At 39.4% G+C, this 72,089-nt stretch overlaps 2 protein-coding genes and 3 pseudogenes across 2 annotated transcripts; 2 read left to right on the top strand and 3 right to left on the bottom strand.

The window, feature by feature from the left end:
- Positions 1-9,267: 9,267 nt before the first annotated feature.
- Positions 9,268-12,664, bottom strand: LOC121135096 (annotated as a pseudogene).
- Positions 12,665-24,897: 12,233 nt separating this feature from the next.
- LOC106021717 (olfactory receptor 2H2-like) lies at positions 24,898-25,839 on the top strand. The gene has a single exon (XM_013118593.2). It carries the CDS (start codon positions 24,898-24,900, stop codon positions 25,837-25,839), a length of 942 nt encoding a protein of 313 aa, XP_012974047.2.
- A 14,584-nt stretch (positions 25,840-40,423) lies between these two features.
- LOC121135095 lies at positions 40,424-44,276 on the bottom strand (annotated as a pseudogene).
- A 7,917-nt stretch (positions 44,277-52,193) lies between these two features.
- On the top strand, positions 52,194-55,788 carry LOC101843691 (annotated as a pseudogene).
- Positions 55,789-65,369: 9,581 nt separating this feature from the next.
- On the bottom strand, positions 65,370-66,323 carry LOC101832295 (olfactory receptor 2G3-like). The gene has a single exon (XM_005077420.1). The coding sequence runs from the start codon at positions 66,321-66,323 to the stop codon at positions 65,370-65,372; it is 954 nt and encodes a 317-aa protein (XP_005077477.1).
- Positions 66,324-72,089: the final 5,766 nt, after the last annotated feature.

Here is a 72,089-nt window from a genome sequence, read left to right as displayed (position 1 = left end):
TTGGAGGACAGCAAGTGCTACAAAGAGAAACCCTGTCTCAAAAATTATATATATATAATATTTATTTAAAATTATGTGTATATATGTACATGCATATGGAAGTACCCGTGGAGATCAGGAGAAATTATCATCTTTAGGAGCTGTATATACACATGGTTGAGAGTCATCAGGTTTAGGAGGTAGAAATAGAACTCCAGTACTCTGGAAGAACAAGAAGTGCTCTTAAATTGAGGTATTGTGCTAGCCCAACAGATGCACTGTTAATAGTTATTCTGCAGATGATGATGATTGTTATTATTGTTTTTCTTTGCTGCAGCTTTGGGCAGTGAAACACGATCCACCAAACTCAAAAAACCCACATGGAGTTCATTGGGAAAGGGAACGAAGTGTGGTTGTTAACCAATCATGAGCAAAAATGGAAAGAGAGAGAACAGACAGGAGGTGCTTGCTCATAAATGGAAAAGGAAAGGGAGTGGTTTAGAACGATGCTCAGCAATTTGGGATCTTGAAACTGGAGTCATGGAGCTGCCTTTGGCCCTTATACAGCCACTTAAAGCATGTACAATGCAGCCATGCAAACTTTGACAGCCTTTGAGCTGTCAGCGAGGAGCAATCACCTGTCAAAGACAGATCCTGGGGTGAGGGAAGGTCACCTGGAGAAGATCAGATGAGATTTATCCCAGGACTAGGAGGGAACCTGAGGATTAGAGGCCCCTAGACCAGGAAAGACTCCCTAAGGAGAAGGCACAGGCCCTGGAGAGGACTGGTATGGAGTGACAGGTTGGTGCTCAGGAGAAACCACGTGGCTGAGAGAAGGAGAGGAATCAGGAGCAGGAACAAGGCCAGGTTGCCCAGGACCAGGGTAGAGGGAGAAACCAGGAGATCAGTACTACCTTTTCTGTGTGCTATTATTTCCTTTGCTACTTACAAAATATTTGCATTATAAAAAGTTATAAAGGACACTAACTGTGGGTGTGGTGGTGCAGGCCTTTACTCCCAGCACTCGGGAGGCAGAGGTATTTTTCAGACTTTGTGGCCAGCTTGGTCTGCAGAATAACTTCCAGGACAGCCTAGGATTCACAGAGAAACCTTGTCTTGAAAAGCATAAAAGGCCACTGTAACAAAAATGTTTTTAGTTATCACTCAAAATGATAAATAAACATCTTGTGTGTCCTTGTTGTCCTCCTACATGTCAAGCCTTAAGAATTTTCTTTTACATTTTTTTACAAATGAAAAATGTCTCCTTTTTGTCTGTCATGTACAATATCTTTGGGAAAGGCTTTTCTATTTTATGTCTGGTTAGGCTTATCCCTGTCAAGAAGTATTTCTGGTACAAATCTGTGATTAAACTTTAATCAGAAACATATGAGGCTTTCTCAGGATGTTGGGTATTAGATTAAACTTGTCTGGAATCTGTGTTTGGTGGCAAGGTCTCACTACGTATCTTTCTGTCTAGCCTCAAACTAAATTGGCTGTGTAGGCTGGGTTTGAACTCTAATGCTGTCCTCCTGTCTCAGCCTCCTGAGTTACAGTGTACATGTGTGAGCCACCGTACCTGTTTTCAGTGTTGTGATTTCTGTTATCCAATGAATCATTGCTAAAGTCAACATTGTCAGGCTTTTTATTCCTTGTTTTTCTTAGTTTAACAGTGTTAGGTCTTAGGTACAAGTCTTTGGTCCACTTTGAGTTCATTTTTTCTTAGGTGAACATTCAACTTCATTATTCAGTGTGTAAATACTCACTTTCCCTAGCACCATTTGTTAAAAAGACTGATCTTTTCATACTGTTTTGCACACTTACCTAAAAGCATATGCCAGATATGAGAGGGTTTGTTTGTGGCCATCTGTTCCACTGATCTATGTATGTCTGTCTATCTATGTCACTTCCATGTAGTTTTGGTTACTTATACCTTTATAATAAGTTTTAAAGTCAAGAAGTGTGAGTCTTACAGGTTTGTTAGGTTTTTGTTTGTTTTTAGTATTTTGTTTTTGGTATCTTTGAAATGGACTCACAAAGCCTAGGCTACCATGCAGAGTATTGATCTTGCTGCCTTAGCTTCCCTAGTGTTGAGATTTGCCTTAAATGGTTTCAATAATGTTTTATGACTTCCATTTTTAAAAATCTTTTAACTGCCTCAGTTAATTTATTCTTAATGTTATGTTAAATTGAATTAATTTTGCAATTTTCATTTGTACTGTTTACTGCTAGTATATGTAAATGTAATTGATTTTACATGCTAATTTTAAATTTCATTATATGTGTGTATGATGTATATGCTAGTACCAGTATTCTTATGTCAGTAACATCAAGTTATGATATGATTTTCCTACTTTATTACATCTCTACCAGATAAATGGAAATACTGTTTTGAATACATACATGAGGTAGTTAATGTTTCTTATATACTCTTAAGCATTTTAAGATTAACATTTTTAAATGGTGTTGACAAAACAGTACACATTGGGTACAGTATATGATCTACCCTTGGACATGTACACAGGAGGCAGACACATGAGGATCATTGAGTTCAAATATGTCCCTCAATCATTACTGAAATCCAAGTCAGACTAATAACAAACAACAAAATCTCAAGTAAATTTCTGAAAATATGAAAAAAAACAGGAACAACAACCCACCACCTTTTCTTAGACACACTTACTTTAATTTATTTCCTTCAAGGCTACCATTAAAAAGAAATGGAATGAGATTTCTTTCCTTGAACCTGAAGACAACTGTGATATCTAAAGTCTTTACCAAGTCATTGCATGTATAGGGGTTTTCTCTTGTATAAGTTTGCCCCTATATTCTGACTTCAAAATGGTATGAATATGCTTTTAAATACTTAAAGTGCCAGAGACATGGATGGGCAGTTAAGATATGTTCATTCCCAGACCAAGATATGATTATTGACAACTTCCTGTAATCCCTGGACCAGAAGACCCAAAGGTCTAACATTCTCAGGAACCTGCATGTACATTCAAATACCCACACAAACACACACTAACATCACATAATTAAAATTAAAATGACTCTTTAAACAAACATATTTTCACTCATGAAAGTTTTTCTCTGTTGAGGCACCTAACAGCTTACTTACAGAGTTTTTCATCATCATGAATTGATTCATGTAACAGAAAGCAAGCATGTAGGTTTGAAGTCAGAGAAATCAGTCCTTCTAAGTTGGTGGTATCACTTGGGGGAAGATGTAGGAAATGTTGCAGTGTTGGAGGAAATATGTCGCCAGGGGTAAGGTTTTGAGAATTTACATCCAAACAACACTCCCAGTTCCCACTCTCTACTTTATACAGCAGTTTAAGGATGTGAATTCTTAGCCTCTGCTTTAACTGCCATGTCTGACATTTGTTGCCATGCCACTCTCATAGTGATCTGTATCCTTCTGGAACCAACGATCAGATTAAACTCTTTTATAAGTTGACACAGATATTATATCACAACAACATAAAAGGAAATAGTACAAATTCATAAAGTTTTATATCTGAATTAATTATTTCATATAATTGAAGTATAAAATCTGAAGGGGTTACCTTATGTAAATTCATAGTGTAAATGTTACAGTTCTGAGGGGAGGAGAGATAACATGTCAAAAGTCAAGCTATACCTACAGCTGTGAAGGGAGGGTACTTACAGCAATTAAGAGAAAGGTACTATGTTGGAAAGTCAGGCTATACCTGAAGCTGTGGAGGCAAGGTATCCTAGATACCTACAGCTCTGAAGAGAAAGGTACCATGACTGTCAGAAGTCAGGCTATATCTACAGCATTAAAGGGATGGTACCCTGGTTAACTACGCTGGGAGAAAGGAATCCGGATTGTAGGGAAGTCAGGTTATACCAGACTGTGGAGGGAAGGTATCCTGGATTTCTGAAAAAAAAAATGTATCATGACTGTCAGAAATCAGGATGTACCCACAGTTATTAAGGTAAGGTATTCTGGGCTTTGATACACTCTCCAGTTTCCCAGAAGTGTCCATTACATCTCTGTTCTACTCCACTAGAGAGTTTCCCAAAAAAGTTGTCCATTTCTTCTCAGCTACAGACCAAACTGGCACTCCTCTGCTTCACTCAGCTAAGGGGGGAACCACTACACAAAGGTAGCAGTCTGTTCTGGCTCCAGCAAAAAGTTGTTACCTCTGCTTCACTGCCTAGGGGAGTTTCCCAGCAGAGGTGTTTATTTCTCTGCTCCACTCCACTATGGAGTTTCTGATCAAGAATGGTGAAAGAAAGTCTTCACCCCAGAGACTCATTCAAAAGGTTAATTTGGGAGAAATCCAGGGGAGTGGCCGCCTCTGTCAAGGTGGAAAAGGACTTCTGTCACTGAACAGGCACAGGGCTTTTACATAGGGCTTCTTATGGGCAGGGTTTTTCCTTGGAATTTTCAAGGTGGGAATTGGTGGGATTTCAGTCACTGAGTTTAAAAAGCTGAGAAATTGACTGTATTTCTTTATCAGGGAATGGTTGGTTTTGAGCTCAGGGATTCATTGGTTTTATGCTCAGTTTGTCAAGGGTAGAATGTGTTTCTTGGTTCTGGTTTCAAAGCCAAAGTGTGTGTCTCTCAGTGGTCCTTTTTAACTGCTTGGATCTGGTTTCAGAGCCAGGGTGTTTCTTTCATTGGCTCTGAATTCAGGGACAAAGTGTGTTTCTTTAGCTCTAGTTTCAGGGTCAGGGTGTGTTTCTTTGGCTGTGATTTCAGGGCCAAAGTGTGTGTCCTCCACTTGCCTTGATTTCAGAGTCAATGTGTTTCTTTGCCTGGCTCTTTTACCCTACACAGAGGGATTCATAAATTCATGAGTTCTTTTTTCCCATGAGTTTGCTGGTGCAAATGGTGTAAAAACAGTCATCATAATGCTTGAATAGATTGCTGACACTGTCAAATTCCTTTCTATAGAATAAACACTCTTGTTTAACCGAATGTAAGTGTGTTGGAAAAAGATCTTACCAAATTCTTTATAATAAGTAGTACTCAAAGACTAATGTAATATGCAAAGTCATTAACAGATTGATTTCACACAAAAAGTTTTACTCATGTATAAAGTGTGAAACTTTACCACACTGATTACATTTATATAGTTTCTCTGCAGGGTGATATTCTCTCAAGATTTTGGAGACTACTGACACATGAAAATGCTTTAACAGAGTGATTACATACAGTGTTTCTCTCTTTTATGTGTTCTTTTATGACATTGAAAAATGTTGTAATATGCAAAGGCTTTACCACACTGAGTACATTCTTAGGGTTTTTCTCCAGTATACATTAATTTATGTCTTTGAAGAGTAATGTGACATGCAAAGCCTTTACCACATTGATTGCATTCAAAGGGTTTCTCTCCAGTATGTGTTCTTTCATGTTTTGCAGAAGACTAGAACGTGCAAAGGCTTTACCACAATGATTACATCCATAGGGTTTCTCTCCATTATGTGTCCTTTCATGCATATGCAGATGACTGCATTGTGCAAAGGCTTTACCACACTGATGGCATTCATAGGGTTTCTCTCCAGTGTGTCTTCTTTCATGTTTGGGGTCTATGAGGTCCCCTTTGTTCAGGTCAGCTATTTCTGTGGGTTTCACCCGCCCAGTCTTGACCCCTTTTCTGATCATTCCTCCCTCTCTGCAACTAGTTTCCAGGAGTTCAGTTCAGTGTTTAGTTGTGGGTGTCTGCTTCTCCTTCCTTCAGCCACTGGATGAAGGCTCTAGGATGGCATACTAGGAAGTTATCAATCACATTATCAGGAGAAGGCATTTAAGGTAGCCTTTCCACTATTACTTAGATTGCCAGTTGATGTCATCTTTGTAGGTATCTGGGCATCTCACTAATGCCAGATCTCTTTTCAAACCTATAATGGCTACTTCTATTATGGTATCTCTCATCCTGCTCTCCTCTATTCTTCCCCAACTCAACCTTCCTGCTCCCCCATGCCCTCCTTTCCCCTCCTCTTCACCCCCTCTCTTCCTCTAAGGTTCCTCTCCTCCCCACCCTCATGCTCCCAATCCCCTCAGGAGATTCTGGTTCCCCATCTCTGGGGAACCAAGCATAACTCTCTTTGGGTCCCCCCTGTTTTCCAGACTCTCTGGCTGTGGGATTGTAGGCTGGCACTCCCCTGTTTCATGCCTAAAATCCATATATGAGTGAATACATACCATGTTTGTCTTATTGTGACTCACTCAGGATGGTTTCTTCTAGTGCTATTCATTTGCCTGCAAATTTCAAGATTCCATTGTTTTTTTTCCATGAGTAGTACTCCATTGTGTAAATGTACCACATTTTTTCTATCCACTCTTCAGTTGAGGGGCATCTAGGTTGCTTCCAGGTTCTGGCTATTACAAATAATGCTTCTATGAACATAGTGGAACAGATGTACTTGTTGTATGAATGTGCATCTTTTAGGTATATGCATAAGAGTGGAAGAACTAGGTCTTGTGGTAGACTGATTCACATTTTTCTGAGGAATCTCCATACTGATTTCCAAATTGGCTGAATGAGTTGGCACTCCCACCAGCAGTGGAGGAGTGTTTCCCTCTCTCCACATCCTCTCCAGCATAAATTGTCATTGGTGGTTTTGATTTTAGCCATTCTGACAGGAGTGAGATGGTATCTCAGAGTTGTTTTGATTTGCATTTCAATGATGGCTAAGGATGTTGAACACTTTCTTAAGTGTCTCTCAGCCATTTTAGACTCCTCTATTGAGAATTCTCTATTTAGTTATGGAGACAACTTTTTGGATCCTTTGGTGTTTTGGAGACTTGCTTCTTGAGTTCTTTGTAAATTTTGGAGATTATCCCTTTGTCAGATGTGGAGTTAGCAAATATCTTTTTCCATTCTGTGGGCTGCCTTTTTGTCTTGTTGACTGTATCCTTTGCCTTACAGAAGCTTCTCAGGGGGTCCCATTTGCTAATTGTCAATATCAGTGTCGTGCTACTGGTGTTATATTCAGGAAGCATTCTCTTGTATCAATTCGCTCAAGGGTACCTCCCACTTTGTCTTCTAAGAGATTCAGTGTGGTTGGATTCATGATAAGGTATTTGATCCATTTGGACTTAACTTTTGTGTGTGTGATTCATGGATGGATAATAAAAATTTTATACATGAACACAATGGAATATTATTAAGCTGTTAAGAAAAATAATGTTTTTAATTTCACAGATAAAAGGATCAAGCTGCAAACAATCATTCTGAGTGATGTAACAGAGACTCAGAAAAAAAATGTCAGACATTTCCTCTTATTTATGGTTGTTAAATTTGAGTCTTCAGATATGAATAGCTCATTTGGGAAGCTCTTATATATCTGAGTTTATAATTCTAATAAAACAGTTAAATCTGTTACCAACCAGCCTACTTTGTCTCCAAGCCTATTCTCCCTGCTGATCCTAGAATGTAAATGACCTAGAAGCTAGAAAATTTGCTTTCATTCTCCTTTCAATGAATACAAGAAATACTTTGCTGCTTGATTTTTTTCTCACTTTGCACTTAAACCACTTACAGTAAAACTTTCTGTTAAATTACCTTGTCCTGTTTGTAATTGACTCTTCTTTGTAGAGTTTGATCAGAGTTATACAGTAAGTTCCAAAACAGCTTTCGTTATTGTTGATTTATTGTATGTATGCTATGCCAAATATAGCAAGAATATTAAACTTAAAACCATATTAAATATCTTTGAATCATTATGTACTATGCAAAACTTATGATTTGAAACATGTAATAAAGTATTATCTCTCTTCATTTAAATTTTCCCACACTTATGGTATAGTAAACATAATTATATGAATTTTGGATGACTATATTTGTAAAAGTGTATATCATAAAATAATTTATTCCTGATAGTCATTATATCCACTATCGCACACAAATAATTGCAGAAAGAACTTTTAAGATCTACTCTCTTAGAGGTTTTCAAGCATAGAGTACACTAGTACTAACTACAGTGAGCATGATATACAATAGGTCTCAAGCTTACTTTTCCATTGGACTGAAATTTTGCAACATTTTACTAAAATATCTCCATTTCCTGATAGGCCCCCAATCCTGAGGGCACTTTTCCTTTTGACCATTCGTTTAACCACAGCAGTGTGGCTACCTAATACAAAATTCACAAGAAATGAGGATTAAAGAGATGAATTAGCAGTTAAAATCACTTGGGGCTATTCCAGGGGACACAAGTTTAGTTTCCAGCATCCAACTGTTTATGTTCACAACAGTTTGTTGCAACAGGTCCAATCTGACCCTTCTTGCATTTTCTCTAGTGTTTAGCTCTTTATTATATACCATGCATAATTATCTACAAACTAATATGATATCACACAATTATATAATCAATCAATTTGTTATAATGAAGTTTAACTAATTTCTTGATAAAATTTCAAATCTTGGTGTTATTCCTAGAATTGTTTTAGCTATTTAAACTCTTAGTCATATATATTTCAACACCCTTAAATGAAAATTACATATCTATAAAGCTCATATTGTAGATATAGTAAGCAAGTCCTATTTCAATACAAAATCCAGATTATAAATTACTGACTTTTTCATGGTTTTAAAAGACATTTCATCTTACCGCAAGCATATGCACAGAAATGACTCCAGGCTGTTTACATAATTACTTTCTTGCTATTTAATTGATGCAATATTCAAAAGAAATGTTAAAAACTAATGTGTTTTCATCTTTTTTCCTATTCTTTTTTGTATTTAATGATAAACTCCCCAATTCCTCATATAGAATACATGTGTATTGATTTTTAAGAAAAGTTAACTTCATTTTGTAAGCATCCACATAAACAAAGTCTATGAACTTTCACAATAGTCCATTAAGTGCAATTTCTGATTCACACTGTATAGCAAGCCTTCCCACAAGAAACTGAGAAAACTTAACCAGAGTAAAGATTTATTTCACAAATGACAAAGTAAAAAGCTATTGATGAATGGTTATTATGTGGTTTTCATGACAATTAGTTTGAAACAATGTAATTATGATTGTTTCATCACTTAATAAAGTAATAACTTCTGAATGTTAATCTCAATGGAAGTATTGTAACATTTTCTAATCAGAGCACACATCCATATTGGTTGATACTACTTAAGACTAAGTATTGCTTGGCATGATTATAAAGAACATGAGTAACATGTTTTGCAAGAACACATGAAAAAGAAAGATGATATTTGTATAGTTAATGAGGTACAGAAAAAGTCTGTAATTTGTAACAATTTTGAATGTCTATAAGCTTTCACTTTGAACTAAAAATGTTCCTGGATAGGTTACCTAATGCCCCTTTATATCCTTATTCTTTAGGGTATAGATGAAGAGGTTCAGAGTAGGAGTCGCCACTCCATAGAAGAGAGCCATAAAATTTTGTAATAGAGGAGGGAGGCTGAAGACACATGCTAATGCCTGGGCAATGGAATAAAAGAACTGCTATGAGATGACAGGAACATGTCACAAAAGCCTTTGTCCTTCCCTCTGAAGATTTGATCTTAAGTACAGCATATCTAATACTAGCATAGGAGACAAGAATTAAACACAGAGAAACAGCTGACATAAAACCGCATACGACAGAGAGAGCAAGCTCATTACTCTCTTTTTCACCACAGGCAATTTTTTTATCAGAACTGGAATCTCACACACTATGTGATCCAGTTTATTGTGGCCACACAGTGGCAATTGCAGTGTCGCAGTAGCCTCTGAGACAGCATATGAAATTCCTGTCAGCCACACAGTGGACACTAATAGGAGGCAGGTACGCTGATTCATGATAAGGCCTGCAGATAGCAACATAGCTGTCAAAAGACATAAGAGCCAGGAGCACACACTCTGTGCCCCCCCCATTATGTGGAAAAATAAAGCTGAACTACACACCTCATGTAGCTGATGGTCTTTGTGGAAAATCCTAGGTTAGTTAACATCTGAGGCGCAATGCTTGTGGTGTAGCACATGTCCAGAAAGGAGAGGTTGATGAGGAAGAAATACATGAGACTGTGGAGACAGGGGTCTAATATGGACACAAGAATGATGGCAACATTTCCCATCATGGCCAGTGAATATGTTACCAGAAGAATAATTAAAAGAGGAAGTTCCAGTCAAAGACAGTCTGCAAAGCCAGGTAGAATGAACTCTTCTGGATGACTTTTATTGGTTACTATCTGATTCACCTATAGTAAAGAAGTATCAAGTAAGTTAGTATTACAGGAATAGCAAAGGCTCACGATTCATTGGTTGTGACTATAGAAGACAGGGTTAGCATTCTGTGACTGAAATAACATGGAGTGTGCTTAGTACATAACTCAGTCAGTATAGAGACCACAGAGGCCAAAAGAGGGCAAAGCATTCCTGGAACTGGAATTAATGATGATTGGGAACCTCCTTGTGAATGCTAGAAATAGAACCCAGCTCTTCTAGAAGAGCAGTCAACATTCTCCACTCTATCAATCCAGTATCTCCAAGAATCTTAATGAGTCCCTTGTCATAAGCATTGTAACAAGCTTTTCCCACTCTTAAAATCCTTTGGTACCTGTTCCCAAATACTATGGCAAAGAGGACCTTATTTCTATATCGTAAGATACTTTTAAGTGTTTGTTCTGTTAGCTTCCTAAAAACTAAGGATAACCTAGATATCAAGAATGTATCAATGACAAAGCAGCAGATTGTAAGTCAGCATTTCTGGGCTCCACAGAAAGCACCTGACACTAAGGAGATGATACTAGATGGGCACTGCACAGCTTCTGATCTGGCTGTGTTAAGATAGCACCTCTAATTCTGATGATCTTCATGGGAATCTCTCTGCTGCAGAAGAAATATGAAATTGGAGCATTGTACCAATTATTATTTCCAACAATGTAACCTACACACATTATCAAATGCTGTTTACTTAACATTGCTGTCATAGTTTTCAGATATGTGTGAATCATTAGCTTTTAAAAGCTCAAGTTTAGATTTAGTCTCTACAAATTGTCCCATGATTAAATTTATTTAATTCTCATATTAACATGTATTCTACCTTCCCCTTCTCCTTTCTCCTGAGATGAATGTGATTTACCTTCCAGTTTGTTTATCTTTATTCTTCTGTCTTCAGATATTTTGGATTATTTCAGTTACTCTTACGATATATCACAGTACAGCTCTTGAAATTCAATGACTTTTTTCTTTATTCTTCTCTCATAAAATGCATCCTGACCACAGCCTTCCCTCCCTCCTCTCCTCACATTCCATCCCACATTCCATCCCACACCCCGAGACCCACTGCTCCTGTTTCCCTTCAGAAAAGAGAAGGCCTTCCAGTGATATCAACCAAACATTACATAATAAGATGCAATAGGACTACACATAAACCCCTTTATCAATGCTGGGTGAGTCAGCCCTGTAGGAAGAAAAGGATCTCACTAGCAGGCAAGAGCATCAGAGACACCCCCATTCCCACTGTCAGGAGTTCAACAAAAAATGGATGGAACTAAAAGAAATCATACTGAGAGTCAACCCAGACCCACAAAGACAAATATTGTATAGACTTACTTATAAGCAGATATGAACTCTTATGTAAAGAATAACCCTAGTACAATCCACAGATCCAACAAATAGATTGATACAGAGGAGAGGTCTGGTGTAGGGAACAAGGTACTCTCTGGGAAGAGTAAATAGATTTTGTGGGTGGACTGCGGGCAAGCAGGGATGGGAACAGAAGAGAGACTTTTATTTTCTTATCCAATGATTTATCACTATTTCAACTCAGAGGGATAGATTCATCTAGGAGCATTTAAAATCACTGATCAGTTATAGGATGATTTGCTGATGGGATGCTGTCCATAATTCTACTTGCATTTTCATACCAGCATAACATATTGATATTCAATTAGATAACAGACATCATTTCTTTTATATGTACAGTACATTTTGGCTTTGGAGGCTACAAAACACCATGTTTATTTAGAAAACACCCTTCATTAGAGAATAATTTTTAAGTCAGAGGAACAAAATTATTCATATTTTGAACTTTTTATAATATCAAATGACTGACAAAAACATTAATACTTCACTCAGGTAATCAACATTCATAGTGTTTATGGAAACTTAAGGTCTTCTAAGTTTGGTTTCAGTGGTAGACTGAGAAAGAAATGTATTACAAATTAAAGTCTAGTTGTTCCTAGAGCCTCAGAAAGAAATACAACCAAAGTTTATGAATGGCCTTTTGATATGAAGCAGTCTTTCTTGTATAGTAATTAGACACCGCAACCTACACTTTCCACCTTTCCTGGGGATACATGCCTGACAGTACAGGTGTCTCTTTATTTAGTAAAAAGTAATTATAAAGGAAGGCACTTGAATTTTTCCTTTTCAGAAGACAGAGAGACTCTAATGAAGGTGAAAGTTTAAGATTTGCTTCAGAGCTCTCAGTTTTTCAGTTCATACAAAGGTGTCAAAGTGGATAGAAAGCTCAAGTTAGGAAGACAATAATAGAAAACACCAAGAAGGCTTTTGAGTTATTATCTTTCTTTGCTATTTCTGAGACTCCTGGGAATATTTTCACAGAGAACTCATTTACCATTTCCCTAAGTGACTAGACCTAGACAGTTCCTTGGGAATGAACTCCCTGAGGATATGCTTCTCACACACAATTAGTTACCTGCTTTTCTGAAGATAGGTGTCGATCTGATGCAGTGGGATCCATTTCTCTACACACTGAACACCAGCTAAAATGTACACAATAAAATATGAGCTTGTGTGAACCAATAGTTTTTCAGAGGACTTTAAATGAGAATTTTTTTCAACTTATAAATGTTTAAATTTAAATTAGAAACATGCATGCTTCAAATGTCAATCCCAGCTCCCTCCCTTATCCCTCCACAAACCCCATACCCACCCCCAGCCCAATTGCCACATCATTCCCCAGGGAGGGTGAGGCCCTCCTTGGGGGGAATCTCCAGAATCTGTCATTTCATCCAGGGCAGGACCTGTCCAGGCTGAGAGAGCATCTCTCCATCTGGAGTGGGCTCCCAAAGTTCATTCTTATGCCATGGCGAACACTAATCTACTACCCAAGGCTCCAGAGATTTCTGAGGCCTCCTAAATGAGAAATTTTTTGCTATGTCACCTCATTTAGGGATATCATATAACAATACAGGATTAAAAAATTCCTTGAGATTAGTAAAGATAATATGCAATGAAAAAAGAGTTATCCAATATGAGTAATGTAGAAATACTAAAAGAACTTTCTAAATATTTAGTATTTTATCATAATAAAAGGGTAATGACATGAAAATAATCTGCCTACTACTTACTGAATAATACCTACTTTACATACTTTTATTCACTTGTTAGATTTTTGTCGTATGGGCCATGCAGCAGTTTGAGATTTGTCCCTCATGAATTCATGCACAATTAATGTATATAATTTTTTATTTTTGTTTTTATTTTTATTACTTTATTTTTAAATAGCTTGCTTCACATGTCAATGCCAGTTCCCTCTCCCTCCCCTCCTCCCGCACCCCCCACCATCCCCCTCAGCCTCCCACCCTATGCCCCCTTCCTTCCACATATGGGATATCTAGAGTCTGTCATTTCACTCAGGGCAGGGTCCAGGCACTCCCCTAGGAGTCCAGGCTGAGAGAGAATCCCTCTTTGTGTTATGGACACACGAAGTCCGTTTGTATGCCAGGGATAAACACTGATCTACTGCCCAGGGCCCCATAGGTTGCCCAGGCCTCCTCACTGACTCTCACACTCAGGGGGTCCAAATCAGTCCCATGCTGGCATCCCAGCTGTCGGTCTGGGGTCCAAGAGGTCCCCCTTGTTCAGATCAGCTGTCTCTGCTGGTTTTGCCAGCCCATTCTTTGCCAATATGCTCATCGCTCCTCTCTCTCAGTCACTGGGTTCCATGGGTTCAATTCAGTGTTTAACTGTAGGTGTTTGCCTCTGCTTTCATCAGTCACTGGATGAAGGTTCTAGAATGGCTATAGACATCAAGTTCATTATCAGGAATGAGCATTTAAGGTGGTCTCTCCACTATTGTTTAGCTTGCCAGTTGGTGTCATCCCTTTAGATCACTAGAGGTCTCACTGGTGCCAGATCTGTCTTCTAACCTATGATTCCCTCTTCCCCCTATTCTACCCCTCACTCAACCGTCTTGTTCCCCCATGACCTACTCTCTCTTCCTCTTCTCCCCCTCTCTTCATCCCAACTCCTACTCCCCCCCTCACCCCTCACCGTGTTCCCAATCTGTTCAGAAGACCTTGCCTCATTTCTCTCCTCTGAGGTACCATGCATATATATCCCTCTTAGGTTCTTTCCTGTATCCTAGACTCTCTGTCAGTGGAAGGGTAGACTGGCACTATCCTGATCAATGTCTAAAATCCATATATGAGTGAGTACATACCATGTTTGTCTTTTTTGTGACTGGGTTACCTCACTCAGGATGGTTTCTTCTAGTGCCATCCATTTACATGCAAATGTCAACATTCCATTATTTTTTTCTGCTGAGTAATACTCCATTGTGTAAATGTACCACATTTTCTCTATCCACTCTTCAGTTGAGGGGCATCTAGGCTGCTTCCAGGTTCTGGCTATTACAAATAATGCTGCTATGAACATAATGGAGCAGACATCCTTGTTGTATGAATTTGCATCTTTTTGATATATGCCTAAGAGTGGAATTGCCGGGTCTTATGGTAGATTGATTCCCATTTTCCTGAGGAATCTCCATACTGATTTCTAAAGTGGCTGTACGAGTTGGCACTCCCACCAGCAGTGGAGGAGTGTTTCCCTCTCTCCACATCCTCTCCAGCATAAATTGTCTTCAGTGTTTTTGATTGTAGCCATTGTGACAGAAGTAAGATGGTGTCCCAGAGTGGTTTTGATTTGCATTTCCCTGATGGCTAAGGATGTTAAGCACTTTCTTAAGTGTCTCTCAGCCATTTTAGACTCCTCTATTGAGAATTCTCTATTTAGTTCTGTACCCCACCTTTTAATTGGATCTTTTGGTGTTTTGGAGACTTGCTTCTTGAGTTCTTTGTAAATTTTGGAGATTAGCCCTCTGTCAGATGTAGGGTTAATGAATATCTTTTCCCATTCTGTGGCCTGCCTTTTTGTCTTTTTGACTGTGTCCTATGCCTTACAGTTCCAAGAGGTCCCATTTGTTATTTGTCAATCTCATTGTCTGTGCTACTGGTGTTATGTTGAGGAAGTGGTCTCCTGTACCAACTCTTTGAAGAGTATTTCCAACTTTCTCTTCCAAGAGTTTCAGTGTGGTTGGATTTATGTTGAGATATTTGATCCATTTGGACTTAAGTTTTGTGCAAGGTGATAGACATGGATCTATCTGCAGTGTTCTGCATGCGAATACCCAGTTATGCCAGCAGCATTTGTTGAAGATGCTTTCTTTTTTCCATTGTATAGTTTTAGCTTCTTTGTCAAAAATCAAGGTTCATAGGTGTGTGGGTAAAAATCAAGGTTTTCAATTCAGCTCCATTGGTCTACCTGTCTATTTTTGTGCCAATACCAAGCTGTTTTCAGGACTATAGCTCTTTAATAGAGCTTGAAGTCAGGTATGGTGATGCCTCCTGAAGTTCCTTTATTGTATAGGGTTGTTTTGGCAATCCTGGGCCTTTTGTTTTTTATATAAAGTTGATTAATGTTCTTTCAAGGTCTATGAAGAATTGTGCCAGAATTTTGATAGGGATTGCATTGAATCTGTAGACTGCTTTTGGCAAAATTGCCATGTTTATTATGTTGATCCTACCAATCCAAGAGCATGGGAGATCTTTCCATTTTCTGGTATCCTCTTTGATTTCTTTCTTTTTTTATTTATCATTTTTTATTTTCATTTTAAATAGCTTGTTTTACATGTCAATCCCAGTTCCCTCTCCCTCCCCTCCTCCCGCACTCCCCTTGCCCCCCTCCCTCCCACCCTATTGCCAAATCCTTCCACATAGGGGATATCTAGAGTCTGTCATTTTACTCTTGGTAGGGTCAAGGCACTCCCCTAAGAGTCCAGGCTGAGAGAGCATCTCTCTTTGTGCTATAGGCACATGAAGACAGTTTGTATACCAGGGATAGACACTGATCCACAGCTCAGGGCCCCATAGGTTGCCCAGGCCTTCTCACTGACACTCACATTTGGGGGGTCTAGATCAGTCCCATGCTGGCCTCCCCACTGTCGGTCTGGGGTCCAAGAGCACTCCCCTGTTCAGATCAGCTGTCTCTGCTGGTTTTGCCAGCCCATTCTTTGCCAATTTGCTCATCACTCCTCTCTCTCTGTCACTGGGTTCCTTGGGTTCAGTTCAGTGATTAATTGTGTGTTTGCCTCTGCTTCCATCAGTCACAGGATGAAGGCTCCCGGATGGTTATAGACATCAAGTTCATTATCAGGAATGGGCATTCGAGGTGGTCCCTCCACTATTGCTTAGCTTGCCAATTGGTGTTACCTTTAGATCACTCGAGGTCACTCTGGTGCCTGATCTGTCTTCTAACCTATGATTCCCTCTTCCCCCTATTCTACCCCCACCCCCTCAACTTCCTGTTCCCCCATGACCAACTCCCTTCCTCTTTACCCCCTCTATTCTTCCCAGGTCCCACTCCCCCCCACCCCTCGCCGTGTTCCCCATCCATTCAGAGGATCTTGTCTCCATCCTCTTCTCTTGGGTACTATGCATATATGCATATCTTTTAGGTTCTTTCCTGTTTCCCAGACTCTCTATCTGTGGAAGTGCAGACTGGCACTATCCTGATCCATATCTAAAATCCATATATGAGTGAGCACATACCATGTTTGTCTTTTTGCGACTGGGTTACCTCACTCAGGATGGTTTCTTCCAGTGCTATCCATTTCCCTGCGAATTTCAAGATTCCATTGTTTTTTTTCTGCTGAGTAATACTCCATTGTGTAAATGTACCACATTTTCTCTATTCACTCTTCAGTTGAGGGGCATCTAGGTTGCTTCCAGGTTCTGGCTATTACAAACAATGCTGCTATGAACATAGTGGAGCAGATGCCCTTGTTGTATGAATTTGCCTCCTTTGGATAAATGCCTAAGAGTGGAATTGCTGGGTCTAGTGGTAGATTAATTCCCATTTTCCTGAGGAATCTCCATACTGATTTCCATAGAGGCTGTATGAGTCGGCATTCCCACCAGCAGTGGAGGAGTGTTCCTCTCTCTCCACATCCTCTCCAGCATAAATTGTCTTCGGTGTTTTTGATTCTAGCCATTCTGACAGGAGTAAGATGGTATCTCAGAGTTGTTTTGATTTGCATTTCCCTGATGGCTAAGGATGTTGAGCACTTTCTTAAGTGTCTTTTGGCCATTTTAGCCTCCTCTACTGAGAATTCTCTATTTAGCTCTGTACCCCACCTTTCAAGTGGGTCCTTTGGTGTTTTGGAGACTTGTTTCTTGAGTTCTTTGTAAATTTTGGAGATTAGCCCTCTGTCAGATGTAGGGTTAATGAATATCTTTTCCCATTCTGTGGCCTGCCTTTTTGTCTTTTTGACTGTGTCCTTTGCCTTACAGAAGCTTTTTAGTTTCAGAAGGTCCCATTTGTTGTCGATCTCAGTGCCTGTGCCACTGGTGTTATGTTTAGGAAGTGGTCTCCTGTACCAACTCGTTGAAGAGTATCTCCCACTTTGTCTTCTAAAAGTTTCAGTGTGGCTGGATGTATGTTGAGATCTTTGATCCATTTGGACTTAAGTTTTGTACAAGGCGATAAACATGGATCTATCTGCAGTCTTCTGCATACCAGTACCCAGTTATGCCAGCACCATTTGTTGAAGATGCTTTCTTTTTTCCACTGTACAGTTTTAGCTTCTTTGTCAAAAATCAGGTGTTCATAGGTGTGTGATATACAGGTCTTTCACTTCTTTGGTTAACATTATCTCCAGATATTTGATGCTGTTTATGGCTATTGTAAAGGGTGATATTTCTCTGATTTCTTTCTCAGCCACTTCATCATCTGTATATAAAAGGGCCACTGATTTTTTTGAGTTAACCATGTATCCTGCCACTTTGCTGAAGGTGTTTATCAGTTCTAGGAGTTCCCTTGCGGAGTTTTTTGGGTCACTTATGTAAACTATCATATCATCTGCAAATAGTGAAACCTTGACTTCTTTTCCTATTTGTATCCCCTTGATCTCCTTTTGTTGTCTTATTGCTCTAGCTAGAACTTCAAGTACAATATTCAAGAGATATGGAGAGAGTGGACAGCCTTGTCTTCTTTCTGATTTTAGAGGAATTGCATTGAGTTCTCTCCATTTAGTTTGATGTTAGCTCTTGGTTTACTGTATTTTGCTTTTATTATGTTCAGGTATGTCCCTGTTATCCCTGATCTCTCTAGGACCTTTATCATGAAGGGGTGTTGGATTTTGTCAAGGGCTTTTTCAGCATCTAGTAAGATGATCATGTGGTTTTTCTTTCACAGTTTGTTTATATGGTAAATTACATTGATAGATTTTCTAATGTTGAACGATCCCTGTATTGCTAGGATGAAGCCTGCTTCATGGTGCATGATTTTCCTGATGTGTTCTTGAATCCAATTTGCTAGTATTTTATTGAGTACTTTTGCATCAATGTTCATGAGGGAAATTGGTTTATAGTTCTCCTTCTTAGTTGTGTCTTTGTGTGGCTTGGGTATCAAGGTAATTGTTGCATCATAATAAGAATTTGGCAGTGAACCTCCCGCTTCTATTGTGTGGAATACTTTGAGGAGTATTGGAATTAGCTCTTCTTTGAATTTCTGTTAGAATTCTTCACTGAGGCCATCTGGGCCTAGGCTTTTTTTGGTTGGGAGACTTTTGATGACTGCTTCTATTTCATTAAGGGTTATAGGTCTGTTTAGATTGTTTATCTGTTCTTGATTTAGTTTTGGCAAGTGATATCTATCCAGGAAATTGTCCATTTGCTTTTAATTTTCGAATTTTGTGGAGTACAGATTTTCAAAGTATGCCCTGATGATTCTCTGGATTTCCTCAGTTTCTGTTGTTATGTTCCCCCTTCTCATTTCTGATTTTTGTTAATTAGCATGATCTCTCTCTCTGTGTCTTTTGGTTAGTTTGGACAGAGGTTTGTCTATTTTGTTGATTTTCTCAAAGAACCAACTCTTTGTTTCATTGATTCTTCCCAATGCTTTCCCGGTTTCTACTTGATTGATTTCAGCCCTTAATTTGATTATTTCCTGGCATCTGCTCCTCCTGGGTGAGTTTGCTTCTTTTTGTTCTAGAGCATTAAGCTGTGCTATTGCTATTAATTCTCTAGTGTGACTGTTCTCCAGTTTCTTCATGTGGGCACTTAGTGCTATGAACTTTCCTCTCAGCACTGCTTTCAGAGTGTCCCATAAATTAGGGTATGTTGTGTCTTCATTCTCATTGAATTCCAGGAAATCTTTAATTTCTTTTTTTTATTTCTTCCTTTACCCAGGGATGGTGCAATTGTGCATTGTTCAATTTCCATGAGTTTGTAGGGTTTCTGCAATTTGTGTTATTGTTATATTCTAATTTTAATGCATGGTGGTCTGATAAGATACAGGAGGTTATTGCATTTTTTTGTATCTGTGGAGGTTTTTTTTGTTTCCTATTATGTGGTCAATTTTAGAGAAGGTTCCATGTGGAGCTGAGAAGAAGGTATATCCCTTTGTGTTTGGGTGGAATGTTCTATAGATGTCTGTTAAACCCACTTGGGTCATAACTTCTATTAGTTCTTTTGTTTCTTTGTTAAGTTTCTGTCTGGAGGTCCTGTCTAGTGGTGAGAATGGAGTGTTGATGTCTCCTACTACTAGGGTGTGAGATTTTACGTGCGATCTGAGCTTTAGTAATGTTTCTTTCACGAATGTAGGTGCCTTTGTATTTAGGGCATAGATGTTCAAAATTGAAACTTCATCTTGATGGACTTTGCTGAATATGAAATGTCCTTCTTCATTTCTTTTGATTGATTTTTAATTTGAAGTATAGTTTGTTAGATATTAAGATTGCTACATCTGCTTGTTTCTTGGGTCCGTTTGATTGGAAAATCTTTTCCCAACCCTTTACTCTGAGGTAACATCTGTCTTTAAGGTTGAGATGTGTTTCTTGTATGCAGCAGAAGGATGGGTTCTGTCTTCATATCCATTCTGCTAGTCTGTGTCTTTTTATAGGCAAGTTGAGACTGTTGACATTGAGGGAAATTAATGACCATTGATTGATGATTCTTGTTTGTATAGAATATGGTGGATTGAGTAAAGAAGTGGGCAGAGGGCAAGAGAGGTATGAGGATTGTGGAGAGTGGGGGAGTGTATAAATGGAGGCTGAGGAAAGGAAAATGGAGGACATAGAGGTGATTTGGGGAGCTGTTCTCAGATTATAGGGAAAAGATTTGTCAGTTTTGAAGACAATAGCCTTTCCTAGTAAGGGAATAGGACACAAGGTAATGAGAAAGAGTGGAAAAAGGAAAACCTTGAAAGGAGTAACTGAAAGTTTTACTTGGAGGGATTTGAAGATTGGTTTTATCCTTTGACTATGGGTAAGGAAGAAGGGCAAGTAGGATGAATGAGGAACGATGAGGCAATCTGATATTAGAAGTAGTGAGAACCTAGGCTCATGGGGAGTGTTTTGGCTCAATCAATATTAGCAGAGATCTGAGAAGGATAAATTATAGTAGAAAGTATGATATAAATGGTCTGTGTATCAATTAAAATGACAGAGACTTTTTCATTACCTAGACAGTAGTCCTAGGCTCTGGTGGTCTTGATGACTGTGCAGTTGTGATAGGTCTTTGGTTGTCATACAGAGAAGTGGACCTTTGGTTGTAAGACTCAGGTCTGAGAGAAGTAGGCAGGGACAGGCAGAGCCACAGGATATCTCAAAGAGGGAAGGCAGGGACAGTTGGAGATGTGGGATGTCTCAGAGAGAGAGGGGTATATATCCTTCCTTCAATCTATGCTTACCTACAAAATCATAATGATTGTCATTTGGGGGATAGAGAGTACAAGGGCTACTTTTGAATGTTAGGATGCATCAGTCATTTTGGGTATGTGTTGCACTTGTCAGTTGTGAGAGAGCAGACTCATTTTGCTAGTGGTAGCCTTGAGCTAAATTGGAGATATGAGGACATCTCCTAGCTTCAAGTGAAGTATAGGTCCTCTGTTGTAACGTGTAGTTTTCCTTAGCCAGCTGCTTTGGTTTTTCCCTGCCAGCCACTTGGGCTCTGCCACAGTTGCAGTCCCCAAATAACACATAGGAGGCTATATTAATTATGAAGCTGTTGGCCGTTTGCTTGTTTCTTACTGGCTAACCCATAATTGTTAATCTAAGTATTTCTCTAACCAGTGAAAAAGGTCCGGACATCTTACTTCTCTGGCGGGCTACATTGTCTTTGTCATGTCTCTCTTTCCCAGAACCCTCCTCAACTCCTAGTCCCACCTATCTTTCTTCCCTATTGGCCAACAGTGCTTTATTGACATATACACAGGACTTCCACATCACTCTGTGAGGAAGGTCCATCACTAGTAGGGGACACAATGGACCCAAGGAGAAATCTGAGACCTATAAACAGGATTTTTGGACTATTCAAACAGACAGATATCAAATTCTGGCAGAATGGCAGCCAAAAATGAAAGGAAACTGCCAACCAAGCCAAGCTGAACAAAATATATCTAATGGCCATCCAAGTGTTTCCACCTTGACCACTGAAGGCCAAAGACAGAGAAGGAATGCCAGACATTTGTCAGTCATCACTCAATGTATTGCAGAATGTTCAGGGTTGGTATTAAGGGAATATTCTTCAACTGGCCACTGTTGGATTTAGTGAAAGAGAACTGGCTATCTGGAAACTGCAAGACCTGGTTTGTGGGTCCTGCAGACATCCTTCGAGTCATGATCCAAGTCACATAATTGCTGAAAAGGAGGTTGGTCCCGTTGGTTTCCTGGAATCAGTAAAGGACATACCCAGACACCAAATTATCAGCACAAAAGTTATTTATTGCTATGGAGGAGAAAGGTAGGGGGAGGCAAGTCAGCAGCAGCAGCAGCAAAAAAAAAAAAAAAAAAAACAAATAAGATGCAAGAGACCAAGAGAGGGTGTTTCTGTAGGACTGTGTTTTTAAGGAGAAAAGGGAGAGTCTGTGCTAGGGTGAGTTGGTAAATCCTGATTGGGCATATTAGGCAAATAATGAATTTTGATTGTTGCATGTTGGTGTTTTGTTTCAGTAATGAGTCAGTGACCAAATATGGGAATTGATCTTTAGGGATAGTTTAGAAATTTTATGGTTTTAGCAAGAAATAAGAAAAGGGACACAGGGAAAAACCTGTCTACAATATTTGCCATGCTAGGGCCTGTGTTTGCCATGCTCCAGCCTGCTAGATCCCCTTCAACTTTCTCATCTAAATCCATAAGTAGGAGAGAATCTGAGTGATGGTGCAAGCCAGGAGTCATCATGATTATTCAGTAGTTCAGGGTCCTTGGTAATCTGACTGATAGATAATTTATTTCCAAGATATTCTTCTGAGGTATTTCCTTATAAATCAATTTCCAGCTATAATTTTTATTTAGGTTATCCTAAAAGAAGGAATTTAGCTAAAGAAGAAGGTGAAGTTAAGAAAGTTGACAGTGATACCAAGTCAAGTGTAAAAGGGAAAAGGAGAATGACATAAGTAAATAGGAAACACAATATAGAATTTTGATAGCCAGGTTTCTCAGGGCCATTCAGAAAAAAAGGACCCATGTACATTTCCCTTGGGTCATTAAGTCTCAGTGCTTCTAGGAAACTCTTCTTCATATGCAAAATGGTCTCATGATTTGAGACCTCAAGACAGAGAGAGGAGTATATACTGGGTCCCTAAAGCAGACCACTGTCAGCTTGTCTGCAGTGAATGTGAATTCACAGATGATTCAGTAGTTCTGCTAAAATAAGACCTGGCCTCAAGCAATGAGCTACATCTGAACCAGAGACATCAACTTTAAGAGAAATGTACAAATGCCATCTTTTACATTTATGACCATAAGGATAAGAGGGACGCTATATGTCTATATGAACTCCCTGAATAATGGTCAGAAACGTAAGAAAAAAGGTGAGCTGAAAAGACAATCAAGAGATAATTAATATTTCCTAGGAAATGACAATCTGAACAGGAACAGATAAAGAGAACTCTTGAATTTTGCATAATGAAAACCAGGTAGGGAAAAACTGTCTCCTAATGAAAATTACATTGCATAAACAGTTGATCCTGGGAAAATATATTTCCTGGAATGATTAGCAATTAATTAGGAAATGGGAAACAGAAAGTAGATAAACTGATATGTAGAATATAAGAAATGCAGAAATAGAGAACTGCTGCTCAACAGAGCAAACAAAGACAGAATTTGGATAAACAGAGACTAGTAGTCAGTTACTTTAAAATATTGATAGAACTCAAAAAATAGAACGAGACTGTAGATGTGGGTAGGAAACAAAATAGGAAAGCAACAACTAACCTTCTATGACTATGTTATGCTCATATTAACAAGGAAGGTGCTAATAATACATCACCACAGTTCAGAAATTCTAGAGTATATAAAAGATAAATGACACTGGAAAGATGGCAGTAACAAAACAATATATAAACTTTCTAAAATGCATGGGAGGGTAAAAAGTATGAATAAAGCAAACAAAATATGGTAAAAATTGAATTATGCATGTAAGTGCTCTGAAAAATATCTTGTCCTGGGGCAGCCTGCACGTTAATATTTTTAATTATGGCAAATACTGGCTAGAAGCCAAATCTGCTTTCAGTATGTGGATTAAGTTAATAATATGACTGTAATATATTTTAAATACTAAATCACACAACAGCCTTTCTCAGAAGCAAGGCCCAGATACATATATGGTATTAAATTATTTGTACCGGTTTTTATTTATTTAAAATGTTTTAATACTATTTCCAAGTTTTGGTTTATTCACTTTCATTATCATTCTTCATCATCACCCTGTAAAGTATATGAATATCCCACCCTATAAAATTTAGAAATTACTATTTCAGTTAAATGGAGAATGAGGAATACTTATAAAGATGACCAAGTGCTAATCTTCACTGGATGAAAAGGTCAGTTAAATACATATGTGGCTGGGCGGTGGTGGTGCATGCCTTTAATCCCAGCACTCGGGAGGCAGAGGCAGGCGGATCTCTGTGAGTTCGAGGCTGGGCTGGACCGATAGCCTCCGAAACAATACAGAGAAACCTTGTCTCATAAAAACCAAAAAAAAAAAATACATATGTGTCTGATGATATTACAAACCCTCACAAGTTACTTGGGTGTTGAGTTCATTTATTTTAAGTGTTTTTTGTTTGTTTTCTCAAAGGAGATAGTGAAAATATGAAGCAGATGATCAAATCCACTCATGAGATCACACAGCATAAAAATGACTAAGTGATGACTCAAGCCTGAAAATTAAGAACTAAAGTGAAAAGGCGGAATTAAAAAGACAAAAAAGATTTCAGGAGAATCCAAAAAGGAGGAAATAAAAAATACAGAGCACAGACAGAAACAAGAATAAAATAGTCAGACAAACTGAAATGCACAAAAAACAAGAGGAAGTAAAAATGATAATAAGCATTGTCCAGTCTGTATATTCAGTAAACATAGTAAACACTGAGTTCTCAATAGCAAATATGCAACATATTTAATATTTATCAAAGTTATTTTATTAGAAAGCAAGTATATTTTACACAGTGTACCTTGAGGAGCTACAGATATAAAGTATCAAATATAAAAAGAATGGATGGTAGATATCAAATAAAGTACTAACTCAATCTATTATTTTTCCCTAAGCATTACAGGCTAACTTCATATTATTAATGAAAAATGAATAAAACAATTTGCACTGACTTGCTTCCTGCTTGCTAGGATCTTCACAGTCTTTTGAGCAATCACTTTTGTGTTATCTCTTGAAGAGGCGATTGTCCCAGAAAACATGGCCACAGTTTGCAATGACAGCCATGGCAATTTCATCCTCTATGGCTTCTCAGACAGACCATATTTAGAGAAGGTACTTTTTGGGGTCATTTTGGTCTTCTATTGTTTGACTCTTGCTGGAAATGCAGTTATAATTCTTGTTTCCTTGATGGACCCCAAACTCCAGACGCCTATGTATTTCTTCCTTTCTAATCTTTCCTTAATAGATATTTGTTTCACCAGCAGCTGTGTTCCTCAGATGTTGGTTAATTTGGGAGGTTCAGACAAGATTATCACCTTTCATGGCTGTGCCACTCAGCTCTACATCTTCCTGTGGCTTGGTGCCACCGAATGTGTTCTTCTTGTTGTCATGGCTTTGGACCGCTATGTAGCAGTGTGCCATCCTCTGAGATATACAACTGTCATGCACCCCAAAGTCTGTCTACAACTGGCTGTCCTTGCTTGGGGTGCTGGCCTGATTCAGTCTCTGATCCAGTCTTCTGCTACCCTCAGATTGCCCTTTTGCTCCCACCGGGTGGTAGATGACATTGTATGTGAAGTTCCAGCTCTGATTCAGCTCTCCAGTGCAGATACTACCTACAATGAGGTCCAGATGTCCATAGCCAGTGTTATTCTCCTAGTGTTACCTTTGGTCATCATCCTTTCCTCCTATGGTGCTATTGTGAAGTCTGTGATGAAGATAAAATCAAGTACAGGGCAGAAGAAAGCATTTGGTACCTGCACTTCTCACCTTCTTGTTGTCTCTCTCTTCTATGGTACTGTCACAGGTGTCTACCTGCAACCTAAGACTCACTATGCTCATGAACGGGGCAAGTTTCTCACCCTTTTCTACACAGTAATAACTCCAACTCTTAACCCCCTCATCTATACACTGAGGAACAAGGAAGTAAAAGAAGCAGTGATAAGATTGGGGTGGAGAACTTGGAATTCCCACAGATAACTGAGGAAGCTAACATATCATTTTCTGTTTCTTTACTTAAAAAGACAGAACATCATAGCTAAAAAATTCCTGAGGTAGCTCCCCTACCATGTCAAGAACAGTTTCATTTTATTTGGGGTTTGGTGTTGGCTTTATCAATCAGTTATTGATTAGACCCTCAATTTCTTCAAGGTACTGATTCAGATACAATATGACAGATAAACTATTTTAATAGACCTTTTCATGAGAAATATAATACAGTTGATTATATGTTTCATACCTTTCCACTCTTCCTATTTACTTCATATTATACCTGGAGTTGAAACCAGAGCATTCTACAAATTAAGCACACACTTTCTTTGACCTACACTGTGGGTCTCTTTTTATTTAGTTTAAAAACCTTAAATATGCTGGGCGGTGGTGGCGCACGCCTTTAGTCCCAGCACTCGGGAGGCAGAGGCAGGCGGGTTTCTGTGAGTTCGAGGCCAGGCTGGACCGACAGCCTCCAAAACAATACAGAGAAATCCTGTCTCGTAAAACCAAAAAAAAAAAAACCCCTTAAATATTTATTTTGTTCATGTGAAGGAATCTGTGTGCATACATGTCATTTGTGCACAGGTGTTTACAGATGCCAGAAGGGAATTTCGAATCCTCCCCCATGCTGTAATTACAGGATAATATGGGTACTAGAAACTGAACTCTGGTCTGTGGAAGAACAGTAAGTACTCTTAACAACTGCTCCATCTCCAAATTTGTGGAATAAAGCCTTTCAAAGGTATAACCTGAAGATTCTCTGGATTTCCTCAGTGTTTGTTGTTATGTCCTCCTTTTCAATTTTGATTTTGTTACTTTGAATATTCTTTCTCTACATTTTAGTTGGTTTGGTTAAGGGTTTGTCTATCTTGTTGATTTTATCAAAGAACCAATTCCTTCTTTCTTTGATTATTTGTAGTGTTCTCTTTTTTCCACTTTATTGATTTCAGCCCTTAATTTGATTATTTCCTCTCTTCTACTCATCCTGGGTGAATTTGCTTCATTTTCCTCTAGAACTTTCAGGTGTTTTGTTAATTCACTATTGTAGGATTTCCTCTAACTTTATATAGGTGTTTAGTGCTATGAACTTTTCTCTTAGCTCTGCTTTCATAGTGCCCCATAAGTTTGGGTATGCTGTAAATTCATTTTCATTGAATTCTAGGAAATACATAATTTCTCTATTTCTTCTTTGACCAAGAGGTGATTAAGTTGGACATAATTCAGTGTCCATGAGTTTTTAGGCTTTCTAGAAATTGTGTTGTTGAATTATAACTTTAAGTCATGGTGATCTAATAAGATACATGGGGTTATTCCAATTCTTTTGTGTCTGTTGAGATTTGCTTTGTAGCTGAGTATGTGCTCAATTTTAGAGAATGTTCCCTGGGATGCAGAGAAGAAGGTGTCATCTTTTGTGTTTGGGTAGAATTTTCTTTAGATGTCTGGTAAGCCCATTTGAGTCTTAACATCTGTTAGATCCCTTATTTCTCTCTTAATTTTCTGTCTAGCAGACCTCTCCACTGGTTTGAGTGGAGTATTAAAGTCTCCCACTATTATTGTGTGGGTTTTGATTGAGATTTAAGCTTTAGTAATGTTTCTTTTATAAACATGGATGGCCTTGTATTTGGGGCATATGTGCTCAGGATTGAGACTTCTTGCTGGATTTTCCCATGATAAATATGAAATTTCCATCATTTCTTTTGATTACCTTTAGTTTGAAGTCTATTTTGTTAGATATTAGGATAGCTACATGAACTCGCTTCTTAGTTTCATTTGATTGGAAAGTCTTTTACCATTCCTTTATTCTGAGGAAATTTCTGTCTTTCAAGTTGAGGTGTGCTTATTGTACTCAGCAGAAGGATGCATCCTGCTTTCATGCCCATTATGTTAACCTGTGTCTTTTTATAGGTGAGTTGATTCCATTGATATTAAAGGATATCAACTACCCATGATTGTTGATTCCTGTTATCTTTTGGTGGAGGTGATGTGTTCTGTGTGTGTGTGTTTCCTTTCTTTAGGATTTTCTGGTGCTGGTTATCTATTGCTGTGCTTTCCTGGGTACATCTAATCTCCTTGGGTTGGAGTTTTCCTTCTAGTGCGATTTGTGGATAGATGTTACTTAAATCTGGAATTGTCGTGAAAACACTTGTTTTCTCCATCTATGATAACTGAAAGTTTTTCTGGATACAGCAGTCTAGATTGAGTCCATAGTCCCTTAAAGTCTGAATGATGTCTGTCCAGGACCTTCTGGCTTTGAGAGTCTCAATTGAGAAGTTGAATGTTATTCTGATGGGTCTAGATTTATATGTTACTTGACGTTTTTTCCTTTGTTAATATTCTTCCTTTATTCTGTATATTTTGTGTTTTGATTATTATGTAGTAAGAGGACTCTTTTTGGTCCAGTCTCTATGGTATTCTATAAGCTTCTTGTATCTTCATAGGCATTTCCTTCTTTAGGTCGGAAAAGTTTTCTTCTATGATTTTGTTGAATATATTTTCTGTGCCTTTGAGTTTGTATTCTTCTTCTTCTATCCCTATTATTGTTAGGTTCAGTCTTTTCATAGTGTTCCAGATTTCCTAGATATTTTGTGTTATGAATTTGTTGGGGCTTTAATGTTTTCTTTGGCCTATGAATCTATTTCATCTATTGTATCTTCAAAATCTGAGATTATGACTTCAATATCTTGTATTCTGGTGGTTTAGTCATGCTTGCATCTGTAGCTCTTGCTCATTCATCCAGATTTTCCATTTTCAGAATTTGCTCTATTTGTGTTTTCTTTATTGTCCCTTTGCAATTTTCAAGTCTTGGACTTGTTTTTGCTTGGTTTTCTTTAAGTTTTTTTAATTGATTTCTTTCAATTTTTTGTACGTCTTTTCCTTCATTTCTTTAAGGGAATTCTTCATTTCTTCGTTAAGGGCCTCTATCATCTTGATCAAGTTATTTTTAAGGTCAAATTGTTGTGTTTCTTCTGCATTGGGATTTTCCTGTCCTTCTGATGTAGTTCCACTAGGTTCTGATGTTGCCATTCTGGTCCTTAGGTTGTTGAATGTATTCTTGTATTGATGTCTACCCTTCTCTTTTTACCCTTGGTGTAGGCAGTGTTTTTGCCTCTTGATCCAACCCTCTTAGTTCCCTCTCTTAGTCCTTCCTGTGCAGTACATGTCTATGTCACAGGGAGCTGCTGAAGTAGCCAGGGATGGGTGGGATTGGGGGTAGAGTGGGATTTGTAGGTTATAGGGTCCCATGGGAGGGCTGTTGGTGTAACCTGCCTACAGTAGTCTCTTTTGGTGACCTCCAAGTGTTGTTGAAATGTTTGGAGGGAAGGTCTGGGTTTTTTCCCTGGGACCAAGGGCCTAGACGCTGTGTGATCCAGATGGGAAAGCTGGTCACTCTGTCAGTTTTATGCAGGTACTCTCTTATTGCTATGAACTGGCCTCTTAGAACTTCCTTCATCATGTCCCATACATTTAGCTATGTTGTATTTTCTTTCAATTCCAAAAGACTTGTAATTTCTTTCTTGATTTTTTCTTGACTCAATTTTCATTCACTGGTGAGCTGTTTAGCTTTTACTAGTGTGTATACTTTCTGCCATTTCTATTGTTGATATCCAGCTTTAATCCATTGTGATGCATTATTTAACTTTTTAAAATGTCTCTTGAGATTTACTCTATGTCCTGATGTATTGTAAAGTTTGGAGAAAGTTCCATGGGCTTCTGAGAAGGTATATTTAGTATCTCAGTGGAAAGTTCTATAGGTATCTGATACATCTATTTAACTTATGATCTTATTTAATTTCAGCATTACTTTTTTTCTTTTCTCTGAATGATCTGTCTACTGGTGAGAGTGGGGTAGTAAAGTCTCCCAAACCACAGTGTAAGGATCAATATTTGATTTTAACTGTAGTAGTGTTCATTTATGAACTTGGGTGCCCTTGTGTTGGTGCATAGGTATTAAGAATTGCAATGTCTTCTTTGTAGATTTTTCCTTTGATGAGTATGTAGTGTCCTTCCCTATATCTTCTGATTAGTTTTGATTTGAAGTCCATTTTCTCAGACATTAAGATGAATATACCTGCTTGCTTTTTGGGTCCATTTGCTTGGGATATCTTTTACTTCCCTTTGCCATGAGTTGATATACTTGATAGTAATGTGCATTTTGTGGGTTCAGCAGAAGGATGGATCATGTTTTCTAATCTGATATGTTGGTCTCTGTCTAATTTTTGAGACAATGAATCTTGAGAGCTATCAATGACTTGTATTTATTTATGCTTGTTATTGTGTTGTCATAGTGTGTGGTTTTGCACCATCTTTTAATTTCCTGGTCTGATATTATTTATTATTTGTATTTTCTTGGGTGTGGTTAACCTATTAAGATTGAAGTTTTCATTCTATAGCCTTCTGTAGAACTAGATTTGTAGATAGATACTGCTTAAATTTTGTTTTATCATAGAATTTTTTCTCCATCTACTCGGATTGATAGCTTTGCTGGCATTTGTGGTACATTGACGTCTGTAGAACATCTGTCCAGTACTTTCTGACTTTTATAATCTCCATTGAGAAGTCGGGTATAATTCTCAGAGTAAACCTGTATTTATTAACTCAGTTTGACTGGTTTATTGAATCATTGGTGCAGATTTCCAGTAACCTTTCCACTAACTGGGATTTTTAACCATAACAATAGCCAAAGACTTTCCCACAGCCCAACAGAGGTAATAGGCACCAGCCCCTCTCCTGACTAGCTGTTGAGGCCTTGTATTCAGTGAAGACTCTCTCTGTCACTCCATCAAAATTCCAGTGCAGAAAGGTACAAACCTGTCTCCCAGCTCCTGTCACTTTTAAATTTGGAGGTGAAGTGAGGGCTTGGGAAGTGAGCACACAAGAGGAGTCTTCTTGCTCTCTGGGTGGCTGTCTGTTTCTCCATTTCTTCCACTTAATGGCATTGTGGACACACACTCTCTCCAGGCAGCACTCATACAGACAGACCTCATTATCCCAATCTCTTTGCCCCTCCACTGGGTGCAGGAGCCTGCTCTCTGTGGGTACTTGTACTATATATGAAAACAACCACAAAATATAATGAAAAATAAATAAATACATAAATAAAATCTTTTTTAAAGCAATATTATCCCACCACCAAGGAAAAGCCCTTTTGATAAATGATCCTGGCAGACTGGAAACTCCATGTTTGGAGTAATAAGGTTGAATCCTTATAATTTCCAAATATCAGCTCAAAGTGGACTAAAGACCAGATGCAAGACCTCAATCTATTAAATTCTTACAGAGAAACATAGAATAGGTATGACAGCTTATACCTCCAATTCTTGTCCTTGGTAAGCAGAAGAAGGAAGATCTTAAGTTTGAGAATAGTGTGGGCTTGAAAACAAGCTCCTGAAACAAAATAAGAGCTGAAGTGATAGCTTAGTGGTTGTGACTGCTTGTCCTGAAAGTAGGATAGCACAAGTTGGAATCCCCACCATCCATATAAAAGTAGACATGGCTACCAGTGCTCACAACCCCAAAACTGGCAGAGGTATCCAGGTGGACCCTGAGAGGTCACAGTCCAGCCAGTATATCTCAATGATATAAAGCATCAGATCCAGTCACTCAAACTCAGCAGAACAACAAAAATGGTAATGATGGAAAGCACCCAATATCCTGGTTTGGGCTATGCACATGTATGCCTGTGCATGCCTAGTTACATATGGATACCTCTCTCTCTACCTCTCTCTTCTCTCTCTCTCTCTCTCTCTCTCTCTCTCTCTCTCTCTCTCTCTCTCTCTCTCACACACACACACACACATGCACACACACACATACACACAACTATCAACAACAACATATCAATCACAACCATCATCATAAGCAAAGTTGGGGGTTGGAGACATGATTCTGCAATATAGTGTTTGCCTAGTATGCATAGGCCCTGTGTTTGCTTCCCAGCACATAACAATCTTGGCACATTGCTGAGATTACAGAAATGGGTCTAGGATGAGAAGAATGTGGATGCAAACCATAGCCCTGATGTTTAACACTTTATCTGCCTTCTTAGGAGCTCTAGCCTTATTAGGAGGCAAAAATAGAAAATAATCAGTTGCAGGAAACAGAAAATAAGGAAAGGCCTCTCAAAGCTGTACATTTGGCCTTTGTTGTCTTTCCTGTTGCTTATCAGGGCAAGTCTGAACCTGTCCTTTGCAACATCTATTGCTCTGAATGGCTCCAAACTACACTGCACCATGCACAGGAGACTAGGGAACAAGCATTCCACCATTGAGCTACAACTTTAATCCTCTTTTGTTATTTTCAACTCACTGTAGTCTAAACATTTATGACTATCCTCTCTCAGCCTCCCAAGAAGTTGGGCTTACGGGCTTTTGCCACTAGACCAGGGGAATATTTGTTTTGCTATATATCTCTTGAGCCTAAATCTTACTACATTGTCAAGGCAGACCCAGAATTTCTGACCTCAGAAACTCACTCAGTCTCCCAAACCTGGAACTTCAGGCTATAACCTAAGTTTCCCAAATTCAAATCCTATATCTCAGAATGTCAGTACTAGGAGAGGAGTTAGAAGCAATTCTTATTCAAACTCCTTCTATCATGAGGAAAATTGATATTACAAAGTGTTGTGCTTTTTAAAAATTGTTGTTGCCTTTCAAACTATGGCTATCCTAGTCAGCAACTGCAACTCTGCCCTTACCAGCTGGGATTCGGCCAAAAAAGCCTAAGGAGATTGTGTTCACTCAGGCACCAACATTTTCACTTTCAAAGGAACTTATCTAAATCTTTTTCTCCCTCTAAAGAGGTCAAAATTGAAAGGTTGAGGTAGAATCATGCCTCTCAGAGAGGCTGGAAAGCAAGCCACTCACTTAGCTCATTTCTTCGAGTCTCTCAAGATCTCTTGCTTTCCTTGTGCCTCCTTAAAAGCCATTCTCCACCTGGCTCCTCCACAGAACTTCCTGTTTCCAAGGCTGCATCATTGTGCCCCTCCTGTCTCCCTTTGTTGTGCCTAGATTCTGAACCCCCAAATCACCAAGAGACCCATTCCAATGCAAAAGCAGAGAGTCTTTTATTGTTTAAAAGAGTCTTTAACTCAGGCCCTTCCTCTGTTCATCACAGTGAATGGCAGAGAAGGACCCAGAGAAACCTTGAGGCAGGAAACTTATTTGGCATCATAAGGGGAGTGTCTAGGGGTATGCAACAGTCTTAGGATTGGTGCACTTCTGTACTTGGGCAGCCAGTCCTTTGGTGATTGGTCAAATGGTTGCTATGGCCTACAGGCCCTCCCAGGGCAGTTGCTATCACTGTTGATTGTAGAAATTTTACAGTAAAGCATGCCCAGAGCCATGAAGCACATCCAGAGTTCTGCTAGCTAACTTCTGGTTGGTTCCTGGTCAAGAGGAGGGTATCTGACTCCTAGTAATCAGGGCAGGCCCAGCAAGGTTAGATGTGCCCTGAGTCAGAGTCCTACGTGTCTTTTCTACAGCCTGTCATGGCTGCTAAAGCAGTGTGCTGGTCCCTTCACCTTCGTATCCTCCCACTTGGCTTCATCACTGCCCTCCAGGCTGCCTCAACCCCCCTCTGCCTCCCCCACACCTCCACAACCTCAATGTGCTGCCAGCTGCCTCAATGTGTGCCCCAGACTGCCTCGGAGTTGCCCCCATGCCTTAGAAAGGCTCAGGTTGCCTTGAAGTTCTAACCTCTAGGTAACCCCAGATGCTTCCATGTTCCTGCCTCAGTTACCCTGCCCCAACAACTTTAATATTTCCACTGTGCCTTGCTGTTGTCCCAACACATGCCTGGCTGTGTCATCCTGCTTTCATGAACACTTGCTTCCATGGTGTTCAACTGGCTTATTCAGTGTCCATATATGCTACTTTGCTGTACCCCCAGTTGCCTGAATATACAACCCATGACTGTCTCAGTGTCTCATTGGCTGCCTAGGTGAGCTCAGAAACTTCCTGGGAGGGTGCCCCTCACACATGCTGCCTCAGTGTTTCCTCAAGATGCTTTGGTGTCCCATGACTGACTCAGGGTCCTACGGTCTGCCTCAATGTTCCCCTTTATCTGCCTCAGTGTTCCTTTCCCCAAGCTTAGACAGTTTTCCCCAGGCTGCCTCAGTGTCCCCCCACTACAGACTGTGTGTCTCCCTGACTGTGTCAGCTGACCCAAAGATACCTATGTCTCACTGTTTGTTTGTCACCCCCCACCCCTGCTGCATCATAAAATAACAACATGTCTGGGCATCCACACAACTGCATCAGGGCATCCATGCAGCTTTGCTGGAGCCCAGGTAACCTCCTTAACACCTGGGCTTACTCATTGTCTCCCCACCTCCCCAGCTGTTTGGGTTCCATCAGGCTTCCTCAGTGCCCCCGCTCCCACCTCCTCAGTGTCCCACTGGATGACATGGTGTCCTCCCATGACTGTCTCAGGGTCTCCCTATGCTTCTTTCACATCCCCTCAGGTGCTCCAGTGTCTGGCCACAACTACTTTGGTATACCCCTGGCTGCCACAGAGCACCCTCAACTGCCTGGTGTCCTGTGCTGTGTGAGTTGGTTAAAGAAAGAGGTAACTTCAAGATGAAATCATTAGGCCTGAGTGGCAGCAGGGAAGTTCAGCCTCTGATGGACTGAACCTCAAGCAGCAATACAAAGGCACATTTATTGAATGTTACACAAAGGTTTTTGTTGTTGTTGCTGTTTTTTGGTTTTTTTGGCAAACAAGTTTGTAATACCAAAGCCCCTGACCTAATCTGTGTGTCTTGCTAAAGCATCACCACCCTGCTATTTTAGTCCTTATTGTGTGCTATTGGCAGTACCCAATAAGCCAACAACTTCGGATATGCCAGAAGCATCTGCAACCAAAGGCTGTGCAAAGGCTGTAAAGATGCTCCAGAAAAACAACTCTATAAATCAAGGGAAACAATCACTAATTCCTAACGAGATTTCTGTTAAGGTGAAAGGTCATTTATAAAACAATTCTTCTGTTCTAATGTTTACTCTTGCTATAGTGACTCTACTAGACTCCTACAATGCTTCCTGCCCCAAGGCTACCTCAATGTCCTCCAGGCTGCCTCACCCTCACTCCTACCCTTGCTTTGGCATCCTCCAGCTGCATCATTTTCCCCCAGGTTTCATGGGTGTCATGCCCCCCAAACCTAAATGTCCCCTCAGGCTGCATGGGTGTCCCCCTGCCTAACTGTACCCCCATGCTGCTATAGTGCACCCCTGCTGCATCAATGTCTCTCCCCCTGAGTGCCTCAGCGAATCCCATGCTGCTTTGGTGTGTCTCCCTCCCTGTAGTGCCCCTTGTCTGCCTTGATATCCCCAAAACTGCCTTATCCTCCCCTTGTGTCTCTCCCAGATGCCTTAGTTTACCTGTGGCTGAGTCAGTGCCATCAGCTACTCCAATGCTCCACTGGCTACCTCGGTGTCTCCCCCAGATTCCTTGGTATCTTCCCTAATTGATGTATTTCCCTCAGTCTACCTCAATATGCTCCAGTCCCTGCACAGCACCTTAGTGGACCCCAGGATAACTTGGCATTCTTCTCAAGTCCCTCAGGTTACCTCAGAGTACCTGAGGCTTTCTCAGAGCCCCCCCCCCTGGGTGGCTCTATGTTGCCCCAGCTGCCAGTGTTCCATAAAGGAAGCCTCAGTCTTGTCTGTTCCTCCCTCCCTGCATGAAAAATAAAATACCTAATGACTGATACTGGGGTTCAAACTTCAAGCTGAAAATCAGAAAAGCAAAGTAGCAGACTACTAGCTCTTACCATTGAAGGTATCAGACTGGCACTCAGCCCCCTGATTTACCAGCCATGACAGATTACAGAAAAGACATTAAGCCTCTGACTCAGCTCATGACACAAAGAAACTCCAGATCCCCTGGCCTCCTGGAGCCTAGGGCCAAAAGTAAACACAGACAAATTCTAGACCCCCTAGCCTCCTAGATACTTGGAACTGTTTGGCCACAAAAGAAACTCTAGGGGAGACCAAAAACTCCCCTGTAATCTCCAGGATACAGTTCTGAAAACTATTGGTATCTATAAACAACAGGCCACCTGTAAGTAACAAGATAAAGTCATAAAAAAACACAGAATGTTCCCTCTTAGCACTGACCAGTGAGAACAATTGGTACACAGGTATTTCATACCAAAATATGACTTTGAGAAATTCTCCTAATTGTTCCCAAATGTCAACCCATCAGAAACTAACCCATACCTACTGATGTAATTCTGTAATTTTTGTCTTTAAAACTTAGCAGTAGACAGGGAACTTCACACCCTTTGGAGGCTGCTGCATCTGCTATCCAGACAGGGTCCTTGTCATGGCTGGATGAACAATAAACCTTGGTTTTGCAATTCAATGGGTCCATCTCCCTGGTGGTCTTTGGGGATCTTTGAGACTTGGGCAGACTCAGGCTGAATGGGTTGATCATGTTGCCTTTCCTCAGTGTAGCTGGAGAATCCTGAGACTGAATGTCTTCCTATCCTCATTGTGGCTGGAGAATGAATCCCTCCTATCTTCAATGTGGATGGAGAATAAATGCTCAATACTGGGACCTTGCCTTACCTTCCTAATGCTGTATAATGGCATCTCATCACAAGTGTTTGTGAGCTGTTTCTGTTTAGGACTGGATCAATCTTGAGTAGATCTTGGTAGTCTTGGACTCAAAGAGATCCACCTACCTCTCAATTCTAAATCCTAGGATTAAAGATACATACTAACACTTCCTAACTCCAGGCTGCTGGGATTAAAAGTGAGTGCCTGGCAGCCACTGTGGTGGCACATGCCTTTAGTCCCAGCATTTGGGAGGCAGAGGCAGGTAGCTCTCTGAGTTCGAGGCCAGCCTGGTCTACTGAGTTCCAGGACAGCCAGGCCTGTTAGACAGATAAAACCAGAAGAAGCAGAAGCAGAAGCAGAAGCAGAAGCAGAAGCAGCAGCAGCAGCAGCAGCAGCAGCAGCAGCAGCAGAAGAAGAAGAAGAAGAAGAAGAAGAAGAAGAAGAAGAAGAAGAAGAAGAAGAAGAAGAAGAAGAAGAAGAAGAAGAAGAAGAAAAGGTATGTGCCTGGCTTTTATGGCTTGTGGCTGACTTTAATAAGTCATAAATAATATATCACCACAGCTGCCTCGTGTGCCCCCCACACTGCTTCCCGGGGTCTGCCACAACTCAGTGAATCCAAGGCTGCCTGGAAGTCCATCAGGGGTCCTCCCACTACCTTGGCTTTCTCACAGCTGACTGGGTTTCACTAAACCCCAGCTACCTCAGTATCCCACCATTCTGCTTTGATGTTGCTACCCCAGTTACCTCAATGTCACAATGACTCACCTGTGGCAACTGGGGAAGAACTGGGTGCAGGAGAATTGGGGGGTACTGCAGGGTGACAGCATCAAGGTCTCAAAGGACCTGCCTGCCTGGTCCCCCAAACAAGGCTAAGCACTGATTAGTGGGGCAATGAGTTCACTCTTGGCTTAGCAGATGGACCCAATCATGAGTCAGAAGATTCTTGAACTTGGGATTACACCAATCATTCACAGACCAACACACTAATGCAATCATAGCTCCTGCACTAGCACTAAGAGGGTAGTCAGATCATTAAGAGGTCATTACTGACTGGGAGGTGCACACACACAGTGACTGGCAGATAAGTCTACGAACACTAGCTGTCTGCTTTATGGCAGGGCATCATCAGACTGGCCCATTACAGATCAGAAAGTCCACAGTGATTGGCATGCCTGTCCAATGAGTGTCCCAAGCAAAGCCTGTGTATTTGAGCAGCTTGCAAGCTCTTTTCTCTTTCGTTATACTGTTGATTTTTTTTTGGTGTTTTTTGTTTGTTTTTTGTTTTCCTTTTGTCAGTCAACAGCTGCACTTTTTCCTGGAACTTCTGTTCTTTATCCTAAGATTCAGCAGAGGGTTAATGTTTCTCAAATTTCTTATCTGGGATTACTAACCGCAACACCTAACCCTGGGAACTCTTTTGACTTAATAGAGGCAGCTAAAATTAATGGGTGCTGCGTTCATAATTGTTCTAAGGAAAAGATAGATAGCACCACCTTGTGGAGAAAAGGAATCATAGACTGGTAGTGGTAGGAAGTCATGGGTACATAGTAGGAAACAACACTGGGAACATTAACCATGTCTCACTTCTCAAAAAATTAAGGTGATGCATACACAAAAAGGTAAAAATATCAGGGATTCACATAGTGACAACTGTTGAGAGTAAGTTCCCTGGATACTAAGCATATACAATTAATGGTAGGATCTGGTATGCTCCAAGAGGAAAAAATGCCATACAAAATGTGGGAAGGAGAGATCCACTTTTACCACACACAGGCGCTTATATTGGTGGAAGAAGAATGGTATGGTGGGATGGAAAAAAAGAGTTCCTTTTCAAAGTCTGCCCTTTATAGAAAGATTGAGATGAGTACGACCCTCTTTTAGCCCAGGGAAGTATCTTACAAACAGCAAAGAATTGTTGGGGTTCAAATATTTCTGTCCTTAAAGCAGTGTACCTAATTCGAATTATCTTATAATTTTGTAAGTGCAAGTAGCCACCAGCTGACATAAGTTCTGCAAGAACAGGATGTGCCTGACTCAAGAATTAGTTAAGTCTGCAAAAAAAGCAGAACTCTATGTTTAGAACGAGGTTATGTGGTGGGTGAGACATGTGTTTGGGGGAAGCATAAAGGGTAATGGGAGGACTTTTTATGATGACTACGATGTAATTTTAAAAGTTGAAAATAAAAAATCAATAATAAGAGTGTCCAAGTAAACCGTCGAACAACTCTGTTAAAGTATAACCATGGTTCAAGCTATTCAGAGCCACTTGTGTGCAATCCATCTGGGGGCCAGATTCTTAATTTGTGACAACTACCTTCCACATCTGAGGACTTGAACTCCAGCAAAGGCAGTATCATGGGGCACTTACAAAGGTTCTGCATCATCCTATCAGTGGATCACCCTTTACAGACCAGGACGTGCACACATGGTACTGGCAGATCAGTTTCTACAGATAGGCTATTCTCTCTTATTATTGAACCAACACTCGTGGGGGCAGTGTGTTTTTGAAAGGACCAGTGAGGGGTCATCGGTCTCAGTTGTCTGTCAATCCACAGATTACACAATAGACGAATGAACCACTTATGGTGTAGTGAGTGACCTGGGCTGAAGAGACACCCACTCACTAACTCACAGACCAACATGCATGCATCGTCAATTCAGACTGACATATTGATCCACTGAGAGATCTGTGCATCTGCACCCTAAGAGAAATGCACCATAGGTTGACCAAGCGTGGACCAAGTCATCAAAGTGGTTAAACATATCACTCATAATGGAACACACATAACACACACACACACACACACACACACACACACACACACAGAGTCACACAAGCCTATCAATCACAGGTCAGCAGGGCCGTCCTTTATGAATCATCAGAGCTGTCATCACTGATCAATAGGACTATTCCTCAAAGAGAGTGGTCCAATCCACTAGCACAATAGTTGGCCGAAGTGCTCACACATCAGTAGGCCAGTCTAATGCTAACCCTAGCCCTAACTCTAACCCTAACCACCTTAACCACTCTAACTTCACCCTAAATCATAAAACCTAAATTAAACACTAACAACTAAACTTATCCCTAAAACTAACTCAACCTTCTAACCCTCTAACCCTCTAACTCTAACCCCCTAACCCTAACCTAAAACCCCAACAATAGCCCTTATCCCCTGACCAGAAACTCCAGCCCCAACTCCAAACCCAACCCTAAATTCTAAGCCCTACACCCTAACCCTAACACTAACCCTTAAACACTAACCCTAACCATAACACCCTAACCCCAACTGCCTAAACCTTATCCACTAACCATAACTCTAACACTAACCCTGAATTACCCTAAATCTAACCCAAACACTCTAACCCTAACACTAACCCCTATACCCTTCCTACTAAACATAACTCTAAACCAAACCCTAATCCTCTAACCCTAACCCCTAACCCTAACCAGTAACCCGTAACCCCAACCTAATCCTAACCCCTAAACCTAACCCTGAATTACCCTAACTCCAAACCTAAGGCTAATTCTAAGCCCCTAACCTTAGTCCTAGTCCTCATAACACTAATCCTAACACCAAACTCATCCCTAACTACAACCTTACTCCTAACCCTAGCCCTAACCCTAACCATCTAACCATAATTCTCTTACTTTAACCCTCTGACCCTGACCCTCTGATCCTGACCCTTTAACTCTGACTCTAACCCTAGTCCCAAATCCAACCCTAATCTTAGCTCTAACCCTGACTTTTACCATGACTGTCACCAGAACCCTAATTCTAAATCCTTACCCTCACTCTCACCCTCTAACCCTAATCCTAATTCCTAAACCCTAACCCTCATCCCCACCCCAGGCTAACTCCCTAGCCCCTTAATCCCCTAACTCCCAGAGCAGTACACAGACCCTGTCCTTAACCATTTTAACTCTATCTCTAAAGCATAATCCCTATTCCTAAAATGGTGTCTTAAATTCCTTCTACCACTTGTACCTGCTTTCCTTTCACTTATGATTCACAAAGTCAAAATTCCATTTGTGTTGCCTTTCCTACTTGGAATCTCTTCTCCCCTTCACTGCTGAGATCTTTGTTGCAATGAAGGGTTCTGGACACTGCTTGTCTGGCATCCAGCCTCTGCTGGCTTGGTCTTTTGGTTACACACTCACAAGTTAGATAATTACTGCCCTCACTGACTTGGCAAGTGTTCTACAAACAAAAAGAAAATGAAACAATGAAGCTGAAAAAAAGCAAAATGCACACTCAGCAGCATCAGCCCCTTTTGGAATCCTGAGACTGACTTCACTTGGGGTGTCAGGTGGAACACATTTTGCAGTTGATACTGTTCCACTAGCATGCACATGTCTGGGGAAGAGAGCACACATGCAGCTCCATGCTCCGTGCTCTGAGATCAAATGCACATGAGGAGAGGACTGGGAAAGGGAGGGCACAAGGAGGAGAGGAGGAGGAGACAGGAGGAAGGCAAAGGGCCAGAGGGAGGAGAGGAGCTAGGGAAAAATCCAGGAGAAAAGCAGAGAGATAGGGGAAGGGAGTATGGGAAGAGGCAAGGGGAAGAGCAGGAGGATGGGTGAAGATTCAGTGTTACCTGGGGGAGGGGGCAGGATGTTGAACTAAGGATAAGACAAATTATCCCCTTGGTTTGATCTCATGTACTATACCTACTGCTGTGACGTTATTGGGGCTTCCTAATGCACTGGTCCTGCTATAGCAAAAATACTCAACACTGCATCATTTATAAGTAGTAACAATTTCTTCTCATGATTATGGAAGTTGGGAGTAAAAAAATACTCTGAAATATTTACTGTCTTGTAAGGACACAGCTTTAGCATCTGGGATTGCTCTTTATTGGCTGGTGTTTGTGATGACTATCACTGTGTCCACTGTGGCACAAGACAGAAAGGTGCAAAGAATAGAACATTTTTCTTAAGAATCTTGTGAAGTAACCAGCTCTGATACAGTTCCCTCTTAACAGAAGGATTTTAGATATGACACAGTATTATAAAAAGGAAAAGTGTGAATTCTAAAGTTAAATTTTTTACACTTTTAACTTTTAAAAAGATTTTTAAATCTTTATTAATTTATGTGTATGTGTGTACACCTGTATGTCAGTACATACACATGTGCAGGGGTCTGAGAATGACAGGGGGCACTAGATCACCTACAGCTGGAGTATCAGGCTGACACAGATGTTAGGACCTGAGCACCTGCCCTCCACAAGAGCAGTACATGCTGTGTAGAGTGAAGTCTTTTCCATGCCTGCCGCTTTGGTTTTTCCCTACCATTCGCCTGACCTATGCTGCATTGCAGTCCCCAAATAACACACAAGACGCTGTATTAATTATGAAGCTATTTGCCTTGCTTGTTTCTTACTGGCTAGCTCTGACTTAAGTATTTACTCCATAATTGTTAATCTAAGTATTTCTCTTACCGGAGAAAAGGGTCCAGACTTCTTACCCCTATGGCAGCTACATGATGACTCCCTGTGTTTCTCCTTCCCAGAATACTCCTCGACTCCCAATCCCACCTATCTTGCTTCCCTATTGGCCAACACTGTTTTATTGGCATATACATAGGTCTTCTCCATCACAGCTAATCATCATTTGCCTTCCCAAATAGTATCAATTGAAAGACATCCATTAGAATTACTAATATAGTAAAGTTGCTTTTCATTACAAGACTGTAACTATTTCTCAAACTTATTCTTTCAAATTTAAAAGATGTTCCTGATTATTCTGATTAATGCATAGAAGTATTCCTCAGGCTGTCAGTCATTACTGTCACTTCTTTGCTCTCCCACTGATTTCAAACACTCTTTTTGTAGTATTTGACAGGGATGTCAAGAAATATATCTTTGCTCAAGTGATTTTGATATGTAAATAAAAATTCTTTAGATATTGATAATCACACACACACAAAATAATCACTTACTCATAAGTGAAGATGAATTTTAAAATACCACAATGATAAAAAATTCATCATGAATTTAAAAATACACTAGTGAGCCAATAAGAAGGTTCATCAGGTAAAGGTACTTGTTACCAGGGCTGAGAACCTGAGTTAAATTCTCAGGATCTTCCCGGTGGGAGGTAAGTACTCTTTTAGGCAAATTTTCCCAATCCTCGGTGTGTGAGCCATGACAAGTACATATCCACACAACCCACACCCACACATGCAAATATATAAAAGAGTATTAAAATATAGTATTATCTGAAACATTTGAGGGTGATCATAATCTCTTTACCCAGAATGTACAGGGTAGGTACATGAGATGCTTACACACTAGGGCCAAACTTCTAGAAAATGATGAAAATTCCTCAAGAGGTATCAATGAGATGAATACTAATGAATGATGGTCATGGTATTGTTATAAATATATTAACTAGCTTGTAATTTTATTATACATTCTGATCTATTACATATTTGTTATCTTAGTACAAAAAAGACAAAAGAATTCTTTTATATATTTGAAAGATCCCATGTTAATATTCCCAAACACATTATGTTTTAAATTAATTGTAAAGAATATGTGATATTTCATTTATGTAACATTATATTGGAATTGAGATGACTTCTTAGAGGGCAAAACATCACTTTTCTTGGGGATCTGGCCATTAGTTGGTTGTCCAAGATGCTGTGGATGGCTCCACAACCATTCAATAATTGGTCAGCACTAATTAGTCAACAATAATTGGACTCAGATGGTTGTTACTACTAAGAAGACATAAAGTCTGTAAGGAAACAGGTTGGGTGATCCTGAGGGGATTTAGAGAGAGGTGCTGGGGGATAAATAAGATAAAAAATGCATTGAATGTGTGTACAAAAATTTCAAAGAATAAATGACTAAATACTATTTAGTTTTTAAAGTTTTAACCAGGAGGAATATAATCTAACTGTTAAATAATTTTGTTTATTATACTATTACCTAGAATATAAAAACCCTTCTTACCAAATTGCCTAAAGCTCCCTTTACATCCTTATTCCTTAGAGTGTAAATGAATGGGTTGAGTGTAGGAGTCACCACACCATAGAAGAGAGCCATGAACTTTGGTTGGTCCCTTGAGATAGAGGAGGGAGGCTGAAGGTACATACTAATTCCTGGGCCATAAAATAAGGAGACTACTATAAGATGGGAGGAACATGTACCAAAGGCCTTTGTCCTTCCCTCTGAAGATTTGATTTTAAGTACAGCATGTCCAATACTAGCATAGGATGCAAAAATTAAACAGAGAGAAACAGCTGACATAAAACCGCATACGACAGAGAGAGCAAGCTCATTACTCTCTTTTTCACCACAGGCAGTTTTAATCAGAACTGGAATCTCACACACTATGTGATCCAGTTTATTGTGGCCACACAGTGGCAACTGAAGTGTCACAGTAGCCTCTGAGACTGCCAAGGAAATTCCTGTTAACCACACAGTGGACACTAACAGGAGGCAGGTACGCTGATTCATGATAAGGGTGTAGTGCAGAGGCCTGCAGATGGCAACATAGCGGTCAAAGGACATAAGAGCCAGGAGCACACACTCTGTGCCCCCCATTATGTGGAAAAAATAAAGCTGAACTACACACCTCATGTAGCTGATGGTCTTTGTGGAACACCCTAGGTTAGCTAGCATCTGAGGCACAATGCTTGTGGTGTAGCACATGTCCAGAAACGAGAGGTTGGTGAGGAAGAAATACATGGGACTGTGGAGACAGGGGTCTAATATGGATACCAGAATGATGGTGATGTTTCCCATCATGGCGAGTGGATATGTTACCAGAAGAATAATGAAAAGAGGGAGTTCTAGCCAAGGACAGTCTTCAAAGCCAAGTAGAACGAACTCTTCTGGGTGAGTTTTATTGGTTATTGTCATTCCTTGCAATCTGATTCACCTATAGTAAAGAAGTATCAAGTAAGTTAGTATTACAGGAATAGCAAAGACTCCCATGGTTCATTGGCTGTGACTATAGAAGACAGGGTAAGCATTCAGTGACTGAAATAACATGAATGACACTTATTAGATAACTTGGACAGTACAGAGCCAACAGAGTCCAGAAGAAGTCAAAGGATTCCTGGAACTGGAATTAATGATTATTGTGAGACTTCTTGTGAATGCTGGAAATAAAACCCAGCTCCTCTAGAAGAGTAGTCAACATTCTCCACGGCAGAATCACCAATCCAGTCTCTCCAAGAACTTCTTAATGAGTTCCTTGTCATAAGCACTGTAACAAGTTTTCCTACTCTTAAAGTCTTTTAGCACTTGTTCCCAAATACTATGGCACAGAGGATCTTATTTTTATATTGTAAGATACTTTTAAGTGTTTGTTCTGTTAGCTTCCTAAAAGCTATGGATAACCTAGATATCAAGAATGTATCAATGACAAAGCAGCAGATTGTAAGTCAGCATTTCTGGGCTTCAAAGAAAGTACTTGACACTAAGGGGACGATAAAGATGGACACTGCATAGCTTCTGATCTGGCTGTATTAAGACAGCACCTCTAATTCTGATGATCTTCATGGGAATCTCTCTGCTGCAGAAGAAATATGCAGTCAAATGCTCTACCTCTGAGCTATACCCCCACTGCAGAAGAAATATGAACTTGGAGCATTGTATCAATTATTATTTCCAACAATGTAATCTACACACATTATTGAATGCTGTTTACTTAACATTGCTGTCATAGTTTTTAAATATGTGTGAATCATTAGCTTTTCAAAGAGCAAATTTAGATTTAGTCTCTACAAATTCTTCCATAATTAAATTTATCTAACTCTCATATTAATATGTACTCTACCTTCCCCTTCCCCTTTCTCCTGAGATGAATGTGGATTACCTTCCAGTTTATTTATCTTTATTCTTCCGTCTTCAGATAGTTTGGATTATTTCAGTTACTCTTATGATATATCATAGTACAGCTCCTGAAATTCAATGACTTTTTCTTTTTCTTTATTCTTCTCTCATAAAATGCATCCTGACCACAGACTTCCCTCTCTCCTCTCCTCACAGTCTACCCCACACACCTCCTCTCTCCCCTAGACCCACTGCTCTTGTTTCCCTTCAGAAAAGAGAAGGCCTTCCAGTGATATCAACCAAACATGACATAATAAGATGCAATAGGATCTTATCAATGCTGGGTGAGTCAGCCCTGTAGGAAGAAAAGGATCTCACTAGCAGGCAAGAGCATCAGAGACACCCCCATTCCCAATGTCAGGAGCTCAACAAAAAATGGATGGAACTAAAGCAAATCACACTGAGAGTCAACCCAGCCCCAGAAGGACAAATATTGTATGGACTCCCTTATAAGTTGATATGAACTATTATGTAAAGAATAACGCTAGTAAAATCCACAGATCCAACAAATAGATACAGAGGAGAGGTCTGGGGTGGGGGACAACATATTATCTGGGTAGAAAAAAAAGATTTTGTGGGTGGACTGGGGGCAGGTAGGGAAGGGAATAGAAGAGAGATTTTTATTTTCTTATCCAGTGATTTATCACTATTTCAACTCATAGGGATATATTCATTTGGAGAATTAAAAATCACTGGTCAGTTACAGGCTATTTTGCTGTTGGGATGCTGTCCACACTTCTGCTTGCATTTTCATGCCAGCATAACACATCCACATTTAGTTAGATAACAGACAGAATTTCTTTTATATTTGTAGTACATTTGGGCTTTGGAGGCTGCAAAAAATATGTTTATTTAGAAAACACCCTTCATTAGAGAATACTTTTTAAGTCAGAGGAACAAAGTTATTCATATTTTAAATATATTTTATAAGATCAAATGACTGACTAAATCAGTACTTCACTCAGGTAATCAACATCCATAATGTTTATGGAAACTTAAGGGCTTTTAAGTTTTGTTTTATTGACAGACTGAGAAAGAAATGAGTTACACATTAAAGTCTAGTAGTTGTTCCTAGAGCCACAGAAATAGATACAACCAAAGCTTATGAATGGCCTTTTAGATACTGCAACCCACACGTTCTGTGGATGCATGCCTGCCAATACAGGTGTCTGTTTACTTACCTTATTTTTATGAATCCCTTTATTTAGTAAAAAGTAATTATAAAGGAAAGTACTTGAATTTTTCCTTTTCAAAGACAGAGAGACTCTAAAGAAAGTGAGAGTTTAAGATTTGCTACAGAACGCTCAGGGTTTCAGTTCATACAAAGGTGTCAAAGTTGAGGGAAAGCTCAAGTTAGGAACACAATAATACAAAATACCAAGAAGGCTTTTAAGTTAGCATCTTTCTTTGTGATTTCTGAGACTCCTGGGAATTGTTTTCACAGACAACTCATTTGTCTTTCCCTAAGTGAGTACATAGAGACAGTTCCTTGGGAATGAACTCCCTGAGGATATGCTTCTCACACACAATTAGTTACCTGCTGTTCTGAGGATAGGCGCCAATCTAACGCAGTGGGATGCATATCGAAATGAACTGATCCCATTTCCCAACACACTGAACACCATCTAAGATGTGTAACAACTAAAAATGAGCTTGTTTGAACCAGTCGTTATTCTGAGAAATTTAAATGAGAATTTTTTGATATATCACCTCATTTAGAGATATCATATACAGGATAAAAGTCCTTGAGAATAACAAAGATAATATGCAATGAAAAATGAATTATCTACTATGAGTTACGTAGAAATACAAAAAAATCCCTTCTAAGTATTTAGCATTTTATCACAATAAAACGGCAATGACATGAAAATAATCTGCCTACTACTTACTGAAAAATACCTACTTTACATACTTATATTCACTTGTTAGAATTTTGTCACATGGGCCATGTAGTAGTTTGAGATTTGTCCCTCATGAATTCATGCACAATCAACGTATATAATTGTCATGAGTGTATTCACTCTGTTCTTAGAGCAACATTATGAAGTCTTTGTTATTTGGAATATTTCAATGTGTATTAATAATTCAAATGCACATCAACTTGAGAAATAATTTAAATACTTTGAATACCAGGTACATTTAGAGGTGTTTCTCTTTGTCCCCCATTCCATAGTCCTTCCTCTAAACAAAGTCACTGATATCTGAGTGCCCCCTTTTCATTATAGACCTGCTAGGTGTTCTATGTTCCTTTCCTCTGGGCCCCAGCCCCTGGTATTTCTATCATGGCTGTGCCTCTCAAGGCTGATTTCAGAAGAAGAGTGATCTGGTTTCCTGTTGAGTATTGATGATGGGAATTTTCAGAGGAGGAGTAGACAGTGAAATGACAGCTGGTTTGGAGTATTGCCCAAGCAGGAACTCTGGTGGCACATGTTCACAGATTCCATAGAGGCTATGCCTTCACATTACCTTCCTCAAACTTCTGTAGGAAGTTTCTACAAAGCACATTTGTGTTGTGCACATTTCCCTTTGTTATTCCAGATACTGTGTTCAGAGTGGACTTACAGTTAGTGCTAGCTCCATGATAATCCATTATTGATGTTTTAGAACTTTCTCACCTCTTTTAATACATTTCATTTGCTAAATTTTCCTCATGTTCCGATTGATATAGACCATCTATGGCCAAAGGATCATATGTGACAACCCGTGAAAAAGAGATCAAAAGCACCTAGAGAGATGTTGGTTACCACCGAGATGTGTGTGTCACTATTTCTCCCTCAGGTGTATTTGCCATGCTGGTTATTGTTGTTCTCCATAGGCATCATAGTTGTATATGACCACTTGTTATAAGTCTTCCTACCATCCAGGTCCCAGTGCTGTGTCAAACCCAAAAGCACACAGAGACTCTATTAGTTACAATGCTGTTGGCCAATATCTATGGCTTATTATTGGCTAGTTCTGTCTTAAGTATTAACCGATAACTACTAACATATGTATTTATACAAGGTCTTATCTCACCGAGAACACCAGACTCATGCACCCTCTCCTCCCAGGATCATATGGTGACTTCCTACTACATTTCCCAAAATCCCCCTTCTCTCCTTGTCCCACCTATCTTACTTACCTATTGGCCAACATTGTTTTATTCATCAACCAATAAGAGAAACATATTTACAGAATGACATCTCCCATCATCTCCTCATTTCTGTCTAAATAAAAAGAAAGGTTTTTAATTTAGCATAGATTTTCATTTGAACAGATATAATTTGCCAAGGAGAACTTCCCCAAAATTTAGGGTTGGGGAAGGGATTCATTTTTTTGTCTTTCCAGAAAAGTAGAAGGTATCCTGATAAGGAATCAGGAGACTACTGGACACATGAGACATCTGGAGAAAAGGGACAAAACAGCTATAAAACTGTCCCAAGAAAAAGAGTAAATTGGCCTATTGGTATAGCACATTTACAAAAGGGAAAAATATCATAATTCTTCCCAAATGTTTGATTCTTATTTCTATACAGAAATATAATATAATTAGTCTTTTTAAAATTTTATGTATGTTTTTATTTAAATTAGAAACATACATGCTTCAAATGTCAATCCCAGCTCCCCCCCTTCTCCCTCCACCAGCCCCACCTCCACCCTCCACCCCCAGCCCAATCCCTACATCATTCCCCAGGGAGGGTAAGGCCCTCCTTGGGGGGATATCCAGAGTCTGTCATTTCATCCAGGGCAAGACCTAGGCCCTTCCTCATGTGTCCAGGCTGAGACAGCATCCCTCCATGTGGGATGGGCTCCCAAAGTTCATTTGTATGCCATGGTGAACATTAGTCTACTACCCAAAGCCCCAGAGATTTCTGAGGCCTCCTCACTGACACTACATTCATGGAGTCTGGATCAGTCCCCTGTTGGCCTCTTAGTCATCAGTCTGGGGTTCAAGAGCTCACCCTTGTCCAGTCAGCTGTCTGTGGGTTTCATCAGCATGGTCTTGACCTCCTTGCTCATCACTCCTCCATCTCTGTTACTGGGTTCCAGGGGGGTCAGTTCTGTGTTTAATTGTGTTCTAGGATGTCACATAAGGTAGTCACCAACCTTATCATCAGGTAGGGGCTATTAATGTAGTCTGTCTGCTATTACTTAGTTTTCCAGTTAGTGTTATCCTTGTACATCTCTGGGAATCTCACTACAATTAGTCTTTTTGTGGTCTCAGTCCAATTAAAGATTAAACGCTGGCTTTGGAGTTGGAGAATGGCTCTGTCCTTCTCTAAACCCAAGCATGACTGTTAAAGTAAAAGATATAATCTCTGTCTCATGTCCAAAGGGCCATCTGATATGGAACAGAGGGAAAACAAATATTTAGGACTATAGTGTTACTACTAATCTCATAATTTTTATCATGGTATTAATGGTCATATAGAGTACTAACCAATTCTCAATAAGGTTTTTATCTACCTTCATGTATATGATTTCTTGTTTGAGTCTCTATCAGTTTTCTACAGTAAACCATGGCCATGCTTAAAAGTGACTTTTGAAGTCTCCAAAAGGAGGATGGGGCCCCACAACAACAATTTCGCCAGGACTATCACAATAGCATTATGCTGAACAAAAACCAACTAAAGATCAACTTTGAACTAAAAACTGCTCATAACAATTTTGTGGTGACTTGCTGAGATGATGTTGCCTCACAGACTACTTTAGCTAGCAATGGATACAAGGCTTGTATCTGCCCATTATATAGAGACTGGACAACAAATGATACAATTAACCAAAATTTCTTTTCAGGACCCCCTAAAGATGTTGTCACCCACAGACAGCAGGAAGTAGTTTAAGAACATGATTCCCACATTTCCCAAAGATGGGGAGGGTGGTTTTTGGTCACTCTTTGGGTTATGGATATTTGTCATTGTTTAGGGGAATTGGTTACAAAATGTTGTTGTTTATGATCAGGAAGAAAGTTGAACAAAGGAGATTTCAAGATTCAAGGTTTTGTTTTGAGAGAGAGAGAGAGAGAGAGAGAGAGAGAGAGAGAGAGAGAGAGAGAGAGAGAGAGAGAGAGAGGTCCAGAAATGGTAGGATACAAAGGGTAGATTACTGGATCTAATCTGAAAAGAATAAGGGAGTATATGGAGATGTTGAGATGAAAACGTAGAATATTGAATCTACTCTTACTTTTGAGTTGGCCTCGAACTCACAAAGATTCCCCTGCTTCTCTCTTCTAAGTGCTGGGATTAAAGGCATGCACCATCAATGCCCAGCTTTGAATCTACTCTTAAAAAGCAAGTACTTGCTTTAAATTATTTACAATGGATTAGACTTCTGTATATTGTATACAAATTATGTATATTGATGCAAACTTGAGATTAATTTTGCTGTTTCTAATATTCTAGGTATTGTATTTATACAGTTCATTTAACCATGTGATACAAATTTCTAGTCCTTAAAAGTCATTATTATGAACAATATAAGACAATTAGTAAATGTAATTTAGTAATTAGCCAACTATATCAAATTGGTAGTCACTTTAGGTATGTTTTCAACGTCAAACTGATATATTAGAAAGACAGGGCTGATGAGGGAGGTCAATGCAATATGGAAGTTAATATATTTATTTACCAGAGAAAGAACTTACACACAAGCTGAAGATCAGAAGCATGGCAGGCTACCAAGAGCAAGCCAGGTTTTCTTTTTCCTTTCCTTAAATATCTCACCTGTGCCCATTCCCTGTCCCTGACCCTTTGGGCGTGGGCAGTATTGTGGGTTCATCCCTACACAGGTCATCTTCAAACACATCAGAGATCCACAGAATATGGCATTTAACATGTTTTAATAACATAGATTCTTTCTCTATGACAATGAGACATGTCTGCTGCTGGCAGCACCAATCCACATCAGAGAAGATGATGGGTGTTGAAGAAACTCCATATGGAGTTTGAGTTGTTTGTGATAAACATAAGCTGCTGGAAAAGAAAGTGCCCTTGCCTCAACTGCTGACAGTTTGCTGTCCAAATTGGACAAACAGGACACCAAAAGGAGTGACTGAAAACCTTGCAAAGACAAGGTGGTCCAATCCTTCAGGTTATCCTGGTTCACAGAATGCTATCAGATGTGCTAGGCCTATTGGCTGAAGATGGATGCCCCCACATTGCAGAGCAGTCTTGGGTGACTGTCCAAGCAGCCAGCTGTTTCATTTCTCACATTCTTTAGAAGTTGTTTTTCTCACACTTCCTGTTTACTCAGTTAACATTATTTCCTTCCTGGGTCTCTGAGGGAGTTGAAGACTAAACAGTATAGTTATAGTTTTCCCTGTTTACCAAATTATAGGTTTAAAAGATAATTTGATGTGCATATTAGAATAGAAAGTAAATTAGATACAAGACTTTGGACTAGACATTGTACTTTTTGCCATGTATATCTTGTATATAGTTATTTTTCTTATTGCACATAGCTTTTCTTATATTCATTATAACTTTTTTATTTTTTTAGACAAAAAGGGGGTTACATGGTGATATCTTTCTTGCACAAATTAAGCCTGTCTAGGAGTCAGAGAATGGAGTATATACTTTTTCTTATATTCATTATAACTTTTTTTTATTTTTTAGACAAAAAAGGGTTATATGTGGTGATATCTTTCTTGTACAAATAAAGCCTGTCTGGGAGTCAGAGAATAGTGGTTAGCTTGACACTAGCTAACTATAGAGGTCTGGAGGTCTGTACAGACAGGCAGGAAGTGACATAGCTGGGCAGTAACAGTATATAAGCAAGGACAAAGAGGAAATTGCTCTCTTCTTAAGATGCTTAAGAGGTAAGGTGTGCTGTGGCTTGCTCCTTCTCTCTGATGTCTCAGCATTTCCCTCTATATCTGAAGCCTTCTGGTACCATGAAAATTAGTTCTTAAGGAGGTTTTTAAATCAAGTTCAGATCCTCTGGGTCCTGTGACTGTAGTGCATGGTATCTTCAGCAATAGAGACATACCTTCTACTTTTGGGTTGTAGCAAAGGGCAGCCGCAGTCGCCTATAATATTCGAGGATTCTCGGAGAGGTTGAGGCCTCCAGAGTTGTGGATGGGGGTGGGATAGGGAGATGGTGGGGGCAGTGAGAGGATGGGAGGGAGAGGGAACTGGGATTGGTATGAAAAATAAGACTGTTTTTAATTTAAATAAAAAATTAGTAAAAATGTTTGGGGAGTCTCTTAGGCAACCTGACCAGCAACTCAAAGGAAGCTTTTCATTCCTGGTGTGGGATTATTCTTAGATAGTCTGTGACTCTAATAGGGAGAATTGTCATCCCAGATAGGAAGATTCCATTTAAAGTACATATGCACACACACACACACACACACACACACACACACCTTTAGGTAGACAGGAAAACTATGGTACTAGTAATGAGTCAACTACCTGGGGATTGTGAGGTTATCAATTTTGGAGGAGAACCTACCACTATCATATTTCTAAACTGACACTCTCCTTAATTATATTATAAATATCATTTATGTATGCATGTAAGGCTAGCAATCCTCCAGATCCTTCTATTGTCAACTTCTCCCTAGCACTGAAATTTAGGCTTCTGCAGCTACACTCAGAATTTACATGGATGCTAGAGATTCACTTTATTCTTGTTTTTTGCTTGCCTAGCAAGTGCTCCTACCCATTGAGCCAACACTAAATTAAAGTTTATTATAAAAACAAGCATTCCACTGAATGAAAATAATCTCTTAAAATATACTAAAACAAGAAACAAGACAAACAGTAATCTATTGTAAAGGTTAGAGATAAAAGGCACCAACTTATCTACACAGTCTGGTTAGTACATTTAAACTGTGAGTTGTAATCTAACCTACTTTTTGTTACATTATTTATTTATCTTTCCTCTAAATGAGTGAGTATATGTGTGCTTTTATAAATCAAATTATGAGGCAAAATCCATTTCTTACTATAAAGAATAGTAAATAATTTGAAAAAACTGATAACCTGAATATAATTGGTTACCAAGATAATATTACATTGCCTAGACATGGCCAAATACTGAGACTCTCCTTCATTCACCTTGCTTAGAAAATTTGGTATTTATATTCTTATGTGCAATATCTAATGGGTTGGATCTTAGCACAAAGTACAGCATTGTGTTGGTTATGAATATATGTCTGGTAAACAAAATTCCCTGAGACTATTCCCAAATATCAACTCTCCTCATCCACTAAGAATCAGAAGAAGTAAATTTTCTTGCTTTCTGTTTTATTAAGTTACTTAGATGGCTTGTCTACCCCCTCAAGGGTCTTCAGAATGACTTTGAATTGATTATTATTTTTCCTCAGCCTCCTGATGACTGAATTACATGCATACACCATCATGCATGACTTCTTCATTCTTTCAACAAAGGCTCTGCTTGCTGGGATAGGAAATAGGTTGCAGTAAAGTGAAAGGTGTTCTGTACATGGTCTTCCTGACACTCAAATATTCTGTCAAGACAATTATAGCAACAAAAACTATCCACTCAATATAGATATTATAGTATCAGAACTTTAAAAACATATCTCTGAAGTATATTAAAATCAGATGCAGAGTTTTTCCATGAATTTAATTGCTAATACATAGCAGTGTTTATATGACCATAAACTTCCCCATGTCAGATTCATAACCTGATTCCCACTATAGGATCTTCTTCATTAAAAATTTTTAGATCAGTCCTGTCGACTTAAGATGTTGTTTTTTGAGGTAGCTGTTTCCTCATGTAGGCCCTACAATATAGTAATTGCTCTGGAGTTAGGAATGAAAGCAGGGGAGATTTTGAAGAATATACTGTCTTGCAAGAAATGTGCCTCTGATAAGAACTATGCTTGATTTATAGGAAAGTAAAGACTTCATTCATTTAACATATTGTAAGAGACAGCTCTAGTCAGTTTAGAAAGGCCAAATCAATCAGGAAGTGGGTTGTGATAGTAATTGTCTGTGTGTGTGTGTGTGTGTGTGTGTGTGTGTGTGTGTATGTGTGTGTGTGTTCATAAGTCCTGTGGAGGCTAGAAGAGGGTCTGAGGTCTTCTGAAGTTAGACTTCTGCAGTTGTGAGTCTGCCACAACTGTGAGTGTATTCTGGAAATAGAACTCATATCATTTGTAAAACAGCAAGCTGTCTTAACCACTGAATTGTCTCTCGTACCCCAGGTCCAGTTTTTATACCACTTCCAAAGCCTTGGATTTCCCATAAAAATGCCTAATGAGACTATGTGGAGTTTATTGGTTGTTGGATAGTTAGTTAGTTAGTTGGTCTTTTTTATGGTTCTTTGACTCTTACAATTAAGTTCTCACATCTGAAAACAGTGACAGCATCTCTAAATGCTGTGTAAAAGTTTTTATTTTCATAGCATCCCTTCAGTAGAAGCTTCTCAAAGTGTAGTTTCAGGGTTAGCACTATCATCATTGTCACCACATTAACATTGCTACAAATTATAATTCTTGGACTTCTGCGGTGTTTATTGCTTATGATAAGCTTGCCTGAAGATCATAATGCAAATCTAGCCACAGCCATAGAGGCCAGACAGCAGTGGTACACACCTTTAATTCCAACAGACACACTAGTTAGTCATAAGAGCTGGGAAGTGGTGCCTTTAATACCAGCCCTAGAGAGGTATATAAACAGGAACACTTTTTCCCACCTTACAAGATAGCAGGTGGTGGTGGGGGGTTGGGGGAAGCCGAAGCCTGACACAAAAGAGAAAAACTTAAGGCCAAGAAGGCTGGTATCCCTGCCACAGGTGCAGCAAAAAAGGGTAGCCCTAAGGTTAAAAAGACCAAGAAGGGGAAGCCCCATTTCAGCCAGAACCGTATCCTGGTTAGAGGAATTGGCAGGTACTCTGATCTGCTATGGATTCCAGAAAGGTCCTGTACAAAATAAAATACCCCAAAACCCAAGGATGAAAAGAAGAAGAAAAAGGAGAAGGTCCTTGCTACTGTCACTAAACCCGTTGGTGGTGACAAGAAAGGTGGTACCTGGGTGGTTAAGCTTTAGAAAATGCTCAGGTATTACCCTACTGAAGATGTTCCTTGGAAGCTGCTGAGTCATGGCAAAAAGACCTTTAGTCAGCATATGAGAAAGCTGCCTGCCCCCATAACTCCAGGGACTGTCCTGATCATCCTCACTGGGCACCACAGGGGAAACAGGGTGGTTTTCCTGCAGCATCTGGGCAGTGGCTTGCTACTTGTGACAGAACCTCTTGCCCTCAACAGAGTTTCTCTGTGAAGAACACACCATAAATTTATCATCGCTACCTCTAAAAAGTTGATATCAACAAAGTTAAAATCCCTAAACACCTGACTGAAGCTTACTTCAAGAAAAAGCAGCTGCACAAGCTCAGGCACCAGGAGAGCAAGCTCTTTGATGAAGAGAAGTATAAATAAGAGATTACAGAACAGCGCAAGGATGATCAGAAAACTGCAGACTCTCAGCTTTTGCCAAAGATCAAACCTGTTCCTTAACTCCAGGGATACCTGCTGTCTCAGTTCTCTCTAACAAATGGGATGTATCCTCACAAACTGGTGTTCTAAATTGCTATCAACCTAACTAAACATATGTTAAAAGAAACGTCAGGAGCACAGGGTCTCATTGCTGGCAATTAGTCTCCAACCACATTGAGAACAGGATCATCTCAGCCTTGGTAGAGTTAAGAGCTCTCTGGTCGCTTGACTGCTTTGCTTTTCTGATCTTCAGCTTGAACCCCAATATCTGTCTCTGGGTTTTTATTAGACATAAAACAAAGGGTAACCAACCTACATACCACATAATCCCAAAGAAGTCAGGAAACTAGGAGGACCCTAAGCAAGATATAAGTTAATCACCCCTCCCTTCCAGGGGGAAATAGACAATATCTCCTGAGTAAATTAAGAGCATGTAGGGAGAGGGAGAGTGGTATAGGAGCCATGAGGGAAGAAATGGAAGGGGAAAGAGAACATGAGGGATCAGGAAGGTTGAGTTGGGGGAGGACAGACATAAAGAGCAAAAAAAAAAAAAAGAGAGAGAGAGAGATAACAAGGAAAGAGGGAGCCATTATGGGGTTAGCAAGAAACCTGTAAAGTATCTTAAAATAATATTCTACAACAAGGAGCCCAAACCATGGAAAGGGGAAGAGATGATGCCACCCTCAGGAACAGACAGGTGGGGAAATTTAGGTTGCTGGTTGATGGGAGTACTTATCTGGAGTTCATTTGATTTGTGATAGGTGGATTTAAGTCTATTTCCTGAAGCTTATACAAAATTTTGTTTGTAAATGAGACAAAAAGTTTTAGATAAGTCTATATTGTAAAAGAGCAGTAGGTTTATGTCTTTGAGTCATTAAAAGTTTGGGGATCGAAACAATAACATGGACAGAAGGAAAGATGTGAAATAACTTTTCAGATACCTTAAATTATTTTCTCAGACCGATAAATCACTTTCCAAAACTCTTACAATTTACTTAAACTTTCATATCCTTAGACTTTAAAACATTTTACAGACTTTTACAATTAAGTTTTTAGCTGGGCCGTGGTGGCGCACGCCTTTAATCCCAGCACTCGGGAGGCAAAGGCAGGCAGATCTCTGTGAGTTCGAGACTGGGCTGGACCGACAGCCTCCAAAACAATACAGAGAAACCCTGTCTCATAAAAACCAAAAAAAGTTTTTATATCCTCAGACATTCATAACTTGTATTTACAAACCTTAAAACATTTTCATAGACTGTCATAACATCAGAACATCATAACTTGAAGAATGAGAAGGGAAAAATGGTTGTATAGTGGAGGCAGAGTTAGTCAGCTGTCATATTGTAAGTGTGGGTTTGGTTTTGTAAAAAAGTCTTATCTCTGGGGGTAAGAATAAGGTGTGTTTGGAGAAAGAATAAAAGGGATTTAGTATTAGAGTGATTTTTTTGATGTAAGTAGCAAATGATGTCCTGTGTTGAAGGGGGCTATGTATGTTGTTATCTGTAGGGTAGCCTGTAGGTAAGTGGAGCGAGTCATAAGGGATGAAATGATAGCTTGATATGATGTCATGTTTGCACAATTATTGTCTTTACTGATAATGGAGGGGTTGGTATGATGTGGCCATCTGACAAGAAGGAGTTGCCATCTGTATAAAAGGAATAGGCAGAAGTATCTAGAGAAATCTCTTGTGTATAAGAGGTATGGGGAGGATGTAGTTTAGTTTTGGATAGAAGGAAAAAGGATCTGGGGAATATTGAGGCAAAGGGATAATCATGGATGGATTGATGGGAGGACAGGGAAGGAATTCAAGTGATTTTTTTTTGTTTTTGGTTTTTACGAGACAGGGTTTCTCTGTATTGTTTCGGAGGCTATCGGTCCAGTTCGGCCTGGAACTCACAGAGATCCGCCTGCCTCTGCCTCCCGAGTGCTGGGATTAAAGGCGTGCACCACCACCGCCCGGCTCAAGTGATGTGCTTTTGATAAGAGAAGATTGTAGGGGTGGAATCTGAGAGAGTGGAAGGTATTAGGGGCCTTAGTAAGAGTTAAGGGAGACAGTGGTGGGAATAGATTGGTATTGTGAGAGGGAATCCAGGAGTTACTTTGTCAGATTTACAGGTGAACAGAGAGGCTGTAGCAAGAGTTTGTAGACAAGGAGGCCAAGAGGGAACAATGTTTTCTAGTTTTAGAAAGACAGGTGAAACAGGCAAAGGTCAGTCCTATAGAGTGTTTATGTGTTTAGGAAATGTAAAGATGGAAAGGTTTGTACAGTTTTGGGAGGCAGAGGACAGGGGTAGAATGGACAATATTATTTTTTAAAATGAATCATGAATTTGGTTATTTTTGTTTTCTTTTGTTTTGTTCTGGTTTGGTTTGGTTTTTTCTTCCTTCTTTTATTTAAGTTACAAACAAATTTGTTTCACATGTCAATCCCAGATCCCTCTCCATCCCCTTCTCCCATCCCTCCCCACTAGGCCCCCTAGTGCCCCACCCAATCTCCAGTCCAATCCCCAGGGAGGGTGAGGCCCTCCATGGTGGATCTCCAGAGTCTGTCATTTCATCCAGGGTAGGGTCTATGCCCTCCTTCAAGAGTCCAGGCTGAGAGAGCATCCCTCATCATGGGATGGGCACTCAAAGTCTATTTATATGCCAGGGATAAACACTACCCAAGGCCCCCTACATTACCTAGGCCTCCTCACTGACACCAATATTCAGGGGGCCTGGGTCCGTCCCATGCTTTCCACACAGCCATCAATCTGGGGTCCAAGAGCTCCACCTTGTTCAGGTCAAATGTTTCTGTGGGTTAAACCAACCCAGTCTTAACTCCTTTGCTCATTAGTTCTCCCTTTCTGACACTGGATTCCAGGAGTTCAGTTCAGTGTTTGCATGTGGGTATCTGCCTCTGCTTTCATCAGTTGCTGAATGAAGGTTCTGTTTCCCAGACTCTCTGGCAATGGGATTGGATGCTGGCCCTCCCCTGATTCATGTCTAATATCCATAACTGAGTGAGTACACACCATGCTTCTCTTTTTGTGACTGGGTTACCTCACTCAGGATGGTTTCTTCTAGTGCCATCCAATTGCCTGCAAACAAGATTCCATTTTTTCATCTGAATAATACTCCATCGTGTAAATGTACCACATTTTCTCTATCCACTCTTCAGTTGAGGAGCATCTGGGTTGCTTCCAGGTTCTGGCTATTACAAATAATGCTGCTATGAACATAGTGGAACAGACATCCTTCTTGTATGAGTGTGCATCTTTTGGGTATATGACTAAGGGTGGAACTGCTGGGTCTTGTGGTAGATTGATTCCCATTTTCCTGAGGAATCTCCATACTGATTTCCAAAGTGGTTGTATGAGTAGGCACTCCCACCAGCAGTGGAGGAGTGTTCCCCTCTCTCTACTTCTCCAGCATAAACTGTCATTGGAGCTTTTGATATTAGCCATTCTGACAAGAGTAAGATAATATCTCAGAGTTGTTTTGATTTGCATTTTCCTGATGTCTAGGGATGTTGAGCACTTTCTCAAGTGTCTCTCAGCAATTTTAGACTCCTCTACTGAGAATTCTTTATTTAGTTCTGTACTCCACTTTTTGATTGGATCCTTTGGTGTTTTGGAGACTGGCTTCTTGAGTTCTTTGTAAATTTTGGAGATCAGCCCTCTATCAGTTGTGGGGTTAGTGAATATCTTTTCCCAAACTGTGGGCTACCTTTTTGTCTTGCTGACTGTGTCCTTTGCCTTACAGAAGCTTCTCAGTTTCAGGAGGTCCCATTTATTGATTGTCAATCTTAGTGTCTGTGCTACTGGAGCTATGTTCAGGAAGAGGTCTCCTGTACCAATTCGTTTAAGGGTACCTCCTGCTGGCTGGATTTATGTTGAGGTCTTTGATCCATTTGGATTTAAGTTTTGCTCATAGCAATGGACATGGATCTATCTGCTGTCTTCCACATGTCAGCCTCCAGTTATGCCAGCACCATCTGATGAATAAGTTTGTGGGGCTTTATATGTGATTTAAGTTTTAGTAATATTTCCTTTATGAACGTGGATGCCTTTGTATTTGTGGCATAGATGTTCAGAATTGAAACTTCATCTTGGTGGATTTCGCCTGTGATGAGTATGTAATGACCTCCTTCATCTCTTTTAACTGATCTTATTTTAAAGTCTAATTTGTTGGATATTAGGATTGCTACCCCCTCTTGTTTCTTGTGTCTATTTGATTGGAAAATATTTTCCCATCATTTAACTCTCAGGTAATGTCTGTCTTTGAGGGTGAGGTGTGTTTCTTGTATGCAGCAGAAAGATGGGTTCTGTCTTTGAATCCATTCTGTTAGCCTGTGTCTTTTTATGGATGAGTTAAGGCCATTAATATTGAGGGATATTAATGACCATAGATTGCTCATTCTTCTGTGATTTGGAATGGTTGTTGTTGTTGGAATTATGTGTGGAATTCCACCCCTTTGTTCTTTTGTCTGTTGGTAAAGTGGATATGTATTGCTTGAATCTAGTTTTATCATGGAATATCTTGTTTTCTCCATCTATAGTGATTGAGAGCTTTGCCGGGTATAGTAGTCTGGGCTGGCATCCATGGTCTCTTAGTGTTGGTAGAATATCTATCCAGGACCTTCTGGCTTTCAGAGTTTCCATGGAGAAGTCAGGTGTAATTCTGATAGGTTTGCCTTTATATGTTACTTGGCCCTTTTCCTTATCTGCTCTTAATAGTCTTTCTTTATTCTGTATATTTGGGGTCTTGATTATTATGTGGCGAGGGGACTTTTTTGTGGTCCACTCTATTTGGTGTTCTGTAAGCTTCTTGCACCTTCATTGACATGTGTTTCTTTAGGTTGGGAAAGTTTTCTTCTATGATTTTGTTGAATATGTTTTCTGCCCCTTTGAGGTGGTTTTCTTCACCTTCTTCTATACCTATTATTCTTAGGTTAGGTCTTTTCATGGTGTCCCATATTTCCTGGATGTTTTGTGTTAAGGATTTGTTGGACTTACGATTTTCTTTGGTTGATGAATCCATTTCTCCTAGTGTATCTTCAACACCTGAGATTCTCTCTTCCATCTCTTGTATTCTGTTGGTAATGCTTGTATCGGTTTGCCCAGCTTTTCTATTTCTTTTTTATTGTCTCTATTTCAGTTTTCAACCCTTGCACTGTTTGAATTGTTTCTTGCAATTTTCAGTTTATCTTTTCATCCATTTGTTGCATTTTATGAATTTTTTGGTTTGCTTTTTCTTCCATTTTTTGCATTTTTCGGTTTGCTTTTTCTTCCATTTCTTGCAGTTTTGGTTTGCTTTTTCTTCCATTTCTTGCATTTTTTTTGGGTTTTTTCTTCCATTTCTTGCATTTTTTGATTTGTTTTTCTTCCATTTTCTGCTTTTTTGGTTTGTTTTTTCTTCCATTTCTTGCATTTTTCGTTTGTTTTTTCGTCCATTTCTTTGAGGGATTTTCCTATATCCTCTTTTAGGACCTCTATCATTTTCATGAAGGTGGTTTTAAGGTCATTCTCTTCTGCTTCATTTGCATTGGAATGTTGGAGTCTCCCTGGTATGGAGTCTCTAGAATCTGGCGGTGCCATATTTGTTTTTCTGTTGCTGAGTATGTTTTTGTATTGTCTCTTTCCCATCTCTTCTTCTAATGGGTTCAGAAAGAGCCCCTTACTGGTCTGGTGGTTAGGGGACCAGGGTTCCCTTTCGGTAGGTGCTAGCAAGGCCAATACTCTGGTAGTTCTTCTATTCATCATCCTAGTTCTGGTCCCATGGGTGGAGAAGAAGACCAGGAATCTGGTGTGCTTAACCTCTCCCCTGGTCCCCTGGTCCCTGGATCTGCTGGTTTCCTGGTCTTGTTGGTGGAGGAGAAGTCCTGGAACCTGGAGTGCTTTGCTCCTGCCAGGATTGGAAGCTCTGTGCAGGCCCAGATGCAGGGCCTGTTTTACCTGGTCCTGCAGGACCAGCTGGTCCCCTGGTCTTGTTGGTGGAAGAGAAGACCTGGGATCTGTGGTGTTTGGCTCCCAGCAGGATGGGAAGCTCTGTGGCTGTCACGAGTCATTGGAAGGCACGCCGGGATGCAGGGCCTTCTTTACCTGGATCTGTTGGTTTCCCTTTGCTTGCTTTTTTAAGCTTTAGATATTTGGATAAACTAATTCACACAAAAACTTTGATATTTTATAATGGCACACTATAAAAAGATCAGTAAAGTTGGGGGGTCTCCCAATGAACTGCATTTATAATTAAAAATTTTGTTTTGTTACTAAAAGTGCTTCAATTTGAAACTGTTATTTTTTAATGTTCAAACAGTAGGAATAAAGCTGTAAAAATCCTAATCTTATAAAAAAACAGAAATGTATTATAACCTGTTAAAGATAGTTAGACATGCAAGTTAATAGTTCACTTTATAAATTATCAAATTCTTTACTGTATTCAGAATTATATTTGTAGCCATGCCAAGTAATTAACTATGGGAACCAGCTGTATTTAGCCTCCTGTGTATGTTTTCAATGTGAAGCCCAAAACAACTAAAAGCAAGCCAAGTTTGTTTAGTTTAGATATACTTAATAGACAATGGTCCTCAAAACTTTCAGAGATCTATTGAGTATGGAATTTAAAACATTTAATGGAAAAAGTTTACTGTAACTTACTGATACCAAAGTCTCCAAAGAAGACAATGGGGCACAACAACTCAACCTGGATTGTGATAAGACTAACTACTGGGAAGAGCTTTCCCATGCCTTGCATACAGCCAAGGCTCCACACAAACTTCACATTTTGGGTTGGTTGCCCTATTCTACCTGTTTAAAGTAAGATCAGTCCCCCAAGTGCCTTCTGAACAGAACATATTTCTCAGACCTGGCTCTAACAGCCAAAGGTCTATGCTGTCCTGTATGACAGCTAAAGATTATACACTGTTCTGTATAGCAGTTGAAGACTGGATACTTCTGCCCCCAACAAAGCCATGGGAGCTTTGGGCAACTGTTCTAGGTAGTGGTTAAGTCTCCATTATTTTCATTGATACATAGGATATTTGGACTATATACTAGCTATAATTTATCCTTCTTAGATCCCTCATGGCATTCATGACTAGGCTAATGATAGCTTTGCCAGTTTAACAGCATCAAGTATATGCCAGCTCCTCCCTCAAGGCTTTAGCTGCTTTCTCAGTTCTCTTCACAAGTAAAAATCAGGCCTCTGGCCTCTCTGGAGGGCTACTACTAGTTCTCCAGCTGACAAAGGCACAGTTTACCTTGCCACCAGACTCTGAAAAGAGATAAGCTCACAAACAGGTTTCAAAATATTTTTTTCCTATTCCTTTGTGAGATATTTTGTTTGTTGGTTTGTTGACTGTTTATAACTGTGGCAATGAGAACATTTTCTGTGGAGATTTAAATTTGCCACATAAGAGTTTTCTTGCTTTCCCTTCCACTTACACTCTACTTTTCTTATTACTCTTTAAGATATTCCCAGCTAAATATTTTTATAGATAATTGGTAATATCCATGAACTAATGTTACTGCTTATATAATAGAAAATAATCTCATAGAGAATAATACAGTTGACAGTAAAAGAATGGTCCTTTACCCCAGCTAGGCATGTCAACAGAATTCTAGCACCTGCCTGCACAACAGTGGCACAAATGTTATGAGAGTAAAGAACCACTTTATAAAACTGGATTATGGAACCCACACCCAACAATGCTAAAGGATCGTAGAAATAAAATGGCTCTTAATGACAAAAGAAAGAAAGAAAAAAAGAAAGAAAGAAAGAAAGAAAGGAAGGAAGGAAGGAAGGAAGGAAGGAAGGAAAAAATTCTACCCACCAAATCTGTCCTTCTGATGTCATAATGAGATAGATACTTCCCAAGTCAGACAAGCCAGGATAACTCATCACCACCAGACCAGCCAGATTTTTTAAAAAAAGATTTGTTTATTTATTATGTATACAATCTTCTTCCCAAATGTGTGCCTGCAGATCAGAAGAGGGCACCAGATCTCATTACAGAAGGCTGTGAGCTACCATGTGACTGCTGGGAATTGAACTCAGGGCCTCTGGAAGAGCAGCCAGTGATCTTAGCCTCTAAGTCATCTTTGCAGCTCAATTATCTTATTGCTAATATACACTCAAATTCAGAATATGATAATTTAATTATGGTATGCAAATATAACAAATTTAAAATATAAAACTATTAAAAGGACCTGAGTTTTATTTACAATATTCTCAGTGCCCACCTGGACAATGCCAGTTCTGTGCACATGCACAGAGACACATATATGTGTTAATAAAATATGATAAGTATTTTACATGGGTTTGTCAAAAAATAAACAATCATAAGCAAAGCCGCTGAAGATATCAAGGATTATGGTTGAGCCCTCTATTTTGTTCTGCTGATCTATCATGCTTTCCGAATACTGAATACTTCATACTGTCTAAATTTCTACATCTTTGTTTAATTTAAAAATGAAAGCGCTGTAATTTTTATAAAGTGTTTATCTATTGAAATCTTGGTTCACTATCTTCCCTTTGCTTTTAGTTTATAATATTGGCTGTGTAACAATATCAAGCCTCTTGGAATCAGATGGAAGCAGTGAATAGTGGGTAAAATTTATTGTGAATGTAAGTGGAAAATGCCAGGAAGTTAGCAATCTAACTTTAAACAGGGCAGTTCTATGAATTACTTCAATCAATTTCAGTAATCAAGCTTATTTTTTAATGCCATTAATGGATTATTTAATTTGACATTTAATTACTAATAAGACAAAAAGATAATTAGGGCGACTTTCATATTTAGTTTTATATGGCTTTAAGAAACACATTTTTTCCTTAAATTGCTCAATTTATAATTTTATAAGATTTTTTAACTCTGAGTAGCCTAGTTATAGAAGCCAATCATTTCACATTATTTAAACATTTAAAGGGTGTTACAAACAAAACAGAGAAGGCTGAATCTGAGAACCTAGGAATTCATAGTCATTTTATTGGTCCACAAATTTCCTGTATGTTTTTTCCTGGAAAGGATTGAATTTCTAAGAGTATCTGATTTTTTAAAACTACCTAATATTCTGAATACAAAATTCAGAGCTCAGTAATCACCATCCAATGGACATAATTTGATATGTAAACTTGAAATTTCAGTGAAAACCTCATTTATCAAAAACACAGCATATAAAACACAACAAAACTCCACTAGGTAACCCACTGGAGCAGACCAATAAGGGGAAAAAGCCCAGGTATCTGGCTTAGACTAGGTCATGACCAGCGTATCTTGGTTCAAGGATATGGAAAGCAATATCTCACATGAACACACTACTAAAGAATGGCTCAAAAACCTCTAGCTAGCTGTAAACATACTTTATACAAAAGAGATCACTAACAGACATACTTGTTCTAATAAGGTAGATACAGAACTATTAATAAAAGAGTGGCTATAAAAAAGAAAATTGATTGTAGGAGTCTTGACAACAGCAAATGTTTTCAGTTTATTAGATAATGTAATTATCAGGAAGAAAACATCTGTCTAGATGGGACATCTCGGAGTGTGATAACTAGGGGAGTGGTCTTATTGCTAGTAGCTCTCCAGAGAGACCTGTTAGTTTAGTTTTGGACCATCTGTGTCAGGGTGGCCCTGGGTAATGCATCTGGATCAACACCTCCATATTAGTGAGAACAGATTTATATCTCTACTTGGCAAGAATTTTCTCTCTGATGCTGCTATGTTTTCTCACCAGCCTTCTCAAAGCCCCCTTCACATCTTTGTTTCTCAAAGTGTAGATGAGGGGGTTTAGAGTAGGAATAACCACAGTGTACAACAGAGTGATGAACTTCCCCTGACTATGTGCATAGGAGCTGTTAGGCTGGATATAGACAGCAGTGATTGTGCCATAAAAGAGCACTACTACCAGCAGGTGGGATCCACAGGTTCCAAGAGCTTTACCCCAGGTTAGAGCTGACCTTAACCTCATCAGTACTTGGGCAATGTACCCATATGATACCAAGATGAGTGCCAGGGGAAGGAGGAGCAGCACCAAGGAAGCCATGAACAGCTGCACTTCATTGGCATGAATGTCTACACAGGCCAACTTGATCATGGCAGGAACTTCACAGATGAAGTGATAAATCCTGTGGTTCCCACAGCGAGGTAGGCGGAGGGTGATGGTACCCTGAATCAGTGTGTTGCCCACACCACTCAGCCATGCTATTCCTGCAAGAGACTGGCAGAGGCGTGGGTGCATAACCGTGGTATAATGAAGCGGCTGGCAAACAGCAGCATAGCGATCAAATGCCATAACTGCGAGGAGGACACACTCAGTCGACCCCAGAGCCAGAGACACATAGAGCTGGATAGCACAGCCTGTGGAAGTTATTGTCTTGGCTGGACCATGGAGGTTCCACAGCAGCTGAGGAACAATGCTGGTGGAAAAGCAGATATCCACAAAAGAGAGGTTGGTAAGGAAGTAGTACATGGGTGTTTGGAGCATGGAATCCAAACAGGAGGCAAGGATGATCACTGTGTTGCCTACCAGTGTCAGGAGGTAAAAGATGAGCACCACCACAAAGAGGATCTTTTCAAGCTGTGGCTGATCAGAGAAGCCCACCAGGATGAAATCGCCATCTGAGCTCTTGTTAACTGTCATCACTCTACTCATTAAAAGGAGGGTGACAAGTGCAGAAATGCATGTTAGATAGAAAGAAAATAAAAAGAGATCAGAAATCTCCTTGAGAGACAGGGACCCTAAAGGTTGAAGATGGGCTATGTTCTGTGTTAGAGATAGGCAGAAAATAGATGGAGGAGAGATAGACAGCCAGACAGATAATAGATAGAAGGTAGGTAGCCTGATAGAGATAAAAGATAGAGATAGATGATGAATAGATGATGGATAGACAGACAGACAGACAGACAGGCAGATGATAGAGATCCATGTTTCCAGGAGGAAAGTCAAAGAATATAGAGTACACTGAGAACTGTTAAAGGTACAGAGGTACACAAAGAACTACAAACAACAAAGGAATAAGAAAGAGTGGGAAAAATAGTCTTACCCAGGGAAGAGCACACCAATATGTTAACCAATCACAAATGTTCAGTCCTGAAAACACATACAAGTAACATCATAAGTCTGACCAGCATAAATACATATAGATATTCCTAAATGCATATGTAATAAAGATGCAGTTGCGGAGAAAGTAAAAGGAAATGATACTGCACATCTCTACCTGAAATGTATATTTGTAAACACCATGCTAAAAACAAACTATGCAACCACAGTGATTTACTTGTTTGTTTGACATCATGAATGGGTTATTTTTCTGCCAGTATTTTTCTTATAATATGAAAGAAGATAGTCTGGAATAATTTTAGAGCCTTGCAAAATAATTTTAGACTTGAGCGTTTTATTTTTATGTTATAGTAACTAAGACTCAGTTTTTACTTTCAATAGCCACCTTTGAACTTGTGTTTTATAAACTATTTTCCTTCTTGTTGTAACTTCATAGTATACAAACAATAGAGAATGCAAGTTCAATTGATTTGTTGCTTTGTTTAGATTTTAAAATGTTCCTTTGTGTATATACATTGTTCATAGTACTGTGATATATAATGTCATTTTCATTCAAATGTATATTGTATATTGAGCAAAACCCTTTAGTTTCCCAATTCATTTAGATTTTATTAAAGACATTTTATGAATATCCTACATAGAAAATCTTGTAGGTGACCACTTATCTTTTGTCTGTAACCTTTCATTACTTGACCTCATATGGTCATAAAATAACATAAAAATAGGACTTCATCAAGGTAAGATTACTTTTCTAAAAATGCCAATTTCTCATGCTATCATGTAATTCAAACTTTGCATAATTTTCATCCTCCTTTCTGTTTTCAGAATGGTATCCAAAATAACAATATGCTACTTCTCACTTAATCAAGTTTTAATTTCTTTACTCATACTGTGTGTCTTCCTAAGATTACTTTCATTATGCTTACCAACTTCTGCCTACTTGTCAGTGTCTATTTCCTGGGCATCCTTCCTGAAACCCTTAGTTACTTTGTTTGTAACCATATAAATTTACACATGTACCCATTTCACAGATCAGGCAACATGTCCTAAAAGGAAAGGGAAATGCTAAATGAGTATAAATGTTTCTTTTAAATACCTTTCTTTATGTTTATAATAAACAATTGTTTATAAACAAGATAGACATAAATGTACTTTTAATAAATTTCTACCTTTATCATCCTATTAAATTATTACTCTCTCTTTTTCCTCTCTTAACTAGCAAACAGTGCTTAATGAATCTATTAAATAGTGTGATAAAACAGTATGTTTCTGAAAATATCTAATTAAAAGTTAACATATATGTATTTGTGTATATGTCTATTACCATTCATATTTATTGAAAAATATAATTATTTTTTCTAACTTTGCACAGTCCACATTGTTCATTCAAGGTACCTGAATGAGCTTAAAATTGTGTGAAACCATATTTTAACATTATAATGCTGTAAAATGAAATTTACAGAAACATTTTTTTGTTAAGGTAGCTGCTATATATTGTTTTCAAGTTTTTCCTCTGAGACAGCCATTAGCTCCAAACTTACTGACATAACTCAGCCTTATTGAAGAAATAGTAGACATGAGCACCTTAATTTACTCACATTTTATATGTAAGCATTTATTATGAAAGCAATGCTTTTAATTCTCTATAATTTTTCAAAAAAATAGTGATTTAGAGTAAAGGGAGCAGAGTAATTATCATGCATACACATGGAAACAGAGAGGTGTAGACTGTCTCCTCAGTAGCACATGTATATCCAACACTATTGCCACATTTGGAAGGACTTCATATTTTTAAGAAATCTAAGTCATGAGAGAATTCTTCCAAATATAGTAGCAATCTTCCTGTTTTTCTCTATCTTTTTCTTATTTCTGAATGCATGTTCTTCAAATTTAAGGTTAACTGTAAAATATAAATTATTTAAAAAACCAATCATATAGTGAAATTTAATTTACTATATTATTCAGACAATTTTAAATTGCTTAACAAGCCAAGAGACATGTGAATTATTAGTTGAGTCATTTAAGGAAAGCTAACTTGACATTAGATGAAAATAATATTACTTTCTTAGCTAGAGTTTGTGCTTTGGAGAAATGAGGAAAAGAAAAATGTGGTTATTATTTCCTCACCTCTAAAAATGTTGTCTCCTCATCTTCCAATGAATTTCATTGGCAAAAAAACATGTTGCTTTCCAGAAACAGAAGATCCTGAAAGCGCATCTTTGAAACCAAGGCCAAATATCAGATGTGAGTGCTTTGTCCAGAGCCAAGAGATACTTAAGCAGATACTGCAGCAGGAAATAATGTCAGCCCAACCTGGAACCTGGGGATCCCCATATTCCTAATAGGGCAATTACCACCAAGCATAATAGTGACCAAGACCAAAATCTTCTGGGAAAATGTATTGCAGTCACTGCTTCTTCACAGGTAGGTCTTTAATATGAGGTGTTTCCAGGCTGTCAAGTCACATGCTAGACTAAGATTCTGAAGAAGGTGAGAATAAATTTCTCACTCTGAGCAAGTCTCAAGATTAGATACCTGATTCTCATGGAATAATCTCCTTTACTAACATGATTAGTAGTCTCTGTATAATCAGAACATAATCTTCGAGATCCCCTAGTCTGAATGCAGGTGCATATATGACATATCAACCGTTGTAGTAGGGATGGATTTTCACATGTGAATTCTGTTAGAAAAAATCAGAGTAGTTTTTTTGACAGTGTTATTCTCATTATTCAATTTTTATAAAAGGGTCTGTGGTCAATAAGTTTGAGAGGCCTAACATACAAACTTCTTAAAAACTCACAAAGTTCATTGGTACTTCTTTCAAATTCAAAAACAAAGCACATTGGCTAGAGTTGCTTGAGACTACTTTTTTCCAAATTATTTGTCTAAAAACATTTTCTTAAGTAATCTTGAGTAATGCGTCTTAAGAACTCATATAAAATATATATTAAGACAAGTGTAGTCGGGCAGTGGCGGCGCACGCCTTTAATCCCAGCACTCAGGAGGCAGAGGCAGGCGGATCGCTGTGAGTTCGAGGCCAGGCTGGACCAACAGCCTCCAAAACAATACAGAGAAACCCTGTCTCATAAAGAAAAAAAAAGACAAGTGTAGAGAGACATCATCACAGAAACATGCATGAAGAAATTGAAAGGGTACTGTCTTATTTACAACAGTCATAAATCAATGCTAATAAACATACAAACAGCACAGGCTTCATGAAGAACACAGACACAAACACAGATAATTCTTCTCTGTGATAAGTTACAAAAGATCCTAAAAAGAAGATTCAGTTCATTCAATGTCATATCTAAGCACTAAAAACAGGTATATGCATTGGACAAGAGACATATAGATGATGACGATTCCACAAAAGAAGCTGTCATTTTGAGACAGACTTAAGGAATATGCCTCTCTCAAGGTCTTCAGAGCAGGAAGGAGACATCATTAGATCACTGTTGGATAGGGTGTAAGTTAGCAGAAACTCTCTAAAGCAAGCATAGTTTTATATAAGCTATTAGGCACTGAGAAATTTTGACTCATTAATTAATAGCTGTTAGATATGTTCCTGGTAACCTGGATTCCTTGAGTGAAAAACTATGGTTACTAGTTTTATGTTAACTTGATACAAGCTACTGTTGTTTGAGGAGAGGGAACCTCAATTGATAAAATGTACTCACCATATTACCTGCAAAATGTCTGTTGTGAATTTTCTTTTTTTTCTTTTTTATTATTTTAATTTTAAATAGCTTGCTTCACATGTCAATGCCAGTTCCCTCTCCCTCCCCTCCTCCCGCACCCCCCACCATCGCCCTCAGCCTCCTACCCTATCGCCACTTCCTTTCACATAGGGGATATCTAGAGTCTGTCATTTCACTCAGGGCAGGGTCCAGGCACTTCCCTAAGAGTCCAGGCTGAGAGAGCATTCCTCTTTGTCTTATTGACACACGAAGTCCGTTTGTATGCCAGGGATAAACACTGATCCACTGCCCAGGGTCCCAAAGGTTGCCCAGGCCTCCTCACTGACTCTCACACTCAGGGGGTCTGGATCAATCCCATGCTTGCCTCCCAGCTGTCAGTCTGGAGTCCAAGAGCTCTCCCCTGTTCAGATCAGCCGTCTCTGCTGGTTTTGCCAGCCCATTCTTTGTCAATTTGTTCATTGCTCCTCTCTCTCTGTCCCTGGGTTCCATAGGTTCAGTTCAGTGTTTAACTGTGGGTGTTTGCCTCTGCTTCCATCAGTCACTAGATGAAGGCTCCAGGATGGTTATAGACATAAAATTCATTATCAGGAATGGGCATTCAAGGTGGTCTCTCCACTACTGGCCAGTTGGTGTCATCCCTTTAGATCACTAGAGGTCTCACTGGTGCCAGATCTGTCTTCTAACCTATGATTCCCTCTTCCCCCTATTCTACCCGCCACTCAACCTTCCTGTTCCCCCATGACCTACTCTGTCTTCCTCTTCTCTCCCTCTCTACTTATTAGTTCCCACTCCCCCCAACCCCTGGCCATGTTCCCAATCTTTTCAAAAGATCTTGCCTCATTCCTCTTTTCTGGAGTACCATGCATATCTCTCCTAGGTTCTTTCCTGTTTCCGAGACTCTCTGTCAGTGGAAGTGCAGACTGGCACTCTCCTGATTCATGTCTAAAATCCATATATGAGTGAGTATATACTATATTTGTCTTTTTGTGACTGGGTTACCTCACTCAGGATGGTTTCTTCTAGTGCCATCCATTTACATGCAAATTTCAAGATTCCATTGTTTTTTTTTTCTGCTGAGTAATACTCCATTGTGTAAATGTACCACATTTTCTCTATCCACTCTTCAGTTAAGGGGCATCTAGGTTGCTTTCAGATTCTGGCTATTACAAATAATGCTGCTATGAACATAGTGGACATCCTTGTTGTATGAATTTGCATCTTTTGGATATATGCCTAATAGTGGAATTGCTGGGTCTTGTGGTAGATTGATTCCCATTTTCCTGGGGAATCTCCATACTGATTTCCAAAGTGGCTTATGAGTTGGCACTCCCACCAGCCGTGGATGAGTGTTCCCCTCTCTCCACATCCTCTCCAGCATAAATTATCTTCGGTGTTTTTGATTTTAGCCATTCTGACAGGAGTAAGATGGTATCTCAGAGTGGTTTTGATTTGCACTTCCCTGATGGCTAAGGATGTTGAGTACTTTCTTAAGTGTCTCTTGGCCATTTTAGCCTCCTCTATTGAGAATTCTCTATTTAGTTCTGTACCCCACCTTTTAATTGGATCCTTTGGTGTTTTGGAGACTTGCTTCTTGAGTTCTTTGTAAATTTTAGAGATCAACCCTCTGTCAGATGTGGGGTTAGTG

This window comes from Mesocricetus auratus, unplaced genomic scaffold (genome assembly GCF_017639785.1).
Source record: "Mesocricetus auratus isolate SY011 unplaced genomic scaffold, BCM_Maur_2.0 Super-Scaffold_100031, whole genome shotgun sequence".
In the NCBI taxonomy this organism is placed as follows: Eukaryota; Metazoa; Chordata; class Mammalia; order Rodentia; family Cricetidae; genus Mesocricetus; species Mesocricetus auratus.
The sequence above is the reverse complement of the archived record's forward strand: the minus strand, read 5'-3'. Positions and strand labels throughout refer to the sequence as shown.

What these genes read in the sequence shown, in the direction of transcription:
- LOC106021717 (XM_013118593.2), top strand. Translation starts at nt 24,898, where the DNA reads ATGGCCACAGTTTGCAATGACAGCCATGGCAATTTCATCCTCTATGGC.
- LOC101832295 (XM_005077420.1), bottom strand. Translation starts at nt 66,323, where the DNA reads ATGACAGTTAACAAGAGCTCAGATGGCGATTTCATCCTGGTGGGCTTC.